At 44.8% G+C, this 60,948-nt stretch overlaps 2 protein-coding genes across 6 annotated transcripts in view; one reads left to right on the top strand and one right to left on the bottom strand.

Moving 5' to 3' along the window:
- The first annotated feature begins 527 nt into the window (after positions 1–527).
- Positions 528–32,237, top strand: LOC144125130 (uncharacterized). Of its 4 annotated transcripts, none has more exons than XM_077658239.1 (8): positions 528–986; positions 2,683–2,862; positions 4,949–5,115; positions 6,365–6,504; positions 7,979–8,120; positions 13,019–13,107; positions 16,134–16,234; positions 30,665–32,237. In XM_077658239.1, exons 1-8 carry the CDS (start codon positions 954–956, stop codon positions 30,671–30,673), a joined length of 861 nt encoding a protein of 286 aa, XP_077514365.1. In that variant the 5' UTR covers positions 528–953; the 3' UTR covers positions 30,674–32,237. The 4 variants fall into 4 exon arrangements, with proteins under 4 accessions (XP_077514365.1, XP_077514364.1, XP_077514362.1 ...); XM_077658238.1 differs by lacking the exon at positions 30,665–32,237 and adding an exon at positions 26,615–28,670; XM_077658236.1 differs by lacking the exon at positions 30,665–32,237 and adding an exon at positions 24,937–28,670.
- Positions 32,238–43,058: 10,821 nt separating this feature from the next.
- LOC144125121 (uncharacterized) overlaps positions 43,059–60,948 on the bottom strand; it is a 393,458-nt gene continuing 375,568 nt past the window's right edge. Inside the window, exons 7-12 of one of the 2 annotated variants that reach the window (XM_077658225.1) lie at positions 56,195–56,278; positions 51,250–51,399; positions 50,040–50,258; positions 49,311–49,457; positions 47,806–48,049; positions 43,059–46,870 (exon numbers count right to left, since the gene is read on the bottom strand). In XM_077658225.1, coding sequence (XP_077514351.1) covers positions 46,329–46,870; positions 47,806–48,049; positions 49,311–49,457; positions 50,040–50,258; positions 51,250–51,399; positions 56,195–56,278 — 1,386 coding nt within the window. In that variant the 3' untranslated portion in view covers positions 43,059–46,328. The remainder of the gene's footprint in view (positions 46,871–47,805; positions 48,050–49,310; positions 49,458–50,039; positions 50,259–51,249; positions 51,400–56,194; positions 56,279–60,948) is intronic. The other variant, XM_077658226.1, reaches the window with a different exon arrangement.

Raw genomic sequence — 60,948 nt, 5'->3', positions numbered from 1 at the left:
CTATCGGAAGAGAAAGTGCGGGCTTTACAGCTATCGCTGTCAGTTTTGTGCCCCTGTGATGGCAGAGTATCGCATTTTGTTTTCATAATTTAATAATTTTGGCGTGTTAAATTGTAGTTATTAATCTTATATGGAGTTGTGAAAAAAAATATTTTGAAGTGTGCCATTTTAGCAAGCTATCACTCATGATCATGATGCTATATACAGTTGTATTCTCAGAAATATACCGCTCCTTAAGAAAAAAAAAGACTTTCGTTCAAGCTACGTGAAAAACCCTGACTATATAGTCAAGCGCTCTTTCATCCATATAACTGATGATCTCCAGTAACACAACTTTTATTGTAGTGTTAACGCAATGTTGGCCGTACACAACATTAAAAGTTCCGTTGCATAAGCACTGAAATGCAGACGGGACTGCTAACACAAACGTTTTTTTTTATTTAGTGGCGCGCAGTTTTTGTATAGTGCATGTGCGGCTGCCCAGGAGCAGCTCTGGGAAGTGCTGGCAACCGCGTGCTACTGTTTATGATGCTCGCCGCCGCTCCCGTTACTGCGACGATGTAACGAAACCAAAGGCTGTTCGTCGCAACGGTTGCAGCCTTGCAAAAGCTTGGTTTGTCGAGTGCTCGTGTGAGTGCTATTGCGCAAGCAGTAATATTGCCCTTGACGCGAAGATGGCGCCGAAGGATGCTTTTACATGTCTATTTAGGCTTCCCGCGTCGACCGACGACGGACTGGTTCGAGTGCAGTGGTAGGGCTGGCTGCCGCTGATTTTCGTCGCCTGTTGTGCGCTGGAAGGCTGTCGAAAAACCAAGCGGCGCGGCCAGCGAGTCCGAAGGATGGCTCCAAAGAATTTTCGGACTGCTACGGAGCCCGCTTCATGAATGAAAAGGCGGCGTTGCTGGTTCTCGTCCAAAACAGACTGCCCCCCTCCCAACCCATCTTCGTGAAAGATGCTTTCCACTCGCAATGGCTCTGATAACAAAGTAAGTGACTGATCTGTTGTTGTCTTTTTCAGTGTAGATGTCCTTGCGCTTGGCAATGTGTGTTTTCATTGCTGGGGGATGGGATTCGTTAAGCGGTTTCCTTCGGACGCCTTGGCAGTTTGTTGAGCGCGAGACCCGGCAGCGCCGTTGCTGTCTTGCTTAAGTTCAGAATCATATAAGGTGGAGTGAAGTAGATGAATGAAATCGTGACACATACTAGCAGTCACTATAGCGGATCATGAGTCCAAAACAGTTACTGCATATATTACGTAGTTATTTAGGTAATTGACCTTTCAGTATTCCTGTGCGCACGATTGCTATGATGCTGTTGACGTGCTTTCGCAACATTTAGTGCTCAATTTGAAGATTCAGGCATATGCGGCGATAGAAACTGCATGATGCCGCCATAATTTTTTTTTTTTTTATATAGGCCGTGGTAAAATCAACTACTGCTGGCTTGGATAAAAACAAGATTTACGTAAAAAAAAAGACAGCATTGTTTTTGTCGGCGGAAATAGGGAAAGAAAGGCTGATTCTAAATTTTATCAGTCCATATGCAGCGAGTAATAGAACAGACCATGCAAACTGTGTTCAGCTAGAAGCTGCTAGAGGAGCACATATATATATTCATTGGCGACATGGCTAGGCTGTAGTCAGTATTGAAACCAGAGAGTATAATAATCACTGAACCATCAGTCATTATTCATGAAAAACAAATAGGACACTGCAGTGATGTTGTGCAAGCCTCGAAAAACATTGTGCTTTCTGATTTGACTTCTTCCTTTCCGTACTGTCTCAAAATAGTAGAGCTCACTTTGGCTTGAGGTCTTCAGTTGCATTTGCACTAGGGGCAAGTGTCTTCTCCTTTTTGTTATGTCAACTCGAGAAGCAGTTATCTCATAAGACTATACTTGCGACATTTCTTGAGGAGAGAAAAAATTTGTAATTTACTCCATTTTGATGCATTTCTTTAGCTTTCAGGTACCAGAAACGACATATGAAGGATCTATCTGCACCAATTTTCTTGCCTTGTTTGCAAAATTTGGGAAGGTCAGTTACCCTACACTTTGCTTCTAAATATGACTTACTCACCACATTGACATGTTGGGTTAGTTGACGGCATTCCAGGGTGATGGCAGCACAGAAAGACAATGTCAAGAGAGCTTAACTTAATGGAACTGAACTGATGCTAAACTGAGTGCTGAACATTTAAATTAACTTTTATTGACGAGAACACATTAATATACCCACAGCCAAGTTGAGTGAAAATGAGTGGCTCTGTCTTGCCAGATGAAACGATGAAAAAAACTTCTTTGAACGCCAACTTTTCAATACTCAGCAAGGCGTCTTGGTATCATATTTTAAGTACAATCAACTATCAATGTTTAAAATTTGAAGGAGGCTGCAAATTTGGAGAGTCAGCAGATCAAATTAGAAGGACCATAAACTTGAACCGCCTTCATTGGTTTGGAGTGACATCACCTGAGTGATCTCTATTTCTCTGCAGTCAACAAATATCCCCAGAGGAACTCCCTCATAAAGCTATTACTGCAAGATTTGAGCTCATTATGACTGCATTCACAGCCCTGAACAACAATATGCACTCTTACTAAAAGTAGTGAGCATCAGCCTGGCACAGATAAGCATGCCTCTTGTGTACGGTTCAGCTGTGAGGTGCTCCTGGTGTACTGTGCAGGGAGCCATGAACCAGGAGCTGCCTATAGCGCCTGTGTCTTGCCATCGCTGCTTCCTGGCCAAGTCTTCCAGGGACCACGTTGTTGTGGTGCCTTCTGGCGGAGCCAACCAGGAATACCATCGACTGATCCCTGCCCTCTTCCGGGACGTCTCTACTATTTCTACAAAGTCTCTGCTCAAGGTAAATGGCTCCCTTCTGGGATCAGATTTTTAGAAAAAAGCAACCTTGTTAACATTAGAGCAGTCATCAATGACCTCATCTATGTGTACTTAGTACTCTCTTTTCTTCAAGTACATCACACTATGCTGTGTAGAACAGTTAATGTGCAAAAAAAAAGGGTCTTAATTACAGTGTTGAAATGTCTAATTGGGGTGGAGCGTGGAAATTTTTGCTCTTGTTTGTGGTTGGTGCAGCCTGTTGCTAACAGTATGCAGTGTGTTATGTGTTACCACTCATTGCTAAATGCGCCCCTGCCATGTATCTGCTGTATAAAATGTGAGAAAAGCCAGTACCAGATATCCAGTGCTAAATCTGTCACGACCTGTAGAGTTTGCCCTTAAAATGTCATGAAGTTTCAGAAGAGTTTTTTTTTTAAATGGGGATGTGGGGTGAAAAATTTCCCTTTGATCAAAAAAGCCAGTTTCTGGATTTTGATTATGCAAGGTTAATAAACTAATCAGGAACATGCCTTAGAAATTTGGTCATGATCTGCACAGTAGAAATGAAGAATATGAAATGTTTTCCAGTGAATGTGGTGCATGACGTGCTGTTGGCAGTGCCCAAAAACTTTATTCGAACACTTTGTGCATTGGTAAACAGGCATATTTCAGTTTATTCTTGCCCTTTCTGACCTGTTCAGGCATTTTGTGAAGACTGCAGCATAAATGCATTAAAAATACAAAAAAAATAGAATCCTGGTCTTGCAAGCTATAATGTTTAAGCAAAACAAAACTAAATAAATGATGAGTGGAAATGTACCTTTGAAGACGAATTTTAGCGTTTATGCTTCATCAGACCGTGGCTTTGCTGCCTGCGCTGTTTATCTTTATTGCTTGTTTATTTCCGCGAGTTTTTGTATACAGTCATTCCACAGTTAAACAAACAAAAACAACAAGCAGTCACTAATGAGCAGCATCACATTGAAGAAGATCCTACTTATGTAGCAAGGGTTTTTAATTGGAGAAGAAAGCCTGGCAAACAAAATTCAAAATTGCAGTTATTCAAATTTTTGAAGCCATTCTCCTCAATTCGCATTTTTGCCCCAAACTGTACATTTAGGAGAACTGTCGTTTTTATGGTCCAAAGCCAAAATTTACTTTGAGGGTGCTTTCTGAATCAAAATTTCATGGGGAACAAGACCTATCGTACTCACTTGTTAGGTTTTTGTGCAAACGAAAAAAGTTCTTTTTAAGTGATGCAATTTTTAGAGAAGTGGTTGTAAACAACAATCTCTTCCCCTTATCCTATATGAGGGGCTTCCCTAGGGTCATCTATGCTAAGAAAGTGAGCGAAGTACAAGTATTTTTAAAATGATAGTTTTCTTAAACTGATACACTCACTAGTGTATTTTGATGTCAACATATTTTTCACACTCAAGATACAGTATTGAAATTTTGATTTTGTTTTAATGGTGCAAGGCTGCTTCCTTCCTAAAAATTTCATCAAAATTGGTGTAGCGGCTCAAAAGTTCCGGCTTGAGCCCCACATCCTCCGTTAATGCCAAGACTGACTGGTAAAAGGGGGAGCATAGATTCCTCTGTAGTTCATAGCCCTAGTATCTATGGTTACTGTAACCACATCAATTTGTTCCACATAACTTTGTTCAACAAGGCTTTGTCATCATAAAAAGAAATCAGGGGCTGCATAGTCCTCAGAGGTCTTGAGTTGACAAATGTGATTTATGTTTGTTTTTATAAGTGGACTGAGGGAACTTGTATTTTTCTTCCTTTGCTTTCTTTGCGGCCTTCAATTCGTGACTCTGCTTCATTGTAGAAATGAACAGACTGCATGTACTTTCCTGTTTGTTTTAATGTGCTGTTGCTAATGGCATGTTTTTTGGGCTTCCTCTATTTGATTTTGTGGAAAAGGAAAGTACCTCTGTAGATAATTACCAGCTGAGGCAGTCTTATTTTGCTTTTGATAAGGCAACACGGGGTATGGCTTTCTTTACTTAATCCTCTTGCTCATCTTCTTTCTGCCCTCACCACTTCCTCTTCTCCGTCTATTCTTCTCCACCTTCCTATGGTTCACATGGTGGGGTTTCCAGCTCGTTCAAGATCTGTCCAACTCACTGACAGAGCACAGCCTGCTGATGCGCCTGGTGGGGACGCCCAAGGATGGTCTACTCCACAGGAGCCGCATGTGTGCTCTACAGTGCCGCTGCTGCCAGATGGCACACTGCATGAAGGCGCACTTTGTGGATGTTTTCCGCGGGTGGGGTGCTTCTTCTCTCTTCTCTGTCTCTGTGCCACTTGCTACTGAGCTGTCTTCTTTTGCTTACTGTAGAATGCCATGTGCCTGTCCCATCTTCTGTTACCTGAAAAATCTGTTGTTGCTTTGAATGGAGTTGGTCACTCTGACCTAAAATTAAGCAAATATATATAATTTGCACCTGTGTACACTCACTACTTCTCGTAATGAATTTAACTTAAGTGCAAAAATTTAACTCAAGTACAGTATATGCAGGTTGCTAATGCTGTGAAGGGAAGAAAATGTACACATAAAACAAAGAAAATGATAGTGTATTTGGAACAGTTGGCTTACAAAACCGAGCTGTGATCTCAGGGTGTTGGGGCACCCAGCTCTTGTGCGAAGGAGTAGCTAATGAATAAAAACACTACTAGCATGTACTAGTAATGATGCATCAAAGCCGATAGCCTGAGCGTCTTGGTAAAGAAGCGGAAGTCTTCTCTGTGAAGGTGCTGTGATGTGACTGTGCTGCTAATATTTTGATAGTAATGTTTTATATCTGCATTGTTTGTGCATAATAGTAGGGTACAAGTTAAAAAAATAGAAGTTATTGACAATGGGCCATGGTCCACAGCATCTTGTATTACTCTGTTGACAACAGTCTACTTTTTCGTCTTGGAGGAATTCGGTGCAGCAGTCCTGTATGTGTGTGGAGCATCACTCTAAACTTAAGTTGTATCCGACAATAGCAATAGTAGCTACAAATAAAACTGCTAATGGGGTTTTCGCAATTGGAGCTGCTGTTTGGAAGCATGCAGACAATCGCGTAATTAGAAGCATTCCCATGAATACACCAATTGTTCAGCATCTTGCAGCAGTCCTTTTAGAGAGACCCACAATATAATGTTGGAACAAAATGTGATGGATTGTGCTTGTACTCTTATCATGTTATTAGCCATTTGATAGACGAGTCATGTACTTAGATCACATCTGTGGTCTGTGATGAGCTTTCCAGGGCTCCTGATTTGTTAGATTGTAAGACTAGGCTTATTACTAGCAACCGAGGTAATGAAGTGGGCTCGTTGATACATTACTGGCAGCTGACAGCTCTAATGGAACTGGATGCAAGAACACTGCCTGAGTTTCTACCAGCGCACTACGTTCATGCCATAGTCCCAGTTTTGAAGGGCAATGCTCTGGGCTTTCGCAGTTCCTTTCTTGGCACTTTGTGGCAATTCTGATTATTCCCTTCTTCTTACCTGCTGTGCTCCAGGATGGAGGCCCTGTCGCAGCCTGACATTGTGGAGCTGGGCAAGTCCCTGCGTATTTACATGGCGTGCTTGCACTCCCTGGAGCAAGAGTTTCATCAAACTGCCCACCTCTTCCAGCTCTTTCCCTTGCACCCTACTCCAGGTACACTTAGTGCCATGTGGGCTTCCACATGTGACTTGTTTGTTAGCGGTATAGCTTGAAGACCTGCAGGTAGCTTTGGGAATTTAAACCCCACATAGCACTAAGAAGATTGATATACTACTGGGAAAAAAAGTTTCTAGGATGTGTTGATAGCAATCAAAGCTCACAGGCCTTTTATGCACTGATCGGTGGAGACCACACTTGTGGTAATGGAAGACAGGCTTGCCTATTGTCATGCGTGGTAATGAAATCAATTGGTGGTTGTTGCACTTGAAATCCACGTTCCTAGATTGCTTTTTAGGTGTCTTGGAGATTAGTTTCGATGGTACATATAGGTTCTGTAAACACGAAGTCTTTTACTCCAGGAGCAGCATCACAGACCAAAGTGACTTGAAGCATAGCTGACCTGCATTATTTTCTTTTTGTTTTTCATTATATATTAGTTAAACCTTTCCCATATGAAGGAAAATAAAACCAATTCAATGACAGCTCTGTGGCTTTTGGGACAATATGCAATAGTGTTTGGCTCATTGAGAGCTTCGAAAGTTGATTACTCTTTCCTTAGCGAGCTAAGGAAAGTGTGGAACTTGGAGTACTGGTGAAATGCGAACACTTTCTGCTCCTGGGTTTAGACTTCCAAGTCTTGAAAAGTACGCATTCTGGGTCCTCTTTCTTCAGCCAGGTTCAATCCAGGCCCTGGTAAAATGTAAAAGGCGCTCGTGGGCTGTGCAATGTCAGTGCATGTTAAAGGTGCCCAGGTGGTCTAAACTAATCCAGAGCCCTCCGCTATAGCGTCCCTCATAGCCCATGTGTAGCTTTAGGATGTTAGACTCCACAGTTTACAATTTTTTTCTTTCTTCAACCAGCATTTCTTTTCTATTGTTTTAGACTTGAATTAGCCTCCTTTTATCTGTGCCGCTGCCATACATTGCTTTTTGGTGTGCTAGTTTAACTGAGTCGCATTAAATGTTTGATTGGATCCTTGAAATTGTGACTAAAGTGCAGGAATGGAAGTTAATTGGTAGTGCCTCACCTGCAGTACCTGAGTTACTATCATCACTTGCAAAGATTGCAAGGAACCTGAGGTTTGCAATGCAAAGTCTAGTTTTACTACGAAAATCATAATTGGAGGGGGAAAATATTCGTCATTGATACCTTATTGGTGCAAGCACAGCTTGGCCAACGTGTTTTTGGTCTGCACGAAGTGGAGTCAAAAACTCATTGTCCCAAGCGTTTCAAGCCAGTGAAGCTGTGCATCAAGCCAGAGGAAAGCTTGTAACCATTAAAAAATCATTCATTAAAGATTTAGGGAAGCGGAAATGTTTATGGTTTGTATTGGTGTTGGTGATGCTTGTGAAAGAGAGAAGTCGAGTGTGTTTAAAACCAAGCAGCAAGAGTGCACATAATTTCATGTTATGCTGCATTCATTGCTTGGGATGGCTGAGGAGCGTGAATGCATTCTTGGTCATTGCAGATGGTTCAGTGAAGGCACAGTTTGTGCACACGGGGACCACTGGCGGCATGGAGCAGATGTTCAGCGCCGTCTGTGAGTCCCTGATGTTGTCCACAGCTGACAAGTACAGGCAAGAACGGGAAAGCTGGAAGCAGCTGGCTAAGTGAGTACTGCTGTTGGTATTCTAATCTTTGAAATGCTTGACTACTGCCACTGGTGTTCTTTGGATTTCATTGGTTTGGACAAAGTTGTTAGATATAATATCTGTTATAATCTAAGCTGACGTTGATTCTAAAACAATACCTAAGAAATTGACTGGAGAAATATAGAAAAAGCATTCTTGGGTATGAACTGACAGTAGAAAAAACTGCGACTCCTTGCTGTACCCGAAGCCATGGCCTTCTGTAAATTTTATGTGTTCTTGAGAAGATGTTTGGAAATGGCTCTGAACCATACTGTACCTTACAGCCCAGGCCCCGGTTCACTGTTGGGTAACAAACCTGGGCAGCCTGACATCTTTGTGAACTTAACTGATCGTTCTGAGCTTGCACTATCAACCTGTTGCTAGTCCAGGCAACCTGAAATAGTTCTGAGCACAACCAAATGTGCCGAACCAGCTCCGCCGATGTGTCGGCAAGTTTGTGCTGTAAGGTCAGTAGACTGTGGCGTCCCATGAAGGTACAGTACAGCTTTCCACACACTGTTGTGAAGTGTGCTTCATTTAGGGGGTTTGGGTTGACCACAGTTTGGAATTGGAATACTAGATGGTATGAGATTGCGCTTTAATTGATGCCAATTTTTAGATGAGCACATTCACTGGCTGCACTTAAACTATTTCTAAGAAATTACAGCTGTCAGAATGTGATAAAACATACTAAGCGGCATGAAGTGATCTATTTGGAGTGGTTCATTTATAGTAGAGTGCAAAGCACAGGAAACAGTAAGGTAGTGAAAAGAAGGGCATCAGTTGTATCATTATATGCAGCCAGCCTAATCACGGCATGCAGTTTGATTGTATTATCACGGCCGCTCAATGGCAACGCACTTGGTGCGGCCCGTCATGTCGGCCGAGAGAGGCGTGACGCGCTTAGTTCCCATCGCCACCGCAGCAGCGCCACTTTTCCGGGACAGTTGCGGGCAAAGAGCTGTGCTCTCTGCCTGCAGCGGCCGTGCGGTCAGTGCTTGATTTGTTGCGATAAAGAGCTGTGTATCGGTGTTTCACAAAATATGAATGGTAATGCCAACTGGTGATTTGCTACTGATAGCAGTACGTCAGCATCACTGCACTTGTCAGCGACAGTTTGCGTCGGAAGGCACCTATGTTAGGTGTGCTTCTTCGAGCGTTCGCCTATTCAGTAACTCGCGTTCGACACACACAAAGCTGGTTATCCGCTATATTAACTTGTTGCATATATTAGCTGGTTAGCATAAACATGCTTGTTTTAAGAAGTCCGAACTCTGATCAGTCCTGTTCACAATTAGAGCCGATGATTAACGCTGTTTTACATTTCTGGATATGCAGAATTGTACAGTATTATAGTTCAGCCAGTTCATGGGTATACGTGGGAAATATTTTGCAAATGGGCACTACTAGCCTACATCAATGGTCGAAAAGAAAACAAGACAACCAGAAGTTAGTAGGTTGAGCCCAGTTCTTTTCATTTCAAAGTTCATGTACACAGAATCTGAAAGCTTTACAAGCTCAGAACTTTCAGGTTTATGTGTAAACAAAATATTTTTCTACTGTCGAATTCAGGTTGCTAGCCCAGTTCGTCAACAATAGTCTTATGAGCTTGCTCAAAAATACTCTGCAGAGGTCCTCAGCGTGGTTGCGAACCTCTTTTTCACAAGTCAACGCCGGACATTGTGTGAAATGAGGAAGTATTGTGGACGTCAAGGTGTTGCATAGCCTGCTGGTTCGTCTCACGTCCGAGCACTTCATGACCTTGGCGACGAAGGTGCACACAAGCTTACACAGGCTGACTGCTTCCATTGTTGCGTACCTTAGCCGTCTATTGTCAATGTTGCGCAAAAATCCATAAATTGCTCCAGCTGGCCTCACTGCTTGAAGAAGGAGTTTGCAGGAATCACAAGCCACCTGAAAATGAGCATAACAATGAAAAACGGTACTAAAAGAACTCAGGCATATTTCAGTTATATATATATATATATATATATATATATATATATATATATATATATATATATATGAATTAGTCATCTAAACAAAGGGCAAATAAATGCAAGCCTAATTAAATTTTTTAGACTTGTAAACCAACTGTACCTTTTCCTCACATGCACATGCAACGTTACCGGCCAGGTATGCAATTTGTGTCAACTCTATGTCAGCTACCGGCTCACTCCACATAGTGATGAATTCAAGCTCACTCGAGAGCTCCTTGGCTGCAGATGAGATGGCAGCTGGCAAGGCACAAGTTTCACCATCCTGGTTAGGGAGTTTAACAGCTGCTTTTGCCTCGGAGTTCATGGGAGCATTTGCTGTCTTTGTCGCTTGCAGGATTCAACCTGCATAAAGAATGGCAAAATATGTAACTCCCCACCTGCCAAATTTTTTTTCTACATATGGTACCTTCAGCAGTTTTTCTGATGTGAACACTGCGGCCCATGCATCGATTCTGTCATTTCCACCATTGAATTGTCTCAGGCTGCTGAAGAGCGATTCAACAGGATCGCTGTTAAGAGCTTGTGTCAGGACATAGTGGAAGATGAAATACAAGAGATTCAGTTAAATGAAATGCAATAGTATGGGCGTGAAAGTCTCCACTTAGAAGACACTTACTTGACGTGATCCAGGAGGTACTCAGTTAGTGCCACTGATGATCTTGTTGTCAAGAGCATAGCTTCGTATGCCTCCTTGGTGAGTTTTCGTTTGGACCTGCCGCTTTGTATCTGAATGTCCTCAACATAGCACACAAAGTCCAACTCTAACCAAGGCAGTCTTTCGTCGTCAGATACAGTGAATGGTTCTTCCTGCTGTTTCCATGGCTTCACTGAAGCAATGTTGTGTAGAGCGTACCACTTTGCTATCATCCTCATAAAGGTGATTGTTGCAGAGCAGTCTTGGAATTCAGACGCATCCAGGTGGCACTGTGAGTTTTCTTGAATGAACTGGAGAGTGGCAATAACAGGTGCAGAAAATATTTGTACGGCCCTGTGCACTTTCATTTTTTCGAGGTTGTTTGGTTCAACATGAGCCCGTGTAAGGAACCTTACGGGCTTAACGAGGAGTTGAGTGTGAATTTCAAAAAGTTTCCTTAGGTAGAATCTACCTCGAATGGCTTGCCCTTCATCTACCATTTCCCTTTCTAGAAAGTTGTTGTGGAGGTACTTGATTAAAATGTTTGGATCAAAGGACAAGAAGAGTGGATCACCTTCCCTAAAAGGGTGAGGTACAGCGTGGGCAAGTGCACCATCCTCTGAAAGGTGTCTGAATAGGGAAACATTACTTTGATGGTTGTCCGTCACTATTCTAGCCACACGAAAACCAACTTCTTCCACTGTTTTCATTACTTCCATAGTCATAGAATGAAGCTTGTCATTTTTCAGGCAGCGGGGGAATAAATAGCCGACTGCTATAATGTAAGTATAATGTAAAACAAAGCACAGCAGGTGATTTGCCACCTGAGCGACTGTTGTAGCATGCTCTGTAGAGCCGATGTCTACGAGGCCAAAAACCTTGTCAACATCCCCGTCATAGATTACTTTTTGTGCAGCCACCATTTCATCGATGATGAGTGAACAGAAAGCCTCTTTAAAAAACACATAACACATAGGAAGTCCCACAGCTATATGTTTTCACAAAGTCAGTAATTTCTGTTGCCATTTCATGGTGATGACCTCTGTTTCTGTGGTGGCCATCTTTAATGTGCAGCATATTGTAAGAACTTATTGCACTGTTTTCTGCAGTGATGCAGGTTCACTTTATGTATGCTAAAGTCTTGCTCAGCTTGAAGGTTAGATGACTGCTGTGTTATGACAACAACAAATTTGTGTTTAAAAGTGGTAGTATAATGACATCACTTGCTTTATGCCTTTAGGTGGTTTGAAGTGTATGCACAGCATAAAAAAATGAAACAGCTGTCTAGCACGCGGAAATGCCATTGCTGTTAGGCATATTGGCACCTTTGGTCTTACCGTTGTTACAGTAGGGACTAACTAGGTTTAACTACATTGTAACCAGTACTTTGCCCATTGACCAAAGGATGGCATGGATGTTGCGCAGTTCATGTTAGACTAATGGCCAGTTGCAGATACTGGGGCCATCCTTTCCGAAGGGTAGCCAACAGATCACAACCATAGCAGTTTACACTGTACCGGCAAATATAAGCCGATTTATCAATTTTATATGTGATGTTTTTGAAAGGAAAGTATTGGCTTATGTTCAGATAAGCACTGAGATGCGTTGAGAGGAACATGATTTTTTGCCAGAAGTTCTCTCTGGTTTGAGAAAATTTTTACGATGTCATGCCTAGGCAAGTATTTTTCACTCATAAGGTTGATTTAAATGAAGCAGTTCACTGTTTGACTCTAGAGGCATATAAAAATCTGCCTCTGGTGCTAAGTTATGTTAGGCTGGATGCTTTTCCATGAAAATCAATTTAGTTTAGCCATAGTTAGCTTTTGCATAGCATTTATGGCTATATTTAATGCAAGTTACATGCACCTTTAGCACATACAGTAAATCACGATCATAAGAATTTCACAGGGTCATGAAAAAAATTTGTGACATCCAAAACAAACTAAAATAATATGCAGAATTCACACAAACCTGTTTTCAGCTGACGGCATTTACTTATGGCCGCATACCGCCGCTCACGGTGTCCACTGTTTGTGGTGCGAACCATGCGACTGTTGATCCTGGCACCAACGATATATAGGGAGCAAGTACTTGGTGCTCGAGGGTGTGGTATCTAGGGCATTTTACGAATTCGTATAATCCTGAATTTCATATTAACTGGGATCATATCATAGAGATTATACTGTACTCTGGTCATGTTAAATGCTGCGTCTTTGACGTGTGTGCTGCATTTGTGTGCACAGGCTTACCATGGACATACGTGATCTCAGCGACTCATTGCATACGGATGCTGTTTTGGGATCCATGGTTGACTACGTCATCTTTAATCCAGGTGTGTCATATACTTTTATGCTGTTTTTATTGTTAAGTTCATGTAGGTATGCCTGCAAGCTTATCGAAGCTGCTTGTGAACTTGGTGCATAGTTTGGCATTTATAAGGTAGGTGTAGATATTATTCAAGGCTTTCCAGAAATTAATAATGTACTTTTACGAGCATTGTGTTCTTTAAAACCTCAGTGCCTTCTTGTTTACCTTCTCCCTTGAAATTGTGCATATTTTATTTTCATATGGTAAAAATTACAAAATTATATCAGAATTATGCTCCTGCAATGATTTATTTATGTTGTCATAGGGCAGTGTTCTGATGGGATATGTCGCAAATTCGGCACAAAATTCGTGGAAACTGCATGCATGGCTGTAAAAAACAGGTGAGGAATTCATGAGCAAGTAGTCTGCTCCGTTCATCCAAGAGCACCTTGCTGCTGATTTGAAGGTCTCTTCTCTATAATGAACAATGTCTCTTTATGATGCTTTTTCACTGATGACAAAATGCTCAGCATAAATCAGAATGTATCTTCATTGTTCACGCGTTTAGTGCGCTAGCACTGAAACCCTCACTCACCAATTTCGCCACTGCTTCTCTGGCAACGGGGGTTTTTCGGGAAGAGCTACCTGGGTCTCACAAGCTCCACTAGTGGCAGCATTTGCCATCGCAGGGCAATGGTGCATCACTTAACCACTGCACCACTGTGCCAGGAGTGGTATGAGGACTCACAGCGATCTATGAATGTAAAGAATGCCCCATTCCGCATGTATGGGCATTAACTCATTAATGCTGTCATGTCATACCTTTAAGACAGGGCTTAAATGTCTCCTCCAGTTTAGGAGTCACTACCATTAAGGCCCCCACTCATCAATTTTGCCGATCTTTGTCTGAGGTCTGCTTGACCTTGAAAACCGAGCCTCGAACCGAAACTGAAGTGAGAATTGAAGTGCAAATGCCCCTAATTCGCATTGAGCCTAACCATGCTAAACCATCCGTCATTTTTTTGTACACTGCCCGCTTTTTAGTGTTACTGTAGACTGCAAGCATGAAATATTTTGTCCTAGTTGGGTACATCTTCATCTAGGATCAGCAGAGTCACTTCAGTGAACAGAGATGAACTTTGTTTAGTTTGGTCATGCACCTATTCAACAATTGGGGATGTGAACAGTAATGATGGTCAGTTTGCATAGTTAGGCCATATGTGAATTAGGTGCGCTAGCAGTTTAGTTTCCTCTACTGTTCCAGTGTTCAGATCCAGTGTTCATGGATGGCAGTTGTTTGAATAGCGATAATGGGTTAATGTCCATGTATGTGTAATTAGTGACTCTCTCCACTCATAGATCCCTGGGAGTCCTCCTACCACTCCTGGTGCAGTGGTGCAGCGGTCAAGCGATGCACCACTGCCCTTCTATGGCAGATGCTATCATCAGTGGGACTTGTTGCTTGGGTTGGGCTGCGACCCAGGCTGCTCTTCTCGCGCAGCCGCTCACGATTAAATGAGCTGCCACCTGACACGGCAGCACTTTGTTACAGCACTGCCACAGGCAACCAGAATTTCATCTTTATTGCAAAACTTTTGAAAGCCCACATTGCACACTTCCGCTCCCAGTGCGTCAGTTCCCTAAGTGTGTGTCAAGTTATCTGTTCGGATGGAAAGTTTCGGAGAGTCTGCTTCATATGTTTTCCCTCTGGCTTGCTGTTCCGAGAATGGGAGCTAAATGCATTGCATGTTTGAAAACCTAACTCCGGCGGCTACCTGCTATGTATCTGCCTTGATGTAGGCACATGGCCTTTGGTTAGCCAAAAGTTACTTTATGTTCCCACCTTGTGCATATAGTACACGCTATTTAATTCTAACTGGACGAACTAGCTTGTCTTCTGGACCTTTTTAGTGTGCTAGCACTTGTAGTGGCCATTCCCCGTACTTTGCTGTTGTGCGTCTGTCTGTAATGGCTAAATGCGGAGAATAGCCACTATAAGTGCTAGTGCTCTAAAAAGCTTCAGAGGACAGGCTGGCTCATTAAGTTAGAACTGAATAGCGTGTACTAAATGCACAAGGTGGGAACGTAACGCAACTCTTGGCTAACCACAGTTCCGTGTTCCTACAAGGCAGATGCATAGCAGGTAGCCACCGGAGTTGGGTTTTTCAACGTGAAATGTATTTAGCTTCTGTTCTCGGCACAGCAAACCAGAAGGAAAACATGAAGCGAGCTCTCTGAAACTTTCCGTCTGAATGGATGACTTGGCACACGGGAACTGGCGCGCTGGGAGCGAAAGTGCATGGTGTGGGCTTTCAAAGGTTTTGCTATAAAGGAGAATTTCTGGTTGCTGGTGGCAGTGCTGTAACACATTGTGAGCTACAGTGATTTCGCCTTTGTTGTCACAGCTTCACTTACCGCTCGCAAACGATAACACATTGGGCATCTATAAGATAAAAGTGAGAACGATGGATAGGGGTTGGTCCAGGGAGTGCGCACTTTCATTCCTGTGCAGCGCCGTGGATGTTAGTAGTTGTGCTTGGCTATAGGCCTGTGCCATTGACTCGTGAACACGTGCGTCCCTGGCTCGTTCTGCACTTCAGCTAGGTCAGTGACCAAGTGCTTTGTGGTACGTCACATGCATGGCCTGGATGAGCCCCATTTCAAAAATGCGGCTGGCTAACACCATCTGTAACCGATCCTAGATGGTGCTACGCTGATGCTGCAAAGCATTTCTTGCTTACATCTACTCTTGATGACATGACGGCAGTTTTCTTTATCAAACACTTTTATATTAGCTTTTATTATAGAAGTAAAAGTGCTGAATGCACTTTGGAATCAGCTGTGCTGTTGAAAGGCATCACATAAGACCGAGGTGCAGCCTTTGTTGATGAGTATTGCTGTGCATTATTATGTGTTGACGCCTGCTGTGCTGATGCTATGACATCTGTGTGTTGTCTTGTTTGGCTGTAAGTGCTAACATAACACTTGATGGGATCAAAGGGCTTATCATGTTTATGCCATACATGAGCGAGGTGTGCCCTCAATTTTCAGATGACAAACTGTCCAAGAGTCACCCACCCAGCGAAATGGCACAGTCCAGCAATCTGAGGCTGCTCGGGCCTGCCTCTGCTGCCAGTTCAGAGGAGAACCTGGTGAGTTCTGTGCACGGAGGCTGTTTTAGATATATTTAGTCACAGCCAAGGCCAAGTGCATTTTCTGCTACAGAGGCTTATACTTTTGGCTCCCTTCTGTTGTTTGTGGGCTAGGAAACATTTTTTCCTTCGTCCAACCTAAATTATGTCTGGACAATGCCCAGAGAATCTAAAGGGACACTGAGGCAACTCTATCCAACTTTTATTCCTAGTAAAAAATACTTCTGTATTTCTTTCTGGCTATGTTGATGTTTTTTTCGGCAGCAAAGGACACGTTAATTGCCATGAAAATTGGATGTAAAAATCTTCCCTCCATACTATTGAAACTCATGACATACATGGACTTCATGATCTCTGTTTGGAAGTGAATGGTAGTGTAGCCTAGCCTCAGAGATCTATGTGAAAAAAATTCTGTTCTGATGCACCACAGTTTGCTTGCAAAAAACAGCCAGTGGCGGCAACGCCTGTGTTTGATTTTATGACCACTTAAGCTTATAACAGCTCTGTTTTTAGTGAGTGGTCCCTTTGTCATTAGAGCATTGCAATCTATCGATAAAGGCCAAACTTCAATTTGTCCTCAGTGTTCATTTCACAAAAACTGTAGGTCTATGCTTTAGTAGAGTCCTCAAGAAAAGGAAGTGCTTTTCTTTTATTATACATTTTCCTTGTCTAATCAGGGTATGGTGAGTATTTCTGAAAAACAAAATTTTCTTGTTGTGTGTTATCATGCACATTGTGTGGTCTTTTCTTTGAAAATGAAAATTGGTTTTTGAGGAAAGGAAATGGTACAATAATTGTCTCGCATATATTGGTGGACACCGGAACCCCCCCCCCCCCCCCCCCCCCCCCCTTTTGCTGTAATAGAAGGAAGGAAGGTGAGAGTGAAAGAAGAAAGAGAGAAAGGTGCTTTAGTGGAGGGCTCCAGAATAATTTTGACTACCTTGGGATCTTTAACATGCACTGACATCACAAAGCACAGGGGCGCTTTTGCGTTTCACCTTCTGACTGCTGTGGTCAGGATCAAACCTGGGGCACTGCAAAAATATTGTGTACTTTTCTTTTCACTGTAGCTTTTTAAGTGTTCCTGGCATTCTGTAAGGTATTAGCTGTCTTTGTAATTAGTGTGCTCTATGATGCAGTAAACTTCTTACATTATTGCTTTCACTGCATATGGGCATTGTATAAAAAAAGAAAAAAGACACAGACTGCAGTGATGCCATATTTGAGGCTACAAAATTTTAATGCTATACCCAAACCTTATTGAAACCGCCGCGGTGACTCAGTGGTTATGATGCTCGGCTGCTGACCTAAAAGATGCAGGTTTGACCCCGGTCGAGGCGGTCGCATTTCGATGGAGGCGCAATGCTAGAAGCCCACGTATACTGTGTGACGCCAATGCACGTTAAAGAACCCCATATGGTCCAAATTATCTGCAGCCCTCCACTACAGTGCCCCTCAACCTGAATTGCTTTGGTACATTAAGCCCCCCCCCCCCAAAAAAATTGAAAAAAAAAACAACAAAAATATTGTTATATGAAACCCATCTGCACTGGAGTGTGCCATACCTATGTGTAACACAGAGCTAACTTTCTAGGGCTAGGTAGTTTCCACCTCACATGCCAGCACCATTCTTAAGCCCAAAACAGACTTTCACATTAACCTTTATAGTTTGTTTACTACAAACCCTTTTTCTTTTAAATTGTAGTTCAGCATGTGTAATTGTGCTCACACTTAGCCAACATTTACGCTTAGTTGCCGAATTTGAGTGCTCATTCTAGGAGCACACACGTTCGATATGTATACGTACTGGCCCTCTAGTGTCTCATCTATGCAGCATTTTTATGCAGCGGAAAATGCGCATTGAAGCTGCTTTCTTCTGCATCTAGATAGATTTAAAGTTGGCCCGTTGCTGATATATTAACAGGCTGTATGCAGACAGGCCATTGCTGTTTGTGCTTGGTAAGCAAGATGTTGCAGTTATGCAGCTAAGGTTATTGCACGTAGAAATACAGGGCTTGTGTATTTGGAGCATTTTTCATGAGAAAAATGGCTGCAGCCTTGCATGAACATGAGTGGGAAGACATGGGCAGGAAGACAGCGAACAATTGTTTCTCCTGCTTTCCCTGTGTGACCTTACGTGCTACATTGTTCTTGTTTGAGTTAGTTTTACAGCATCTGGTTGCTATCCTTAAGCTGCATAGACCAGACAGTGGGCCTCATTAAAGCTTTCCTGTTGTAGTGTGCAGGAATGAATGGCCACGTGCTGCAGCTACCTGATGCACCTTTTATGACTTTCCTCATCCTCTTGCCCCTTCCTTGTTTCTATTCCTTCTGGCCAAGAAGGCAGCCAAGAAGAAGCGTCCCTGCCAGCTAGCCTGCCTGGTCTCGTTCATCTTGCTCATTGTCTGCATCGCTGTGGCTGCCATCGTCTTCTTTCTCGTCTTCTCGTAGCCTTGGCCATGGCATCAGCTTCCTCCTCCACCGGACTCCTGACTGATCCCTGTCTATTCGTGTGCACATTTTTAGAGCAGCAGCAGCAGCAACCATGTGCCGGTCTTCTCACCTTGCTCATTTCATTTGTTGTTTCAAAGTCTGTTCCTACCCTCTGCCACCCTGTCGTCTGCTGGCCCATGGGGCACCATTCCAGGTTCTCTACATGCATGCTGTGGAGGTTTGATGCAAGAAAAAAAAGTGTCAGGCAGTGGAGGATGGTGGAGCCACCTCTGTGTCTGCGTTCATCTCTGGTGTCATTGCACAGGGCCTTCTTTCCTGCGTTTGTGCAAAGCACGTCTGCTCAACAGAAATTCACCTGACAGAGAGAATGTCTTAGAATGTCGTAGGGAAATTTAGCACAGCCAGTTTTATCCCGAAAAGGCGAAAGATTGAGGGAAATGTGCACTCCATTCCAGTTGTAGGCTTGTTCAGGCATTCCTCATGAATGATACTCTTTGCTTGCGTTCCTTGCATTCATTTTATGCCTCAGGTTTACTGAGGTTGGAAATGGCGGCAGTTTGCTAAAATGCACTTCATCTCAGCAAACTGCTTCTGATGCGTGGTTAAAAAAAGACAACATTGCTTTGAGTTGCAGCCTGAAAGAACCAAATAGGAAACATGCTAGATTCAGCATATAGTAGTTTACAGTTGAAAATTTGCATGGGGCATCTTGTTGGTCTGCCAGGATTTCCAAGGGCTTCAGTTATATCGCAAAGAAATAATGACATTCATTACTTTTCATCTGGTTTACATAGAAACCTGGCATCTCTTTCTATTCCTTTTTTTACGAAAGTGGTGCACTATTTTTTGTACATGTAATCTTGCGCCTATTACTTGAAGATTCTCTGACTGTTGAAGACCTAGAACATAAACCTAAAGTGACCTATAGTATTTTTTTAGCATACTCTCCTTGTCAGAGCTTTACACACTGCGGCCTGCCAGTGTTTTTGTCACGTGTGCTTCGCACATCCTAGTTTGCAGAGCTTTTGATATGGATGACTCTCTGGCCTCCAGAATAACGCACGCTGTATACAGACATCAGCTTAACAGAATTCAGGCGAAGATAAGCTACATTACTCATGCTGCTCGTCAGTGAAATAGGCTTAGGAAGGTAGCACATGTCCAACCTCAACGATACTAACATGTTTCATCACATATACATCTTTATATCTGTTGTATAGTTACCATTACTGCTTTATGCTGGCATGGGTCTGCCATGACTGTCCCTGCTGCCATGTTGGTCTTACCAGTGTCTAGACCTGTGCATGGCATCTGCAGTGGGACCTGTGGAAAGCACCGCTTTTGCTGTTCGAGATTGTCACAGGTCTTGAATCTGTGCATCCTCACAACCTCAACTCTATAGCTTTAAAATACTCATGGAATATTCAGTGATCTCAACTTGAACACATACCATTACCTCAGGATTCTAGCTTCGATGCATAGTATTTAGGGTTGCTTTGTGGCAGCAAGTGTATTCTGAATGATCACAGTAGGCACATAGTTCATCACCTCATATTGCTAGTGCCTGGTGAACACTTGGTAATTTAATCATTTCTTTTTGGTTTTATATGGATCTGTCGTTAGAAGCACCTCAGAAAATAACAGGCTAGTGTCATAATTGAATGTAAGAAACAGTAGTGGAAAGCCGTAAATTATTTTTAGAAAATTGCTAATTCGTATTTTTACTGCTACTTTGGCACAAATATACAATATGGATTAAGCTTGTGTTTCTTGAAATATGGCCAGTCTTAGCTTAAATCCTCATCAGATGTGGGGAACTCATTTTAAGGTTTCTATGCAGTAGTTTTCACAGTCTGAATTATGGCTCTTTTTTACCTTGCGATAGGAATCATTGGGTGCTCCATCAGCTTTCCAAATTGCTTTTTGTTTAGTGCACATGCTTCAGGTACTGATTGTGACTGATGCAAACAAAGATGTTGACACATGTATATTTAATAAGATGTCTAGGGCAGTTAAATGAATGAAGATGCCATCACTGCAGAATAGAATATGCAAGTTGGTGACATTTATGAATAAGTCTAGCTCTCCTGCTTTCTCCTTTTCGTGTAACTGTCTTATTTCATAAAGAGAGAAGGTGAGGCTGATTTCCAATTTTAATTCCAACATATTTACATATGTCTAGAATATAAAGATGTGCGTGCTTTTACAAAAACCATCAATTTCAATGCCTTGCGTGAATTTTGCCGACAGTATCAATATTCAAGTCATAATTCCTTTCATGAGGCTGGTGCCACGAAACATTTCTTAGTTCTGTTGGGATTTTGGTGTTTCTGTGTGGATGTAATGAACGGCCTCCAGAGACTAGCGGCACTTGTGCATTACTGTTTTATTGGTTTCAATATTTATAGCTGTTGAACGGTGTCAAGATGAAAACCACATGCAGTGCTTTGTTTACATTTCGGAGCAGCCCACGTAACAGTAGGCATGCTTTGTAGCTCTTGGTCATGTGCTGAAAGCAAGAAGACCTGCCCGTATTCAGTTCCTTGTGATATACGCTGCACCATATGTTGCTACAAAGTATTTTTCTTCCACAGCTGGGCTTGTGACGCTAGCGGTCTGGTAGGAAGTGTGGCGACCGCTGCACGTGTTGCTCATGGGGTTGGGAGGAGGAGTGCAGGGGAGTGGGGGAGGCACCTATTGTATTGTGAGGCTTGCCATTCCCTTTGCCGCTTCATGATGGTGTCGTCGGGGTGGACTCCCTATGCGAGCTTTTGTTTGGTTGTTGGAACGCCAAAGTCTGTACCTGCAGTCCTGAGAACAGTGTCCTCTGCCATCATTTTCGTGGCCTCTTCCTCGACGACTTTCTCCCTCCTCTCGCTCTTTGTCTTGGGTCTTGGGATTGTGCGCAGGTGTTTCAGGTTGTCGATGCCTTGCTGCACACTTTTACATGATCTCAGAGGTTTTGCGTCTACCATTTTTTTTCCTTGCTCCACCCATGCTCCATCGTTCTTTCTCGTCAGATGCCTTCGGAATTTGTCACGGAAGGCGTGTATATAAGCAGCTGTAGAGCAGTTGTAGGCATTATAGTGTGCATATAGAATACAGTCTTCCTTCATAAAATAAAACCTGTACAATAGTAAATGCAAATACTGTATATATTATGTATATCTGTATGTGTATACATGGTGTTTTTTCTTTTGTGTCATTGACATATTGTCAAGGGACGTTGATGGCTGCATTGATGTACTCTTTGCACTGCTGGCTCACTGAACATACCAGAATATGAAGGGCATGGATTTGACTAATTTTAATTTTACTCATTGGCTTACTCCTTCATTGCGACTGTCAGGTGATGTTATCATCATATCATGATGAAGGCTGATTTATGAGGCATAATAGTGTGGTGCTGTGGCTCAAACTTTTTATTACAATATATATCAAACTTTTTTTTTGTTGGATTTGGTTTGCAGATGTAGGGCCATGCTGTAGCATTGAAGAATGGGTGGAGATTTGCTGTTATCAGTGTAAATTAAGTACAGCGACCTTTGAGCTTTTCTGTCATCATGAGTGGCACTGTAGCTTCCAATATTGTTTCATTGTATGCCACTGTGATTTTCAGTGATGTATGTATAACATTGCTGTATACATTCAGGATGCACTCTAATGACAGCAGCTTTTAGTGCATTCTTCTTTATTTTGAGCATGCCATTGTATAGCGCATGTCATTATTTTTTTTATTTTGCACATTCAGACTCAGGTTTAAGGTGTTTAAGAGGGAATTCCTATTCAGCTTTAATAATGTGGTTGACAGTGCATGTTCCTCATACTGGTCATTTAAGTCTGGTGTTATTGCTTTCTACAAAGTGTTGGACAGTGTCACTGTCTCTAATGTCTGACGCCTTCTTAAAACATCGCTCACAGACAATGGTGCAAGGAGCGAATAATACCATTGTTCGTTACTCAAGCAACACTGTTCCTCTGGAACTGTTTGCTCTCCTGGCAGTTTGAAAAATAGTAGCAAAGATACGTCAGGCCCGTTGTAAATTTTTGTGGACTTGGTTGGCTTGACACACAGGGATTTACCAATAGAATTAGATCATTGCAAGCATACATGCATTTGGGATGCTTGTTTTAATGTTAATTTAAAGTCACTTTCAATGTCTCTTTCCCATAAACTTCAAGTCTGTAGCATTTTATCTCAGCCAGAGCTTAGAGGGTAAATAATGACCAGCCAAAGTTGAGCACTGAGGTTTCTAATACCCCATGCAGTACCTGGCATGCCCGTTGAGTCAGCAGTGAAGTTAGAGTATATGTAGTTAATCGGTCCTTTTTCTCACAAAGGACGTATACTATTAGCAAAAACAAAACACCCTGTATATATATACATGCATAACTTGCAATCTTTAAGTACAGCACTTGTTTTAAAGGGGCTCGCTCAGTGGAACTACTGTTCAAAGTACATAACCTATTATTGTTTCAGATGTAAATGGTAGTCAAGGGTGCCACTTGTTTTCTTTCGTTCCCTCGGTGCCTTTTGGCTGCCTGTGGTTTCTTCGCATTGCGAGAGTCTGTGATGTAATTTTAAATGCGGCAGCTAGTCTTGCGTGCTCACAGCCAGCTCCAGGCAATGCAGTTTTTTTAGCCACTTGCTCCCCTCTCCATTTTCTGGCTGCCGTATTTTATCAAGTTTGTTTTGTCATTCAATACAGTGTACTGCAGAAAGAATGAATGTGTGCACGTATTTAGTATTTGCCTGTTTGCAAAGTACCTTGAGTGGCTGCGAGCCATCAGAGTCGCATGACTTACTTGCATGTTCTAGAGAATCCTATATTACCCATCAAATTTTCAATGTTTTGTGAGGCAGTAGTGTTTATTGAATGGCGGTGGATTTCTAGCAGTTTGTGCAGTTATTTATTGCGAGTCCAAGTACTGTTGCTTTTATTTGTTGTTGACCTGATTACCTCCATTATCTATTGTGCCCAGATTACAGTCAGGCAGTATTTTTGTGCTCTGATGCAGCGTGCGAGGCAGTCAAATTGTCAACTTTACTTATACATGCTCAGAGCTATTTTCAGTGGCAGGAATAATTGAAGCATCTTATTTTATTGTCGTACTAGAAATGTGCTAGCATTTATGAAGTTAGAAGAAGTGTTGAATTTAACTCAGGTTGTTTTACATTTGTGTTATGTTTCATTACGAGTGCCATGGCATGTAAACTTAACTTTATCTGCATTGCAGCAGCCTACACTCAAACGGCAGTGCACATAGTGGAAGTTGACACATAAATATCGTGCAGATTTTTAATATTTACTTTCTCCTTGGTCTAGTCACTACCTCTCATGTAGACAGCACATATTCTCTCGTGAAACATGACTTCCTCACAGCTTTGGTCTTGTAATTATAACTCTAGTGAAGCTGTTAACCCATTCGCTTGCAAGGATGGCAATTCCTTGTCCTCGATTTTGAAATATTTTTTTTTAAGTATGCATCAACAAATGGAACCATATGCTTAGCTGCTAATTTTTGGATAGTAGTTTTCACATCACGTGGCACTAGTTACTTATAAGTTTTGAAAGCGTGCTGCAGAAAAAAAATGATTTTCTCGCTACTTCTTTTGAACATGACCATAATGTCTTGGGAAGACTGAGGTTTCAGACGTGCCGAGATTTATCCATTGCTTGTTAGCAGTGAGTTGGATGCAGATTGCAAATACTTCCAACTTTTAGAAGGTATATGAAAGCAGTGAGTGTGACTTGATCCTCAAGATGAGGATTAGGACTCAGACTCTGAGCCTGGCACTGCAGATGAAACTCGAGCCTCGGCTTGGAAATCCGAAAGCTTGCAAGAAAATAATCATCAGTGTGATGTGTTATGTCTGTTTGCATCAGCTATATATTCTAACAAAAAGTGACCAGAAAAGAATGTGCTACACTGAGAGGAAAGTTCATTTCGCAGAAAAGTGTAGAGGCTTGTAATGGCACCATGTTGATTGCCAAATACCTCTGAAAGACGGCATAGCAGAAAGCATTATGCAAACTTTAGTATACAAAGGCCAGGAATAAACGGCGGAAGCTGTCAGGATTGCGACAAGTGCCACTTCGCACTTAAAGCACCTGACTGTTTTAATGTTTTTCACAAATAAGAAAAAATCTATGTACTCTAGATTTGAAATTATGTAGAGAACAGAATAAAACAGCAGTTTTTTTAGGGCTACCTTTTCAGCTCAAGCTATTGCTGTTACTTTCCAGCAATCCTGGTCTTGCTGTGCCATCGCAAACGATGCACGGAAGCGGATGGGTAAAGGGTTGTTTTTCTCTTGTCTATCTTGGTCTTCACATTTTGCATGTTTTTTTTTAAATTTTTGTTCTTTTGTGGAATGTGTGCTTAAACTTATGGCACGAAGAATCTGCAATAGCAAGTTGTCTGGAGAGCTTTCATGAGTGAAAGGTTCGGACAGCAGTATGTGGATGCATGCTTGTTTGTGTGTGTGCGTGCACGTGTATGTGTGTGTGGTAGTGAGCACATTTATTTTTTGATGCTTGTTTGTGGTGCATCACACGGAAGTACTTGTGTTCTTTTGAAAGGATTGAAAGAACTTTGTGGAAGCTACGTTAACTGCCTGTGTTGTATCAAACAGTTATTTTATTCTCGTTTGCCCAGAGTATGCATGTATTTATAACACACTGACACAATGTTGTCCACTTATGTGTGAAGAAATGTATGTGCCTTACTTATGAATGAATTCATTCACTCTCTGTGCAACTCTGGGGTAGGCTATCTTTGAAAGCCACGATTTGAAGCATTGACCGAAGTGCTTTTCTATCGTGCAGCTTGCATGTGTAAATCTCAACTGCTAGTTCTTCTGTCTAATGAACGCTCTTACTCTTCGGCAGTCCTTGAATTTAGTGTTGTCGCACAGTGAATGGCTCTGCATGCCCTCTGAAGCTCCACAGGTAATGCATTTGATCATGTTGTAGGTAGCGTTGGCTTTACATAGCTCCAGAGTACGTACACTGCATTTACCAAAGGAGGTGTCTCTCTTTTGTGTCTTTGTTCTGCGCCATTCCATGGAGTCCTCATGACGGGCACAACATGTGTGCAGGCTGGTTAAATGTTTCAAAGTTTATGCCAAGCTAGTGTCGCTCTGTAATGGGTTTGGCTAAGCAATCGGTGGTAAGGCTACTGCACTTTGCATTTGGCTGTTGAAAAAGAAAACTGATCACTGTGATCTCCAAATGAAAAGCGGCTGTGTGATTATTTGTCTTTCTTGTGAACCAGGAGTGCTTGCTACTACATGCTCAGTACTGTTGGCTGTTTTGCTCACTACTTAAGCAAAATGTGCGCTTTGGAACAGTCCTTGATGTGATAACTCACCAGCGGCACACGTTGCACATCCATAGAGTCGGAAGTGGCTTGCTTCTATGGGTGTCATGCTTGCATCAGCAGTCACCTGTCAATATTTTGTTGTGTAGTGTCATTGTCAAACGAAGAATAGGAAAAGTGACTTCAGTAGTCGTGCTGAATATGGCTGTGCACTTCTAAACTAAATCTTGGCATTAGGATTTAGTTGAGAACTGTTATTTATTGGGATGGTGTAGCTGCTTCTGGTTCTTGTATTTACCTTTGTAAGAGCATTGCAACATATTCTAAGTCCGACTGCACCATCATTATGTTCAAATCGTCTTCATTGAAAACAATGTATGTGCTCAAAGGATTTGTTGAATTCATGATTAACAGCTGTGCTGACTTTGCTATGCTTTTAATTATTCTTTGTGTAGCTTACCAAGAGATAAATGTGCTTCAGACCTGATATCTGTTTACTGAGCTGTAGTTTTCTTGAACCTACATGCCATTGTGATTTCGAATTTTTTTCTTTTTGCACCGGGAAGAAAACTGGTAAACCGTGTGGTTTCCCCTCTGGTGCAGGTCTTGTCCATGGTTTAAGGGCTGTCACAAACTGCGCACTGGTTATAATACAGCACCTGGACACGCATTTAGATATGTCTTTACAGAAGTCATCTTTCATATTTGTTGGGAGCTAATGCTTCTGAAGTTGACATGGTGCACTTGATAATGTCTGTTGCATGAGATCTCTCTCCTGTGAGCCATAAGCAGTTTACACTAACTTGTGGCATGGAACAGTTGCAATACTGCCTTGATGGCCTCTTGGCTTTTGCTGGTTGTTCCTGACAGCAAAATGTGGCTGTGTACTTTGTTGTCCATTAACGCTCATAAAATGCATGCTATTATGCTGCTGCGAAATTTGTATCATATGGGTCAACTTAAATAGTTTACAGAATGCTTTGCACTGTCATGAAAAATTAGAGGCCATATTAGGTGCTGTTCTAAAATAGAAGCATGATCATTGTAGAAGCATGATCAGCTTTTGTGTTCTGAGCTCTCGTGTATGAGTTTCATTTTTAAAACATTTTTTGGCAAGGCAGAACAGTTCTGCATTGTGGCTTCGGTTACTTGAACTGGCCACTAAATGGCTATTCTGTGTGTTGCATTTTGGGACCTTTTAGATTTAATTGCATGCTGACTAGCATCATGACTTGAGTCCAGACTAAAACCCTGCAAACTGTCTTGTGATGAAACATCATTGGAAATGCTGTTTTTAGGTTTTATGGTCCCATGACTCAGTCTGCGTGCAGCATGCCTGCTTTCTTTGCCTATGGTTTGTGCTGAAACAATTCGCGGCTGCATTGACTTTGCTTTGCGGAGAGTTATTGAACATTTCTTCAATAGACCAATCACTTGTAAATTCTGTTCCCTCTTAATTGCATCTGCTGTTTTCTCAAGTGTCCACCTGCTTGCTACCCGTTCAGGTATTTCTGAAAGGTTTCTTTCATTTTTGCCATTTTCTGGTTAAAAGCATCCAGACAAGGGTAGACTTGACAGGAACGGATGTGTGGAAGTGATTCTGTGTTTCACAAGAATCTGAATAGATGCATTTATTTTTTTAAGATTGTTGCTTCGGTATAGGTTGCTCACTTTTCTTGATGGACTCTGATATTAAAGATGCACTGATCAAATGATTGTTAAGTTGTGTGCATGAGCAATGGTTCAGAGCTGTACCACATGCTGTATTTTTTAGCTACTTTCACAACCTGCTGTGGTGTATGCTTAATGGCTGCTGTAGTTCATTCACATATGACGGCCGTATGTTATGAGCATGTTTATGTTGCTTGCTCGTACATTTCTGAGGAGGGGGCATCCCATGTTCCTTACTGCATGGAAGCCCATTTTATTCTCACATTTTGTAACACTGCACTGCCAGTGTTTTTAGTTTATGTTGCGTGTGTCAAGTTAATGGTGTAAAGGTTTTTAATGTGCCTTTTGATCTACCTTGAGAACTCCATGTAGCATTTAGCACTACTAGAATGGTTGCGTTTTGCTATTCTGTCTTCTTACTTTTCTTTCCTTGTACATTGCATTTTACTGAGAAGTAATGGTTAGCTTTACTGTTGGCCTCAGTGCTGTCTCTCATACACATGTAAATTGCTAATGTGGAACCTGGCCTTGGTACTTGCAGCCTATATGTTTTTCACAGTAGTTTGGAGTTTGCCTACTTAATGATTTGTTTCATAGCTTTTGTTTCTTTAACGATAGTGAAATTCTTTGATTCCTCTTGTTCATGGAGGAGCAACAATATTGTTTAATATGAAAAATGACTAGGGAATGAATTTGGGCTGTTGTTACTCTATGACCTGGTACAGCTGTGTTTGTAATGATGTGCAGTGCACCAGTTGTGAGGTCAATGCAGTTTGTGCTTTGTAGCATTTGAATGCAGCATGATATGCACTGCAGAGAGCTGTACCTTCTTGACTGGCAGCTAATGCATTAATTATTACCACTGCCAGGCTTCCAGTGCTTTGTGAAGGGAGCTTGGACCACATCTTGTGTGTTGCAGGCTGTTATGAGCGCAACTGCTAAAGTTTTCTTAGTGTGGAGAGTTTTTAAATAGAGAGTAAAATAGACTTTTTTTTTCGTATATACTCTATTTTTATTAGGACTGTTTTCGGAGCAAACAAGCTGTAAAGAAAGGACGTCCTTCAGCAGGAACTGAAAAAGAATCCCAAGATTTATCAGAGGCTTTGTTTTGAAGTCTGTGATGGGACATTTGGTGGGAGGCACTGTGTTGCTCATCCACACAGCTGACAAATTCCTTCTTTGCCATGCTTTGTAGGAGCACTCACAGGCAATGGCACTAATTAGTATATTACAAATAGGGGTTAGACTTTTCGGTTTTTATTTTTTGAAAATTAGTGGACTTTTTCATGTTTTTATTTCAGGACGCTGCTTTCGTTTTTTTTTTTTCGGTGAATATTATTTTCAGCGAATGAAATACTAACCTTTTTCGGTGACTTAATATAGCAATTCTGTGTGGTCAAAAGTCATTTAAAGTCTATCTCGATATATTTGTCATCCTGAACAATTTATTTACCAGTAATTAACATGCAAATGGTAATATTCAAGTTGTGCTTGTAGAAAATATTGCTACCTTGAGATAGCAAAGCAGCTGTCAAAAGATAGCTGAAAAATACTCTTTTAATAAAAAGAGTAACTCAATTTAAATGAGATAGGAGTCTACTAACTTTTGTCGTTTTTTTTTTGTTTGAACTGGAAAAAGCCTAATTACAAATAAACACCCTGTGTTTGATGCATTATGGGGTGAGTTGTTACTGCTCCATTAATCACTAAATACTACTATTATACTACTATTATGCTTTGAATGATTTTTGCTGGGATAATTGGCACCTCACCATATGTCGAAGCTTTCCTTGCAACATGAACAGAATTGTAGAGGAAGCCCACTAATATATTTAGGGATATTGCAGAGCTTTCAAGATAGACCTATAATTTCTATGACCCGCTCAGAATTTGAGAGATTGAAGGACACGACAAGAGTGCTAATTAGCAACTTCGTGTGTCAAAAGGTGTGGCGTACTGGTACAAACACATGCAGAAAACCGAGGAAACAATTACCCTGCACCAGTTACTCTGTGTGGTGAGATAGCAAAGCAGGTGTCAGAAGATAGCTGAAAACAATGAGTGGTCTTCAACGAGCAATAGCATATATAAAAATTTTAAAAAATCAATCAAGAGCACTGTAGGGACTCTTGTGAGTAATACATAATGACAGGTTTAAAACTGATTGTCACTGTAGAGTTCACAAAATTTGCTTGGTGTATTGTCAATTTATTATATTTTTTTTTTCTGTAGTGGGTCAGCAGTTGGTGCAGTTTGATTGCTTCCATTATTTTTTTTTTTTTCAGTGTATCTATACGTTATATAGACTTTATTTTTCCTGCTCACAACAGATCACTGGCGTGCACTTGTGTTGTGCACTTCCATCTGTGTAGTTCCGTTTAGTGCTGTTTCCAAGAATTGTATGTTGGGCACATTTGCTAGAAAAGACTTGCTGACTTTCTTCATGGAGATAGAAACATGAGCTGTGGGCTTTGGTATGCATAAGGTGACCTCAAAGTTGCTAGTGCTTCATGCCTTCTGCAATTTTTTCATTTTATTTCATGCTGCTAAAGGGTCGCCCTTCTCTATGGCAGAGGCTTGAGGCATGGAGGAGAAATTAAGATAAACTGTCTAGCTTGTTGCTTTCTTGCACGTCATCGGCTTGCACATTATTTTTGGCTTTTTTTTCTTTATGGCCACACTTTTGTTCCACGTGCTTTTTTCACCTTTGTCACTGCAAAAATTTGTTATAGTGGGATGAGGGTGTTAAAGATGGCCTAATTTACTTGTTCTTTTACGTACATGACACATGTAGTTGATGTTGTTGAAGGCTACCATGTTAAATCTTGCTTGATGCCTCTTTGTTAGAAGCATTGTTTATTGCATTTTCTACTAGGAAACTCTGTGAAGATTGTTGTTTCTTTAGCACGAGCTCCTCACTTCCATTGTGTGTGCACAATTCAAGGATTGCTTTTTCGTGTTATTTCATTTCTGTCACCGTAGGAGCCCTGAAGCCTTGCAGGTTGCATGAAGATTGTTGGTATGCTTGAAGAGAGCAATTAATGGAGGGTTGCCTTCAAGTCGGTTGGCAAACCTTCTTATGAACCAAGTGTTTTAGCATTCTCATGAACTCTAGGATGAATTAACAGCTTTTTGAGAGATGGGTTTGGCTGCCTGATTTGCTTACTCTACTTAGAGTTCATTGTTTCGTTGGATGCATGAATAAAGAACAATACCATGCGCAAAAAGAATTGTTTTAAAGATATGATTATTTTGGTTTGGGAGCAAGCTTGTGTTAGAAGAAGATTAGATGCCAAATTCTTGGTTGTGTGTCTTATTTCTAATGATGCATAAGGCATTAGTATGCATGGGTCACCGTGTGATATTTGCATGTGGATACGAAATAATTTATCATTGAATTTTTTTCTGTCGTGTTGTTTCAGTTTTCGGTTTTAACAGCGAAACAGTGGCAGCGACGTCAAAGTTCAATATTGGTCCCTTCAGGCATGAAAAACTGCGATATAGAAGCTACGTCATTTTAATTTACTTTAAGCCAACCTGCTTCAAGAGCTGGAACAATGGAGAATGAGGAAATAACAATGATATTGCTGTTTCTTCATGCGTTATGTGACCTGTACTGAACTTTGATGTCGCATCCAACTTTTGGCTGAAAAAAAAATGAGAGAAAAAATTCAGTTATCAATTATGTAGCGGTAGGAGGCAAATACTACTTTGGGTTCGGTGTTTACTAATTACATATGCATCATTACAAAGAAGAAAACACCCAGCCAAATTTGATGTCTGTATTGAATTAGAGCAGCCAAGTCAGCAAGATTTCATGAATCAACATCTGATTGAGCTTGTGGCACCCTGAAATGATGAACAGGTTGGTTCCGTAGTTGAACCTTTGTAACTGGGAGAGGTCGCACAATATCTGCGAGAGCTGGTCTCTGTGGGGAGACCAGTGTTCACCTAATTAAATTAGGCCGCCCAGATTGTAAGCAAAAACGCTAGTAAGCCAAGGAGAACTGAGAACAAAGTATAAAAAAAGAATTTTAGCTTGTTTGAAGATGAAGCCCCAGGGACCAAGAACAGAGCATGCTCGTGAAATAGTATAACATAGCAGTTTAAGCCCCGTGTAAGCACCGTGCTGAGGAGCTACTCTCCCTGTACGTAGCACAGTCGCAACGTGCGGTCCATGGAAACCGCACGGTTGCCGTGGAAACAGCAGTAGTGCAGGCATACTCGCTACATTTGCAAATTCCGGTAATACAAAGTTCAGAGAGGAGGACGCGTGACACACTGCACGTGTTTTTCGTAGCGTACTCATTGTAGCGCAAGAGCAGTTGCAAGCATGGTGGACAGAGATGCACCTCCGCACCAGGTTCCCCTTAGAGTGATCAAATGCAGGCGCCACACTGTAGATAGTGCGCATTGGAAATATGTACGCGCTGTGTACATGCGATGCTGTTCTCACCACTTATAGGGTTGGAGAAGCGCCGCCGCTTGGCTTTGTTCTGAGCAGAAAATGTGTGTGCTGTTTTACTTTCCGTTTCTGACTGGATAGCCTTTAATAAAAACGTCGCTCACATAAACTGTGCCCAATCTGCTCTGATTTCTTGGTGCACATGCGTTATCAGTTGCTTAAAGGTTTCTCAAGAATGGCACTGGGCTGACAGGCAGAAGGTGTGAAGGGCCAGGCCAATTTAGTTATCTCTCTCCCCCGCCCCACTCGGGCCTTCCTTTAGCCCTCCCTTACGAAAATTTAGACAGTCTGTATATGACTGTCCATAGACTTTCGGCAATAAAGCCTATATAGATTTTCTATAGGCAATAGACCAGTCTACAAACAATACAAATCCTATAGGCAGGCTATAGACGAGTCTATAGACTATAGATTTATGGCCATACACTTTTAGTTGACTTTTGTCTATAGACTATGAATAGACTAAAGGAAATATCTATACGAAGGGAATAGTCTATAACAAGTCTATAGAAAGTGTGTCGACCATTTTTACAAGGGCTGTTCCAGCAGTGTTGCCGACATTGTTGCACGTAAACACTGAAAACATACTAGTGCTTATTGGGTGAACACTGAAGATAAACGGCTCTATTTGACCACAGTACTTTCTTACATGTCTCGTCCCTTAATTGCGCTGTTTTCCTGAACATTTGTGGTGGGTGAACCACATTTATTGGAGTCCCGGTAGCCGCGGCTGGTGAGCTGGCGGAGCGGGCTGTTGACGTTGCAGGCCAGGCCGGTTGCCGAAAACGTTCTGGACTGCGCGAGCCAGGCAGCGCCAATTTCATCTTCATCAGCGCCGCTGGCGATGCCAGCGCCGCTACACATTCGTGATGAGCCGCCAACCAGTCCAAAGGTGCATTTTTAAAGTGCACACTTCTTTGAGAAAAGAAGCCACTCATATTTGCAGGCTGTGTACGTCGACAGCTGGCCATGAACTTGAAATTAGCCAGACCGATTTCGATGCTTGTTCGGGTTGTTGCAGAGACGAAGACAGAATTGAAAATTGGTTTTGGGGGAAAGGAAATGGTGCAGTATCTGTCAGATCTCTGCGGACACCTGAAACCACTCCAGGGGTTCTTTAACGTGCCCTGACATCGCACAGCACAGAGGCGCCTTTGCGTTTCGCTTCCATCGAAATACGGCCGCCGCGGTCGAAGACAGAATATTACAATAAGGGAGTAATTACTCATTGGCATCCACCCAAGCGCAGCCATACGGCTGCAAAGGAAAGCTGTACAGCTTTCTCAGAAACTTCGTAGTTAAAAATTCGTCCTTGTCAGGGGTTCGAACCCGGGACCCCCGCTACACCGGACACCAGAGCAGTCGCTCGGCGTGTGTGTGTGTGTGTATATATATATATATATATATATATATATCTTCGTTATAGCTGCCGCCATCTTTGGGTTCGGCAAGCTCAGCGAAAGCCTCGCTGTTTTGTTAATCCGCCTATCGCCAACCGATTACCGCGCACGCTAGAAGCTAGCCACAGTACCCAAAGATGGCGCCCGTGATGTCACGTGGACATTAGATGTTTCGCATTCCAACACAACTGGCTTTCTAATCATAGACTGTGACGATTTTTTTTTCACCCGCATCTAAAAGAGCTGCCTTAGTGGATTTTTGTGGTTACTATGCATTCATGCAGTGATAATCCATGCCGCGAAAATTCTCTCAGACCCAAAATTCTCCATTTCAGCCCCTTTTCCCTGCATCAGTTTGAAAACTCAATTTAGTAAAGATGAGACAATTTCGGTGGTTAAGACTCTTGAAAGTCCGTAAAAATCTCGTTTCAGCCAAATTTTAGTCCTCAAATTTCCCGAAAAAGGAGAAAATCCCCCAATGCAATATCATTGCATTCACGTAGCTCAACAGCGAAGCCGGGTTCACCACCGTGCGCTTAGCAGAGCACTGCAGTTCTTGCAAGTGTTCGCCGCATTTTGAAAGCACTATGGTCCTAGGCAAAGGTTAAGACCAGACCGCACGTGAGCTATTGGAAGCCTTCCATATAAAGAAATGGGGAAGTGATTGTATTAGTGATACGTCACTTCTGTTGTATAGTTCGGAACGTGCACTTTTTTCTGCTAGAAGATAGAATGCATGTTCAGGATGTTGTGATGGCATGCCTTCTTTATTTCTCTCTTAACGCGCATGCGCGACGCAGCCAATATATTCCACTTGATGGCTTGGAATAAAATCAGTTGTGAGTGCAGCGTCTGTGCATGTATCTCGGTGTCTCGTTCTTCTTCTTTTGTGTGTTTTTTGCTCTGCTACTATGCCCAAAAAAATCGGTACTTGTTACAACCTTAATTAAGGGTGCTATATTGATCCGTTAAAACATGCTTTTAGTGCATTGGTGTAAGTGTAAAACACTCAGCGTATGGGCGTTTCAGTCAAATTACACCTATTTTCGGGTGTAAAGGTGTGTATTGAAAACAAATCTCCTTTAAGGGAGCTGAAGTCTTTACCCTGTCACACGGGCACTACAAATGCCTTTGAGAATCGGGTCCTTATATCCAAAGGCGTAAGGAGTGCAGCTACACGGCACAACTGTTGCGCCTTTGTCGCTAAGGGCCTTGGAGGCGAAGGCGCCCGTCAGAGACCTTTGGAGCCCAAAGGCGCGGCCTTCAAGACCTTAGAGATCGCAGTGCCACCCAACGTCAAAAAGTAAAAGCAATAAAAAAATAGATACAGCCAACAATGTTTGAAAACATTTTTTTTAGAATACGAAAGGTGTGTCTGACTGCTTTTTGTACGGGTGTTTATATTTTATGCTCAGATTTCATGACAGTGAAAGTGTTGCAGCAACAACGAGTGCCCCAGACCGTGGCCAAGGCAATACACGAAACCTGCTGTTGGTGATGAGTGTAGCTTTTGCAGTTCTTTTAAGGAAGCAGTTAGAATAAAAAAAATGTCTGAGCTCAACGAATGAACAGAATACACCAATTAAATTTTAAAACACTCACTTCAGCCGCCTCGAGCACAGCAGCGGGTGCTAAGCCTGAACGAGTTTCACCTTTGGGCTGCACCGTGTAGCTGCGTCGCTGCTCCATTAAGCTTTCGCTCCTTTGGTGAAAAATGGTGCCTTTCCTGAAAAGGCTTTAGAGGAATGCCGTGTGACAGTAGTATTAGAGTGCTTGCATACACCAGAAAACGAAATCGCCATGCATTGCGCTGAACGAATCGTACTTGCAAAGGGAACAAGGAGGGGAAAGCCTCAGGGTGCTTGCCAACGTTTTGACAAGAGGTCCTGTCTTCGTCTGGTCAAAGCGTCCACCATTGGTGGGGTTTAAATAGGGCCTTCACTCCGAGGAGAAAGGCCCTCCTCCCTCTCACCGGGCCTTCCTTCTGCGAGTGAAGGCCCTCCTCGGGGTGAAGGCCCTATTTAAACCCTGCCAGTGATGAACGCTTTGCCTAGACGAAGACAAGACCTCTTGCCGAAACGTTGGCAAGCATCCTGAGGCTCCCCCCTCCATTGTTCAATTTATGTGTATCAAGGAACCATCTACCTGCCCTTTCACGACCGATTGCTAAGGGAAGGGCATATACAGAAGCAGTGACGTGTGCTCTGAACAATACCTTGAACCCGCAAAGTGTTCCTCGTTCAGTTACCGGAGAGTTCAGGCAACTTGATGTCGACACTGTTCGCACGACTGCGTGCTTGCAGATCTTCGGCCACGTTGCGTGCTTGTTGACGTTTACCTCTGCAATGCTGGCGAGACACTCACACAGCATGCGAAAAATGAAATAGAAGGCGACAACAGCTTCTACAAAACGCTTTAATAGGAAATCTCACAAGAACGAACTAACAAATCAGGTCGATATATGCTCACTGTGGAATCTTCAACAATGCTCGCACTTTCTATAGAAACGCCGTCGCTTCGCTAAACCTCCGCGCGTAATAAGGTCCATGCTTTCGCGAATTGCACCAAACGAAGGACAGACAAGGACGCGAAATCGAGAAACAAACAAAATATATTAGACAGAACAGGAGATAACTCGAATGCGCCAACGTGGCCAACCCGCACAAGGCGCATACTTTTATTGCCAACAGCGTATGCACACGCAGCAGTAACGCTCACAAAACGCGGGGCAATTAAGTCAACGTAAACTGCTTATGACGACACTTAACCAAAGAACATGAGCGCAGCGCAACGCTTGCTCGTACATTACGCTCGCGCATGTGCGTCCGTTTTTTCCCTTCATTTCACTATACAAAAATAAGGTACAATTTCAAGCGGTCTTACTTGATTCTCTAGATGTTTTTTTTTTTTAGATAAAGGAGCACTGCTTGCTTTCCACGCTGCTAAACTCTATGGCGTTCTCTCGGTTCCTAGGTAGTAGTAGTTTTTTTTTTCTTGGCTAAAACTTAGTTACGGGTTTTGTCTTGCATATTGCTATTGATTACTATTTACACTCGGCAGAGCCGGCACGCGGCTCTAGACGTTTTCTGTTTTTGTTTATGGAGCGCGCGCGGGCACACACTTTCCCACTTCAGTGCGTGGCCGCGATCACAGTCTCGTAAGGAGTCCCTCGTAAGGAGAACCGTTTCCGTCCATTATGTATGTATATACTTTTTTGTTTTGTGCACAAAACCCTGGTCACACCGTCCGTGTACGACATTCGCCCCAATTATCCCGGTACACGCTTCCCCTTATGGGCCTGGCGGTTAAGGAAACAATTTAATGCACGCAACAGCGAAGAACAACCGCTTAAACTCCTGGCCCCGGATTCGCCTTCGGAGCGCGCCCATTTCCCGCTAGTTTTTTTTTTTTTCGTTTCCGCGTAGCTTTCTCCTCTGTTCGCACGTATTGCTTTCGGAAAGCGCACACCGCGACATATACATGACGCTCACGTAGGTATGTATACACGTGGCAGGGCGCCTCGGGTTCGTGTGCGTTCACATCACAGGGCATCATTCCGCTCAATCGACGGCCTCTCGCTATAGGAACGCGGGGAACGCGGGACACTATGTGTGTGTCTGAGGGTTCGCTCTGGAAGAGTCAGGGGTCCTCGCTCATATAATGTCATTAGCTAGAGTCATTAGTGTCTCTGTTCCTTTGATCAGTTTCGTCGCAGTTGGTGTACATTGTTCTTATAATTAACAGTTGAACCTCGTTATAACGAAGCTGGAGGGGCCCGGCGACAACTTCGTTATAGCCGTAGCTTCGTTATAGCCAGTGTTAACCGAGCTTCCAAGGGGAATCGTCATTCCTTCGCTGTGTCCATTATTTCGTTATAACGAGGTTCGACTGTATACGCAGAGTATGGAGCCAAACAAGAGATGTACAGGTGTCGGTATTTTCCGCGCCACCGTCGTTGGCACTGCATAACCGGTTGTCGCCGTGGCCAAACTGTGTCGCGCGTTTGAAGGGACGCGCGGAGAAGACTGTGAATGGTACGGCGTAGATCGTGCCTCCGTGGCACAGGCCTAGATCGTCATCTACGATGCACCGTCCTCGGTTCAATGCGCTCGTCCCTATCAAAAGCAGCGCTTATGGTGTATTTTCAATCCAACTCGCTCTAGGGTGAGCGATGGGAGGCAGGTATCCTCGGGTGTATGATTCCGGACGGGGAGGTAGGAAAGAGTATGGGGTGGGGGAAATGGCGCTGTGCCGAATTTCCGTTAAAAGACACACGGTGTGTCAGTTTCCCTGGTTCAACCGCATGAATGTTATTACTGTCGTTGGTTTTTTTTTTTGTTCACTGTTCCGTTTCGTCCACGAGCTTAGGATGTTGAGAAAGAAGCGCTATATCTAGCGTCGGCTGATGTACCTTATCTGGCTTGGCTGTCGAGCAGCGTTAAGCGCAGAAGCGTATAACGGAGCCGTGAGCGTGGGCTGCCAGGCGCTTTTGCACAGCGGGCTGAAGCTCGGGGCGACTTTGCCGTTTAGGAACGAGAAAAAGCAAAAGCGCAGATAATCCCGATAGTTTTCGCTGCCCCATCATTAGTTTTCTTTTCTCCTGTAGTGGCTAAGTCAACAAACGCGATTTTTCTTTTGTGTCAGTGAGAAAAAAAACGCTTTTCATTTAAACCTGATCATATTAGGAGTATTTTGATAGCCTTTTTATAATAACAGTCGAACGGTTTATTACAGCCATTCTCCTCTGCTGACTCTTTCACGCTTAATGTTAGGCGTATCGAGTGGTCGGTCCCGCTAGTAAGCGAAGGCGTGGCTTCGCTTGATACATAGAGAACCACTGTACAAAAAGAAATGAAAAAGAATCCCTACATTATCCCTGCCTTGGAGCAGTAGTTATCAGCTACTGACTGCGTGTGGTCCGTCGCCACTATGACATATTTAATAGACTTTCTCTTGTGTATACAGTGTACATTTCGTATTTAGCTGACAGTATTTTACGTCTCATATAATGTACTGATGATTTGCCTCGGATAGTGCGATCTCTTTATGTCCTTCATAGGCGGAAAAAAATTGGGAATCGCGGATAACGTTCGCTGTTAGCTGATGAAGCAGGCTCGCTTCATCAGCAGTTCTTACGGGAAACAACGACTCAACCCTGCTAATTAGACCCCGGCCGCGAATCCCGCGCAACTGATCAGTCCGCGTTGCAAAGGCACCCGTCAGTCCCTGGATATCGAATCGCCCCACAACTGCGTGAAATCGATACACGCGGATACAGATGCATAGCCACGTGCTTCGTCGAAAAACGGCAGAGGCCTGTGGTATAGGCGCAATCAGAGGGGGCCGCTCGTTGCCTCGTCACGAGAGGCGAAGACTGCGCACCCTATAATTAATGCTCGCTCTCAGTTTTTGTGGGAATTGCCGAGGCCTCTGCGACCTGTTCACCAACTGCCGTGGACTTGTGCTCGCTAACTACAGCTGCTGTCCTTTTAACGTGCGGGCGTTTTTTTTTTTTAAATATACATATACTTCTTTTGCACAGTGGCTGGTGAGGATGGCTATGAGGCGCGGGATGATTTTCTTTTTGATGACTCAACGCTACTAGAACGCTTATTCTGCGTGCTTTGCAGCTGCTGATTAGTCAATCGCGACAATGTGCCTTGCGGTGATGCACATGAGGCTGCGGTGTATACCTTGGCTTTTGCGCTGACTGGAGGCTGCACTCCGATGCCACGGCTTGCCATCAAGCTCGTCGTAAAAAATGGTCTTTATACTGTGGTGTACAAGGCGGAATAATATAGTTTGGCTCCGACTTACAATTGCCAAAGGATGTTATGGTCCCGTCCGCATCTTCACTTAGTCGAGCAGTTAGGCTTTAGCGCATGTCAAAAAGTTTACATTTTTATTTCAACCCCCCTCCCCTCTATTAGCAGCCGCTGACTTAACATTGCATCAATCACGCAGTGCGTCTTCCAGCCAGCGCAGGCACATTTTACGGTGTGCCTATGTGCCAAGCAGTGTGTGTGCGACGGTGTGCTCAGTGCTCTCTATGTACAGTTCGAAACAAGAACAGTTCTGTTACTTTTTTTTTCCTTCTTTCACCGTTTCCCCCCTTCTCGCGGTTATCCCGAGGGCTCCAGCGCTATGTATGACTGCCGAAATCAGTAGAATGCCACTTGTTAATAGCCTATGTGTATGCGAACACGTACGTAGAATATATGCATTTGTCCTACGTTGGCTGACTATAGACGTTACACACATATTACTCGCTCTCGGATCCCTCTCGTGTACTGGGGTGTGCTCACGTGTGTAGTACGCGCAGTGCATTTACTGCGTGTCCCTCGCACTCCTATTAAGCAAGAGCTGCGCCTTCGGCTCGCGCTGCCTCATCGACCGAAGCTCGCTCTTATTGGTCCATGCTGAAGTGGGGGAAGAAACGGAAACAAAAACAAACAAATAGGTAACGAACTGTCACTCGCTAGATTTACTTCATCACAGGGAGCTGTGTAGCGGAAGCCGGTGACAGTGGCCCGTACGCGACTCGCACTTCTCAAATAGGCATGCACGTACAAGCATACGAAAGAATTGTTCTTGACAGAAGTCAACAACCAGTGGTGCCCGATGTTTCAGCCCACTGTGTGGGGACAACGTGTTCTTTTTCTTTTTTCTTCCAACCCTCTGACTGAGCTTTTAGGTTTTGTGAATGACGCTGCTGTCACGAAACAATGGTCCCGCCTGTACGACTTCGAATTAAACGTTGTAAGCGTTTCAGATCCCGAACAAAAAAAGGGGGAAGCGACCGGAAATTGAAGTCTGTTGCAAAGGAGACAAGGCGACTCAAACAGAACCGATTTCGTTTGAACAAAGAGAAAGGGGAGGAGGTGGCAGAATCCTCTGTGAGGCACCTTTACTGGGGCTCGAAATGGTTCGATTTCGTCTTTATCCACTTTTCGCCAGCTTACATTTACACTATGGCGAATGTTTGCGCAGTAGGCAGTTCGCTGCTCGACTGGTCTCACTGGCTATAGGGGGCGTTTTGTTCACCTGCAACTAGAGGTACTTTGGCCACACTCCAAGTGCACTCTTGTGCCTGCCTCGTTCGCCCAATCTTTAGCGCGATCGAAAGAATGCAAGAAAGAAAGAAAAAAGAAGAGGGTGTAGTGATGCTAGACAGCAAGTCTGGATCTCGTTTCGTACTGAAGAAAACCTCGCCATCGTTCGGGCCTCTGTCGCCGGACATTCACCAGAGCCTTCAAGTTATTTTTCTCTGTCTCTCGCCGACTCCGCGCACACTCGCGCGCAACCATTGCGACGCGGTTATGCAGGAGCGCGTTTTTTTTCTTCTGTAACCCTGCATTGTAAACAACAACAACAACAAACAAGGAGCGGAAAGAACGGAATGAAAAATAACGAAAAGCCAAATACGAGGGAGGCGTATAAGGAGCAACAGTTCGCGCGATGGGATGTGAGGGAGGGAGAGATGACAGCTTAACCGTATATAACAACGACAACAACAGCGGCCTTTTTTTTTTCTTTCTTTAGGGTGGGTTCACAAGACCAACGCCGTGTGTGTAATACGCGCAGTAACTTTTGCAAAACAGTCAACTCTCTAACGCGGGGAAGGCGCGGGCCTGCGAAGCGGTGCATCGCAGACGCCGTGTGATTGGCTTGCCTATATATATGCACTCGATATATGTACACCTATGTACAGACGTCGGAGAGAAAAAGAAAAAGCTACCCCGGAGGGGTGGCCATGCGTCGAGCAGTAAGAAAAAAAGAAAGAAAAAATAGACCGCAACAACGCATGCAGCGGGAACAACAAAGCTCCTCAGTGTCGGCTGCGAAGCGATGCACGCTCCAAGATTCCCTTCACTGCGACCTGAATGATAAACACTTCTCGCACCGTTAGTTCGGCGGCGGGCACCGAGTCCCGTTCGTGCACCCAGCTAGGACACATTGTACTCTGCGTAAAGCCGTGAGTATTGCTTTCGTATGTGATGGCCTTTTTTTTTTTTTTTTGCAAGCAAGCGCCCGCGCTCGAGCTGTATTACGTGACTGCGCTATGGGTATCTCTCTCTTCTTCCTTTCCCGCGCTTATTCACCTGGTTTTTTTTTCCTTCCCTGGGCTGATACTTTACAGGGAAGAATCAACCGAATCCCGAGGAAGAGTCTTTTGCGTATAAAAGAAGCGCCTGCTGCGGACCCTCCCCGGCAAAAAGCGGTCATCCCTACTGCTGTGTAATAAAGCCGGACATTCCAACATTGCGTACCTGACAGGCGGAACTACGGCTGCACAGCACGTACTCGTTTAATAACTTGCACTCCATGTAGGCCCCCTATGGACTCCCACAACGCTTACAAAAGATTCCGTAAAGAAACAGTGTTTTGCCGAACGATCGCGCCAGGGTCTACCCTTGTTCCGTTAATGTAACGATCAGCAAGCCACGAAATGACGCTTACAGCACCGGAATTTCCTTTTTTTTTTCCCTTTAAGTATAGACGCTAAAGAGCTGTGTTTCTTTCACTGAAAAGTGTAAAAAAGTGGTCTACTCTCGTTGCTTAAGCTTTTTCGTCCCAGAAGAAAGACTGCGGAGTGCTTCGGCTGTTAACCCCTGTAGGCGGTACGCGATACCCCATTCACGATGGTGCAATACGCTGCAAATCGGCATTGTTTGCTGGGTCGTATAAAACGAAACTTTGCATGAGTGATTGTCGCGAACACCTTCTCCTTGCAACCCTACAAACGGTCGAAATTTTTGCTCATTGTCCAGCCTGTCGCGCAGTATTTGTAAAAAAAGAAAGCTTGCACAGTCACGTGATAAGAAAGCAGGTCAACTGCGCTTCACAACAGAGCAGTCTGGCGTGATTCTTCCTCTTAACCGTTAGGTTTCAACGCATGACTAACAGATAAGAATGCAGCGTACACCAGCACTTAACTTTAGACGTACTTGCTTAATTGCATACAGTTTAAGCGCCTGTTGTTTATAGTGTTGGACTTGCAACTGTCTATCGACCCTCCGGTATAAGTTTCCGGTTACGTATTTATAGAAAGGTTGCCTTACAATGCTCTTCGCTAATTCCTGTGCCTTGTCTGCCGGCCGAGTAACGCTAAGGCTGAAGTCAAATCTCCTAGGAACGCCGATCTGGGGAAGGTGTTATGGTGAAAAGAACCGCCCGGGTGCCCAAAACAAACGCCGAGGCTCTTCGTAGAGTTTATAGAGGCTGTGAACTGACCGCGGCTACTATACAGCGCAACGACTACACTTTATCGTTACACTAGAAGCTCGTTACATCGAAGCTGAGGGAGAGCGGCGCCACTATATTTCGTAATAATCGTCATTTCGCTATAGCCGCACACCCCATCACGGCCCTATATCCTTCGAAGTTAAACTCCAATGCCACAGGGATTTTTTTTTTCTTGTTTACCCCTTTCAATCGTGGCGGTTGAGGGTGACCGTATTCTTCTAGCACCCGTGTCCTGTACACGCCCAATGTGTGCCTGTCTTTGGCAGCAAGCGAGCGAGCGAGCGAGCAAACAAGTGACAAAATGCACGACGATGCATGATGGACCGACATGAGGGGAAAGAGAGAGAGAGAGGTTCTGTCGCTCCAGGAGCGAGGAACATCATGCTCCTAGTCAAAGAGTTGCATGCAGTTTACGATGTTCTCAACGGCGAGTCATGGAGAGAATGTCGGAAGGCGGGTAGGGGTGATATCAATGCGTGACGCGGAAACTTGGAAGATGAGCGCATTTCCGTTCTTTTTCTTCTGCTTCTTCTCTCTCTCTCTCTCTCGCTCTGTGCCCTTTTTTTTTTAAATCTGAGCAGAGCCCGCGTGCGAAGGCTCCTTTGGGCGGGGCGCAACAATGCCCGGTCGAACAGTTGTTGCATTGTTCTTTTTTCTTTTACGACGCCAGCAGGGTCACGTGATACACCCTCTACACGAATCTGGAGGGGAACATGTTTACGGACGCCCACGTGGGTTGCGCACTGACCGTGCTTGACGACTGTACGCGGGCCCGCGTTACGGGCGCTCGTAATTATATCGCTGCCGCATGCGTTTGCGAACGCGTCGCTGGTGTCACCGCCGCGGGAGCCTCCGTTACGACTTTCGGTTCGCTTGACGAGCCTTCCGAGAGCAGAGAGAGAGAGAGAGAGAGAAGAAGAGGGAAGTAGTCGTTCGCTTCCCTCCCCTCCTCCGAGGGAGGGCAGCACAGTGCGGAGTCTGCGGAGACGCGTCTTGCTTTTTTTTGTCCTGTTTCGCCGCGCTTGTGCTGTTTCCGGAGAGGCGCCATCGTCCAACTTTCACTTCGCCATCAACGCGGCTTGTTTCCAGCCATCGACTCATGCCGAGCTCGACGAAAAGAGCGTGTTTTCTTTTTCTATTTTTTACAGAGCACCGCCTCTGGCAGTTTTAGTTGATTCGAATTATTCGTGTTTCTTTCGTTGCTGCAACACGTTCCTTCTTGTTCGTGCGTGTGTATTCTCCTAGACTACTACACCAGCCCATTTGTATTCTGTAGACCGTTTGTCCTCTTCCATTCCCGAGTACGAGATTCGCTAAAGTAGGTTCTTTTTTTTTTCTTTCTTATCCGCATTGTAAGCGTAAGCTAATCTGGAACCACGCTGTTTCACGGCATGCTAATACTTCAACACCAGATCTTTTTTTTTTTTCGGGAACTTTCAGTTAATGTCCTCTGGAACGGTACTACGCTCAGGGCACCAGACTAGGCAAATTTTTTAGGAATGCGATTCATTTTCGACACTACCCGGCGCATGGAAGCCTATATCAGCAAGCATTGTTAGCGCCTATGCAACATCGAGACAATGCAGCACCGTTTTCGGCAATACCTCTTCGCGTCTGATCACGTTGGGAAGGAGTTGATGGTTTAACGATCATGGATGTAGTTGTTAGGAGTTCGCCAGAGAAGTGAAAGAGGCCAGGACGTGGCATTGGCTTGTGGATGCGTCGTAAGACACGTGTGTGAGACGTGTTTCTCTGTGATGCGACTTTATAGTACAACTCTGCTAGCTTTAGGTTTGACGCGTCAGATGTAGTGAGCGCAATTTGTTTACTGTCTTACTTGGGGAATTTCGCTGCCAAATGCGGTGAAGTTTCCTTAAATTTTGTTTTGCTAGACCACGTGATGACTGGCCTCGTTCGCCTCTTTCGACTGGCGGCAACATCGATCACTTCTATAATGGCTTGGGGCTGACGTGGTTTTCTAGGAAGCATACAACATCCATAACAGCAAGAACAACGTAACGCGGTTCGCGACATGTTGGGTTTCAATGATACTCTATAAGGGCTAGCTAGGCCTTTTTGCAGTATGCCCGCAGGAGAGTCAAGCCTCGCGAGAATACGGCTATCTTCTGCTTTTTTTTTCAGGAGGAACTAATCAGTACCACGCTTTGGGCAAAAGAAAAGGATCGTTTCTGTCGATCTCGGATAGGCATCGGGAGGGGACGGCTTGAGATCGTCCTGCAGTCAACTTTAGGAAGGGAACATGACATTGTGCAGACGAAACAGACATACAGACAGAGTGGTGTCATGTGACGTGTCTCGGCAATGTGAGCAAGGTGTCGTGTGGTTTTTTTTTTTCCTTCGAGCCGTGCATGGAGCGATATGTGTGTCGATGGTAATGTGCGTGTGTCTGTCTGTGTTTACCCCTGTGACGGCTTATCCCGTTTCTCCTAAGGCCACTTTGCTCCCAGATGCGCTAACGCTGGTCCCGCATACTGCTCCCGCGCGGCCCCCGGAGCGTTCGCGGTGCATTCGAGAGGCGTGCTTCGGCGCAGCACTGGGGCAGGTTTGCTCTCTCCAACGGAAATGTGCCTAAGCAGGTACAGTAAACACCAATTTCACCTTGTTCGTTAAGTAGGCGATTGCGGTGCACAGGGCAGTCTGCGCTGTGCCATGAAACTGCGTTTACAAGGAATACTATACACGCTAATAGAAGAGCGCTGCGCACATGCACCAACAAAAGCAGGCCAACAGCCGTTGGCCAACAGTGTCATTTAAAATGAAGTCATTGAATGTAATTTCTTTTAGGATGCTACTGTTATTCGACATTCGAGAGTTTAGCAGCCCCTTAGATGCACCGCGTAGCGCTCGTGGGCCGTGCGAGTTTCTTAGCCGGACGAGGAAGCTGCCGATAATTGCAAGAAACTGGAGGCTGTAAAGCATTTGAACTTCAAGCCCAGCCTCTGTGGAGCTTGCGGTAGCCTCAACGGCTGTACAAAAAAAAAAATTAAATCGGCTAATAGACCACCTCCAAATCTTTGATCCCTTTATGTTTATACATACTTTAAATAATTTCGATAATGCGCGTGAACTGTGCTGCTTTTAGTTAAGTTTTGACGCGTAGCTTTCGGTTCGAATCCCTGTGGCCACGAAGAGAAGATCAAGCTAGTAGACGAACTGCAATCGCCAACCACCATTATGGAGTAGTGTCGCCACTGACAAAACAAAAAACACTGCATACTTTAATTGTCTTTAATGCCTGAACTACGGCCGCTACGGCTGCAGCATGTGTGGACTGGAAGACCGTGGTGTTCCTTCACGAAACGCCACGGTCCACCGGCAAAACGCAGACGCTGCGGCAGTCGCGCATCGTGAGGCAGTTACAGGCATCTTACGTGGAAGGGCGTTACTCCGTTTCTATCCTTCTCCTATGTAATCTTTGTCCGAATGTATACGTATATCGAATGGGAGGCAGGCACAGCAGCGCGTCCCCTCCACTACGGGCAGCTTCCTCGTGGGGCCCCGAGGGCGGCGCCGCCTAGTCCTCCTGCAGGTTCCCCTGCGAGCCCATGCCGGTCAGGCTCTCGTAGAAGGTTCCCGAACGCGGCAGGGCCGTCTGCGCGGCGGCGCCGCTGGCCAGGTCGAACATGCGGTGGAAGCAGCTCTCGGACTTTGGCCTCGGAATGGCCGTGGCCCCGCCTTCCCTGCTGCGGTGGACCCCCAGGAGGTGGCTGTACTTCCTCCGGTTGCCGCCCTGCGCGCGGCCGCCCCCCTTGGCGTCGCCACTGTCGCCGCCGTCCTCGTCGTCCTCGTCGTCGTCGTTGTGGGCCGCCTGGGCGGACCGTAGCAGGGCGGTGACGGTGCTGAGGTCGACGCGCAGGTCTTCGCGCTGGCACACGATGTCCGGGTTCTTGCCGATCTTGTTGAGCCGCTCGGCGGCGATGGACTCCATGGTCCGGCGCATCACAGGGTACACATCCAGCACGGCGTTGAAGTGTTCCACGGACAGGGAGAAGAGGTTGCAGTAGGTCTCGGCCCGGACGCTGGCCACGCGCCGGGCGTTGGTCAGCAGGCAGATCTCTGCGAGCACGCCGCGAGACGGGCTCATCAGCTTTTTGCAGCTCTTGATGAAGCCATCAAAATACACCTCAGTGTGGCCCTCCCATTACGCACAGCCTACACCGGCCGTGTTTTTTCTTCTACATTCACTGTCACTTTAAAGTAACCGAGATCATTACGTGGCGGTATGTGGCATATCTTGGGAATTCGCCTGAAGTTTCACGGTGTGGGCAGGAAGGGGGCGGAAAAAGCTTGAGACGTGGAGTATGAAACGCGCGCAAGCACTGAAAGCGAGTTTTTGGGAAGTTATCCGTAGTTTAAAGCCTGTCTGTTTGTTTTTGCTTACGTCTCGCTGCGTACGCTGAGTCATAGTGTTTTTATAGACACTGCAAATTCTTCACGAGTCGCCCTCGTTACCTAATTAGCCCGCATATTTTACCGATGGCAGAGAAAGCGGGCAGAGCGGTGACCAGGCACATATGATAAACTGAGCAGCGATAAGATGCAAGGCACTACTGTAAATAAAAAAAAACTGTGGCGGTTCGCTACCTAGTGAAGTTTCTCTGGCCACATAAAATTAACTCTTAGAATGTGTTATGAGCAACGAAACTGCTGCTGTCCCATGCATGACGACTTTTTTATTAGGCGGAGGCGCCTTCAGTTGTTTTGCTCAGCCTTACACTCGGCCATGGGATTTTTCTTTCCAGTGTCTCGCCCAAGCCATCGTGCGATTCTTGCTGGTAAACATGTAATGCGTCTGGACAACCTCTTTTCGTTCTTGCCTTATCGCTGGCGTTAATTCTTTGTCGGTGATTATTTTCGGCAGCTATCTCCATTCGATCGTGAAAAGCTGGGCCAGCACAAAGCGCACGTTGGCCGGAGGGCTCGGAACTGCCTGCACGCGTAACTAAAGACCGGGAGGGAGTGAGGGTGAGGAAGGAGGAAAATTAACTCACCTCCGAAATACGACCCGTCGGAGAGGCTGGTGGCGACCTCTCCATTGCTCATCACAATGTCCACGATGCCTTCCTGGATGAAGTACATCTTGGTCCCGAGTGTCCCCTCCTTGATGATGATGTCGCCTGGCTGGAAGACCTCGTACTTGAGTTTGGTCACCACGTCGTTGACGAAGTTTGGGTCCGCGTTGGCAAAGAACGGCACCGACGCCACGAGCGACCGGCAGTTGTAGTTGATCACGTCCTGCGCGACGAGGTGGAAACAGTGTCACCGTGCACGCCACATCATGTGTGTAGCGCTCTTTGACTCGATAAAAGTAAGGTGCAAGTCGATTTCTTGGGATTCATGCCTGTTCCCAAGAAGGCTTGTTGAAACCTACAGAAGGTGTACATGGATGCGTGCCATTTCCACGACGAATTCAACCTTCGCTTCACCGATCCTTCTCCTTCCCTTTATCCCTCTCCCTATGTGTAGGGTAACAAACCGGGAATAGTGTGGCTAAGCTCCCTGTCTTTCCCTTCACTCCCAACCTCTCTGTACACATGATGCAAGAATGATTGTGCAGACTTGCTTGTGGTCTTGTTCATTCACCGCAGGACCTTAGGAAGGCGAAACGATTCCGTGAGAACACTGGTGATTTGTAGAATTGCCCATCGTAGCATAGCTACGCAGAGCCTTATAACACTTTTCTGACCTGCGCTTGCTGTTGTGGGCCACGGCGTCTCCAGCAAAACGCCGAGTTGAGTTGAGTTGAGGTGTTGAATACTACAGGTGGGATTGGCCTTGCTTATTCTGCCGGCAATTGCGCCGCCGTAACGTCACTTCTATGTTAATAATGTCCTAAAACCTGTCGGATCTACCCCGATATGCGCACAGTCACTTATAATAGCACATTCACTCCACACAGTCCACATCCCAGTCCACTCCAGAAGTCACCATCTATGCACATATTCAGTCACAGTAGAACATAGTCCATTGCAGTGCCACAATCCATACACACATTCACTCACAGTATAACAGTCCACTCCCGAAGACGCCATCTACGCATACATTCAATCACAGTAGACCATAGTCCGTTCCTGCTGTCAGCGAAACTCCGAGGCATACTTAGCGTGCATTACAGTTATTTAGAGTATACTTTTTTCCCTCTCGCTGCATCAGATCTCTGTGTCATACTTTAACCCTCAGGATAAACCGTCAAATTCAGTGTACTGGACTATGCTATGCGGAAACCCTCATAGACGGAGTGCTGCAGGCTCTCAGTGATTCATACAGTCAAACTTGGTGCTGGGCCGCATCTAACATCACTTCGACGTGTCGGCTACAACGCCGAATCCCGGTCGCGGATATCAACACAATAAAAGTTTGTTAGAGGTTCATAACCGTAAACGTCAAGTAAGCACTGAATAAAGGTTTGCTGAAGGCTATGCGTTGGCAATAGTATAACAAGGTTGAGCTACAGTGAAGCAGCATCTATGCCGCGTGGTGCAGTAGAAAGCCTCACCTCTCGTAGCCGCTCGGAGAGTTCCCCGAGGATGGCTTCTTCGTCGAAGAACTTCCCTTGGTACCGGTGCTCGAAGTAATCGGTGATACCTTGTCGCAAGTCTCTTGGAAGCTTTCGGTATGCCATGTACTCCTCCACTTGTTTTAACTGCACGCCGAGTACCAATGATTAGAACGGCGGTGGGAGAACGAGCAGGAACAGACTTTTACTGAAACGGCGATTTAACGCTCTTGCATATATAGTATTCGGTGAGGGCCCCTATAGCGGCCCAGGAACGGACAGCACAGCGTTTTATTTGAATTCTTTACCGCAGCACGCGTACTGAGCGCTGGCACAAGCCGTACGTAAAGCTCTGGATTGGAGTCACACTACATTAAATTGGAGGAAATAGTCTTTTTTTTCTTTCTTTATAAAAGGAAAAAAATCATATAAGCAGTTGTGGCATTTAGATTGAGTGCCTTTCTCTTTCGAGTGAAAGAGAACGGCAAAAACAACGAGAGTGCTGATGAAAGTCTATAAGCAGTATCTGAAAGCACTGACTGCTTTTTCAGTATTGCTTTCACGAGTGAAATAGCAGTTGCATAGGTTGACTAAGGAGCCGCACAGTTGGCTGTCTTTGCCGCCCGATGAACAATCGATCGGCTTTGGCTGTTCCTTTCCGAGTGGCTAATTGCTTTCATCGATCACCGGCGTGAGCGAACATTGGAGGGTGTGTGGCAAGTCACGAACCTTTTCTCGGTACTGTCGTCGCGAGGAGTCCAGCGACTGTATGAGGTTGGTGGTGTGCCCTAGGAAGAGGGCGTAGCAGGTGGCTCCGCTGATCATACTGAGCAACGTGAGCCACATGTCCGTGAGGCTCTGGGGCGGGAAGCGGCCGTAGCCTATGCACAGCATGTGGGACATGGCCTTGAACAGGGCCCACGAGTACTGCTCGAACCAGTACTTTGTCTGCGCCGGAAAACGAGAATGGTGCCAAGTATACGCGGAACATTAGTCGCGACCAAGCGACCACGAATGCACAGTCGGTCCTGAAGCTCGAAAGAAATTTCTAAGAAGCGTTCGTTGCTACAGCAGTTGCAACAGAACAGCCTTCCATATCACACTATTGTGCCGGTGTTATGATTTAATGACAGCCACCATGCCAACCTGCTCAGAACTAGCACTGTTCTGTGGCTGCTTTCCTGCTGTAAAGGGAAATATAGTAAATCTAGTCTGGATTGACTTTAACCGTAAAACTTCACTACCATCGTTTGAGACTCCGAAAGCTTCAATACTTTTCTCTATTCTAGTGAAAATTCATGTTGCATCTACCACTGGAATTTAGGAGTGAGTATTCAGGAAAAGGCGAGTACAAAAATTGCGTTTGACTTGCTCAGGACGATGACAAGAAGGCACAGATACCTGACGTTGTATATATTTTATGTACCGTCCCTATCGCATTCGTACAGCGCTAAACGCACAGTAAAGAAGCTCAACAAAAGTAAAAACAATATCCAACGCAAAAGTGGTTACTGTTGATCCAACAACAAGCAAAGGAAAAGACTGCATAAAAGACATGTAAAATAATATTCTTGGTCAGAGACTAGACGAATTAAGTAAACAAATAACCCCTTTAGAGCGAAGCCGAAGATAAGATTTTACAACGATAATGGGCGGTCACCACTAATCTAACAATTATCCTTAACAGGCACTGGAGCTGTAGAGTTGCGAAATAATTTGTGGCTGCTTTCAATGTCAGTATTTTTCTCTTTTATGTTTCTTTTATTTGGCGATTATGCTGATCACAGAAGGAAACTACTAAGCGCTGACTTCTCCATTCCAGCCTCTCGGACGTTCTAGCAAGAAGAGCGTGCAGAAGCGGGCAGGTCGTTTAACATAATGTGCTGGATGTGGCAACGTGACACGAAGCGCGCGCTCCGACCTCTGCCGACGTGCTCACCTCGAGTTCGTTGATGGCGACCCAGGAATTGGAAGGAAACCCCTGCAGCATGGGGACGAGAAACTGAAGGCACCCGCTCCAGTGACCAATAAGAAGCATCATGCAGATCAGGTTGAAGATTTTCATAAACACGCTCGCCATGTTCAGGAACTGCAGTCAGACAGAAAGAGGAAGAGGGAACAGGAGGGGAAGAGAGAAAGAGGGAACGGTAGCCCCGTTGAACCACTGTGAATGTCTGTTCAATGCATAGGAAGCAGATACCCCGCTTCCATTTTCGGAGACAAAGTGGTAGCGTATGTCGCTGGCGTACACCACCACGAGATACCGGCATGTCTGAAAACGCATATGGTGCCATCTATTATGCGCGCAGAGAGGTCATATGGGGTTCTGGGCTGCCACACACTTAGTGTGATCTAGTCAGCGTGAAAAACGGGACCAACAAACTAAATGTCGGCATTCAGTGAGGGATTCGCACCCAGGACTCTCAAGGTCGCTCAGAAAGCCGGAGACTCCCGATACCGAGCTCTTTACTTTGGCCCAGCTCCACTTCAACTGCGTAGTTGGTCTCCCGTAGCGCTCTTCCAGGTATTCGCGTTTCACTTATTTCTAGTTCCACAAAAAAAAAAGTTTTCGTTTTATCCTTTCACGGTTATACTTTCTCTCGACCCTGATCGTATCGCACCAAGGGGCATGGCAGCCCAGAACAAGTTTCTACGCAGGGTCTGCGACAGATGGCACTACTGGCGCTATAAAATGTGGCGGAACTGTTTGCGTAAGCAATATAAAGTCCAGATGCTACCGTACCGGTCGTGATTTCTACGCACTAAGCCGTACTTTTGAAGCGACATTTCATCATGCAAAGTTCAGAGGATAGTAGACGCCACTTCGTTGTTTCTCGAATCGCGCCGTACTGTGAGGTCGAGCTGTGACGCACTCGCGTTTTAGACTGACAGAGCTGTCGGTATGCGGTGATGTAAGTTGAGGCATCTGTTAAACGCGACACTTGCCACCTTCTGCAAGAAAACCGGTTATTTGTTGCAAATGAAGTGGCTTTAAGTGCTTCTCCGTTGCTCTTCGTGGAAAGCCAGAGTGATGAGTAGTGGCCCCTGCGCGGAACCGAAACCGGGAATCGGTGACGCCACCTCGAAAGGAGTTTTGGTAGCTGTCCTGTCACTTTCTTTTTCACTTTGTTTTGTTGTTTTCCAACACGTTGGCATAGTACCAATGTCAGCTTCACCGCGGAGCGCCATGTTCATACAGTCTTCATACAGTGCCGTATACATAGCTCTCAATTGCCCTGTAGAAGAAAATATCTGCCACAAACTGATGCGGGTCATCCGTGCTTCGGCGACGCTCGAGTGGTAGCCATCATGCTTGTGGTTGATGCTTCGTTATTAGCTGCGCTGCATAAGCGTTAGCTATTGCCAAAAGCTGGTATTGAAAGAGAAATGCGCTAGTGAACTTTATGCAGCTTTTGGCCGTTATAGCATGTGTCACACTTGAAGGCAGGCTAGAGCCATTCAGTTCTCAGCTTTTGTGAGCAAAAGTTCCCGTGTTGTCGTGCTCCTAATGCTTGATACGGCAGTAAGGCCGTGCTCGATTTTCGTCTACGTTGAGTTCAAGAAGAGGATTAAGCCGCATGGAGCTGCGAATGGTTGGTTTATGGTTTATCGCGGTTTAACGTCCAAAAGTGACTCAGGCTATGAGGGAAGTCGTAGTGAAGGGCTCCGGAAATTTTGACCGCCTGTGGTTCTTTAACGTGCACTGACATCGCACAGTACACGCGCCTCTACAGCATTTAACTCCATCGAAATGCGACTGCCGCGGCCGGGATCGAACCAGCGTCTTTCGGGTCAGCAGCCGAGTGCCATAACCATTAAGCCGTACCGCGGCGGCAGGAGTTGCGAATGACGTTATGAGATTCAAACCGCGCAAGTAATGAGTCGATTCCTGACCAAGAGATTCGCTGTTTGTTGGGACCATTATGAAGTTCTGAGTTAACACGGTCTGACCAGTGCCAAGTACCGGTACCAGTGCCAAGTCCTGACTTTACGTGGTCAAAGAGACAAAATTTAGTTCATACAGCAAGCCGGACCTGATATTGGATGAGCCAGTGACAAGCTCCACTTACGCGGGCAATTATTTTGCCGTATGTGGTAACCTGCATGGATCATTTCTGCTTCTTGCGATGGGCGCAGCCATCTCGCACCGTTGAAACAAAATCTTTTCCACTGTACTGTCCAGTGCAGTTGTTAAGCCCAATCTCTGACAGCGTTTTACATATTTGCTAAATGTGCGTGTGCGGTTTAATTTCGCGCAACAATCATAATATAGTAGTATTAGTAGCAACCCAGCGTTCTCAAGATTGTGTGAACCCACAGACCGGAACTAAAATTTTTCCCACTCCTTTTCTAAACAAGGAAATAATTACTTATCAGCATCCACCCAAGCGGAGTCACACGGCAACAAAGGGAAGCTATACAACTTCCACGGGAACCTTTTAGTTGAAGAAAAACTGGTCCTGGACCGGGGTTCGAACCCGGGACCACCGCCTCGCCGGGGCGGTCGCTCCACCAGCTGAGCTGTACGGGACGCCTCGAATATGCTAGGGGGAGAGCAAATTGATCGAGAACTCGAAGTGGGAACGATGTTGGTGCAATGTATGCAGGAGAATTCCACAAAGTGGAGTAGACTGTACTCCACTTTGGGGGATTCCCCTAAAATCATTATAACAATAACTTTTTCTATGCGTGCCAAAACACAGTACCTGTCTGGAATAGTAACAAATGCCGTCATGATATAATGATGTCGTCATGCCAGTATGTGCCAAGCATTCTCCGATGCACATAAGTACATTAGACGCATGCTTTTTGAGAAATGCTCTAGCAGGCTCCATGCTGAATAACTTTCGCATTGCTGCTGTTCTTGACAGTACGCCTACTGAGAACGAAAAGGGACTTGACGCGGTTAGTCTGTTTAGAGTAAGGTTAAGCGAAGCTGCTACTGCTAACTGGCTGTAAACAAGCGAATCAGGCTAGCACATGGAACTCCGGCTCGCGTGCTATGAGTCTGCGAGTAGCCCTTCTTAAAATTGCGTCACAAAAGAGCCCAACCTTCTCGGCCCAAGCCCCTTTCTTCGGTTCTCTAGTACGCTCTGTTGTTTTGTGTGAGTGCTTTCTATTTTAATTAACTTTGCAGCGATTGACTGCTATATTAAAGCAATAAAAGCTACTAACCCATGCGTTCAGGTTAGACGTGACCTTCACTGGGGTGTACAGTAGTCACAAACAACCACTGACGTCACCTCCTCTCCTTCAATGTTAGTGCCGCCATGTTGATGTATCAGAAGCGCGGCGCAAAGGTACTTGTCTATCTCCTCAACTTGTCACGAACCTAACCGCTCCATTATGACGTCATGGTGCAAGTGTACGCTTTATCCTCCACTGAGCACAGAACGTAATCGTGGTTTCACTCAAAGCCGCTTGAAATCATGATATCAATTGTGGTTGTTGTAGCTGTCCGCTGCAGCTTGCCTGTCCCCTTATGCTTATTCAAAGCGTCTTCTGGTTGCGCCACTGTTCTTTTTAATTTATCTTCTCCAAGTTCGAGTAACTTTGGCTGACAGCTTTTCCAGGACTGTTGAAGCCTGCGAGCCTGTTGCCTCGTATGCAGGAGAATTAGAGCCCATCTCAAAGCCGCAAGTACAGAAGTAGGCAAGAAATGACTACACACTGCTGTGGGGACTGACATCTGCTGTTCTCACAGAAAAGTGCACTGTCTCGCTCTTTTTGACCGCGAATTAAGTTCGAGCATTTTCTTCTATTTTCGACACCGACCCCACGCGAGTGTGCAGTCTTCGTCAGAGGTGTCAGTCCTATAGGGTTTACTTTAAGAGCCGTGCAGCAGGACACTTACGACACCTCCAAGGCTTAATATACCTGAAGGTTGTGAGGCTTATAGGCTGGACAGAAAAATGCTTGGCTCATCAAAAGAGGGTTAAATGGCTAGGGTATAGGATGCATTCATCATAGTCCTGCAGGCGAGGTCTTGCTCTGACCCGAGGGCCTCTTGCTGGCTTATGATGGTAGGGAAAAAGGGAGGCACCATGCTGTGGTACATCACAAGAGTGACTCATTAATCTGTGAAGCTCTGAAGCCTGAAGGGTGTCGCAATTGATCTGCTACGTGGCTCGACGCTGAACCTCGTGGGCCGGATACTTTATATAAAGGTCGCTGCTCATCGAGCCCATGCTAGCAATAATGGGCTTAAAACTCAGTCGGTGGTGTGCTGGCCTTGTAATTGAGAGCTGGAAGATTTGAGTGCCAGTGTGGCCGCAGGCTTAAGTTTCTTTGCTATATTTTTTTGATGACCGACGACAGGCTGTTTTGGTGTGAAGCTTAGACCTGCGAGAGCGGGGCTCAAAACAATATCTGAAGGTACTACATATCGTGTCTCGGCAGTAGCACATAGCCACGCTGTTGCGCTTGAAGACGGTCCCTTTATGAGTGACAGTACCAGCTCCACCTAAGAGCATAGGTAAGCACGAAACGTAGAATTTGTTTGCCCTACGGCGACACTGACACACTGCTCTCTCAACGCTGAGCAAGAGGCAGTCGTTCCGGTAGGGTGGCTAGCTAGTTCCGGTGCACAGCGGCGCGTGTTATAGACTGCATGCGACAGGTACAGCTAGGCGGCCGAGATGTAGCAGCACTCGACCATCACAAAACAGCTGCGCGGCAGGCAGCAGCGGCACTAGCAGCGCATTCGGCCGGAGCGCACACAGAAACAGAGCACAGCATTGATGCGGCGGCAGTGGCAGCTTAGGCGGCAGCAGCGACGGCGGCCCTATTGCCATCACCATCAGGCAGACAGCAGCGCCACGGGCACCAGTGGCGGCACAAGACGAGGAGGGCCGGAGAGGAGGCAACGGCGCTGCGGCACTGACCTGGATGGCACAGACCTCTCCACAACTTTTGAACATACAGGCCGAGAGCCCCGAACTGTTGGATAGCGTCGCCAAGCTATGCATCTGCAAGGGGGGAGGCAAGGAGGCAATCCAATTTGTAACCACTGCGGAACGGAGGGCATGTCGAGAGTGGTGTGTCACCTTCCCCGCTTTGTCCCCCACGAGTGGTGGGTGTTTTCGGAGGGTGGGGTGGGCGTGGCATTTTTCGAAAGGTGAACGTGGTGTCTCGGTGCTGCCTACGGGGGTCGCATTCGAGGAGTCTCACCCTGCACAGGCGGGGGGGCCATTCCTTATCTTCAGGACCAAGCAGCAACCGAAAGCGGATGGTCTCATGGCGAAGGATTCGTAGTAAACGAGAGTAAGATGAAACGAAGGAGACTACATTGGACGACTCGGTTCCATGCGATGGAGTCTAGTGGACGATCGTTGTGGTACGAAATGTTGGTGAATATTCCCTGTCTGTGTTTGGAATGCACAGGTTATGTTGGGCGCGTTGCTCTAGTCGTATGCTGACACCTTTGTCACACCTTTTGAAGAAGGCGTGTCGTAGATCTTTGGCGCGTCTCGATGAGGTGTCACTGCTAATAACGACATGGGGGACAGAATGTACGCTGTGCTAAAGTTTCAGCCCATGCAGGTAACAAAGTTTTCGAGCAAACGCTGAATTGGAACAGATCAATCCATCATTTTCACTCTCTGCACAGTGTATTTACAGGTCGGTGTCCATTCAAGGTGGCCTTGTATCTTGGTTGGGCTCAACATACTGCTGTTGTTCAGCCACGAAAGTGGTGTACCCTATGACAACAGATATGCAGTTGATCCATAAACCGAACACCTGGTGCTCTGTCGTCTGTTTTTTTGAAGAGTCTGTACTTCCTGCGGAGTGTTTCATTACGTCATCACGCGGAGGCAAACAGAACATCTTGGTGGCCTGTGAACGTATTTTCTTGCAGTGTTCGAGGTGCTAATTAGTTCTGACGAATAAAACAAACACGAAAGGTTCTAATTAATCTAATTTCTTCCTTTTAAGGAGCAATAAATGCCTCTTCTCTGACGTCGGACCTTATGACACCGAGAGAAGTCCGTCAAGGTGGCTTTTTTTTTTTGCAAAACAGTCATGCCGTGTCATGGGTCGATTCCCTGAACAAAGTCTGGTACCGATTCGGTGCAAGTGCGCATAGTTGAGTCATCAGGTGTAATAAGGGAGTAATTACTCATTGGCATCTACCGCAGCGCGGCCATACTGTTGCAAAGGAAAGCTATACAGCTTTCTCTGAAACTTCGTAGTTAAAAAAAGTTCGTCCTGGTCTAGGGGGAAAGCTCTATAGCTTTCCTTGGTAGCCGTATCGCTGCGCTTCGGTGGATGCCAATGAGTAATTAGTCCCTTATTACAAAATTACTCCGCATTGGGGGCTTCCCCTAAATATTTTATCATAAGGTGTATTGGCTTTTAGCCTGAAATCAGTGCTGTCCAAGGAGCAGATTCGTGATGCGCTATGGCTCGCTGTTTTTTATTTCGAATTTGAAAAGCGCACTAACGATATTTTATAGTTTTCTTTTTTTGCAAAATGCAGTCACGTACCAATTCTTTACCTGTATGAAATATTTCCGGACAAGTTCTAGTGCTTCTATGGTTATCGTGAAGTAGTTGCTGACCTATTCTTTGGGTCTAATGGTCCTCCAAACGTCTCTACGTAGCTCAGGGCTGAACCTTTGCGTGAAGTATATTATAGAACAGACAGTAGTTGTCGTATAAGCTGTTGGATGTTAGGATCAATTCTTCAAGCCTAACCGAAGAGCAATTCATACGGACCTTTCTATATAAGTGGTGACGCTCGTGTCTTGAGCTGCTGGTGTTTAGCTTCGGGAAAGTCTGGAGATGCGTTTTCGTGGCGACAGGTTTTTTCTGGAGCATGATGTAGTTTTTTTACGTGCAAGGGAAAGCAAGCAACGTCCAAAAACACAAAGTTCTATGAATGAGAAATGGATCACAAAGAAACAGGCAGGAAGGCATTCCGTTCTCATACCCATGCAGAAAAAAAGAATAAATAAAGTTTGACTGCTCTGATGTCTATGACGTGGTGTGTAGCTACGAAGAAGTGAAGAAGTCGTTAACACTACCAAGTTAGCGCATCTAATTTGCTAAACTTTAGCCTGCCTGGCTATTTTTATTTCATTGCAGATCGGCACTTGCAGTCATACCGTCGGATCTTGGCTAAACTTTCCCCAATCTCGTCAGCAACGTTGTTTGCTAATGAAATTTTCCGAATAGTACCACGTTGCATGCCTCGATCTTTAACTTTTGAGCGCACGGCGCAAGGTAAGGCTTAGTACGTATAAGCATTATAGGCCGCAGCGGTATAATGCAGAAGAGGTCGTCGACTTGCCATATATGAGTATATATCCCAGTCGGAAAATGCGACATAGCCGGTGCCACAATACAACAGAAATCTCTGTCGGCCTGTCGTTAGGACAGACTTTTCTGTAGCATTGAGAAGTTGTCTGTTGTAGCGACAGAACTGGCTCTGTCGTTACGACAGGAGACTGCCCAATAGTACCGCAAAAAATCCTGTTGTTACAACAAGAATTTCTGTTGTCAGGTTCAAAAATACTACAGGGAAATCTGTTGTGACAACAAAAATTTTCTGTTGTGTTTTGCGTGCGTTGCGAGACTATACATGCTGATGCATCGATAAAAAATAGTGCACCATTTCATAGCTGTGCAGTGCGTATAGAAATACTTGCTACACCTTTTTACTGCTGTTGTAATATTTTCTAGAGTGATTGGAAAATGGCTGTGGCGTTCCGCAGTTTATGTGTTATACGGGCACACACAAAAAAAATAAAGGAAATAAGGCCTTCGTTAATGGGACTTTTGCATGCAATATCAGGCGGTAATAAGGTTAGACATACGTGCCACAATCAATCATACCGGTCTTGGGTCGACTAAAAAAGAGGCATACGTGTGGGCGTCAACGGGTACTGAGACCTCACACTGTGTGTGTATTAACAATATTCGTTCAACACATCCGACACTGACATGTCAACACAAGAGCAACGAGAGCAAAGCCACAAAGACAAGTGCGCAGTGCCACACAACAGCTCCGCAGCCTATGCCAGCTGCAAGGAGTATCCGCCAGTTCATGTAAATGTGCGTAGAAAAACTCGGAAGCAATAAAAGTATTGTAATGCTTTCTTCTTGAATTTTTTTTTCGTGCGTGCTCAATTCTTTCGCCTTCCTGTAAATTTTCGTTTTATTATTTGCATATATTATAGCGTTTAGATTGCAAAATAAAGTTGTAAAAGTTAAAGGGCACACAGGGCCCTCACTGAACTTGCCTGTGCTTCACATTGCTTCATGTGATGATTTATTTTTTATTCGTTTCCTTCGCTTTTGTTTTCTTTTGAAATGAAAATTATTTCACGATATACAAGCCAATATATTGTGTCAACGAATTTACTAAACACTTTGTGCAGAGTTTCAAGTCACCCACCTACTTGCAACTGTCCAGAACAACTTCGTAGAATAAAATGAAACCCCGTCCATTGAAATAAACGGTAGTAAATGCATTTTAGTGAACATTTCGTTTCATGTGATTCGCAGTTTTACTCATTTTAGCAAGCGCAATCCAGCGCAGTGCTCTGAAGGCGCACTTCACTCTGTGGCCGCTGCTCTCGTATTTTTTGACCAGCTGGAAAGATGATGCGATGAGGACACTTTTTAGTACGGAAGAAACCAACGTGGTGAATCGTTTTCATATCCAGCTACAAACATGGCGTCATGTTCCTCACTACACCGAAAGTCACGTCTTAGCATAGCGTTACCGCTGTACCTGTGCAGTTTCTCCATCGCTGTGACCATATTGCGCATGCGCGTTTCAGTGTAAGTATAGTGTAGGTGGAATCAACGCAGAGTAATGGCGACGCAGGCTTGCTAAGGCGTTTTAATGCGACAGTTAAAATGCGTCGTCTGTCATAAAATGCGCCCATTGGCTGGAGGTAAATGACGTCACCAAACGGGACATTCCCATTGAGTGCCAACACGTAATGAATTCAGGTGTCCCTGTGATTTTTTTTTGTTTTTAAGCAACAATGATAAATGAAAGAGGTTTGCATGTACTATACACGTGTATGCACGTACAGTACTCACGGATTGAAATAGGACATTCGGAGCGCGTGGCCGTCGCTTCATGGAGCGCCGCCCGTAGACGCTCATGGAACCAAGGTGGTGCATTGTGGTATGGCGCGAGAGGGAGAACATCTACAAAGCAGAATTGTTCCTTCCAGTAGCCAATGAGCCGGCCTGTGGTTTACCACATGCCTGCGTGGCACTGCAAGGTTAGCGCTCCGAATGTCCTATTTCAATCCGTGAGTACTGTACATATGAGCTGAGTAATTTCGCTACTGTAACTTTACGGCAACGATTTTTCATTTTCCCCGAAAAGGTACCGCCGTCTAAGATCAAAACGAGATAGTGATATCGACTCCGCGCTAGTGTATAGTACAAGGTAGGCAAAAGTCGAATTAGTCGCGTATCTAGGTCTCCTCAGCACGCAAATTCGCGTACAGCATTGCCGACCTTGGTGGCCACCAGATCATCTTTCCAGCTTTTTTTTTTTTTCCGGTTAAGCTCACATTGAGCAAGACCAGACGAGAAAGACAAGACACACAATCGAGCAACAGCAGATACCAGGAGACACTTTGACAGAATGGGGAAAGCACAATGTTTTACG

The sequence above is a fragment of the Amblyomma americanum genome, chromosome 3 (genome assembly GCF_052857255.1).
Source record: "Amblyomma americanum isolate KBUSLIRL-KWMA chromosome 3, ASM5285725v1, whole genome shotgun sequence".
NCBI lineage: Eukaryota > Metazoa > Arthropoda > Arachnida > Ixodida > Ixodidae > Amblyomma > Amblyomma americanum.
The sequence above is the reverse complement of the archived record's forward strand: the minus strand, read 5'-3'. Positions and strand labels throughout refer to the sequence as shown.

Bases quoted from the DNA above. Each gene is read 5' to 3' on its own strand.
- LOC144125130 (XM_077658236.1), top strand. From the start codon at position 954: ATGCTTTCCACTCGCAATGGCTCTGATAACAAA. The intron at 6,505-7,978 runs GTACACTTAGTG...TGGTCATTGCAG, and splicing joins TCCCTTGCACCCTACTCCAG to ATGGTTCAGTGAAGGCACAG. The intron at 16,235-24,936 runs GTGAGTTCTGTG...GTTACTTTCCAG, and splicing joins CCAGTTCAGAGGAGAACCTG to CAATCCTGGTCTTGCTGTGC.